We start from the raw sequence: 56,494 nt of genomic DNA on the forward strand, positions 1-56,494 counted from the left end.
CTCAAGCAAGCAAGACCAACATGTTTAAGATTTTTGCCGTGAAATCCTCATGGTTCGCATCTCCGAAGTCCACGAATCTAAGGACCACTCCATGGAGCGTCTCAACCTCGACGACTACCTGATGACTTCGACGAGTACCTTTCCGACAACATGAAAACTACTCCTCCCACGATCACAGAACCCCAAGCTACTACCAAGCAAGATCCGCCTGCACCTCCTCCAGCAGTAACAGTTGCTGTGCAAATGGAAGAGCAGCACCCAGCAAAAGATCTTTACGAGCGTCATCGCCTGCTTAACCAGAAGAGGGCTTTTAGGCGTCAGCGCCACGCTAATAGCCAGCAGGAATAGCAAGGTGACAATTACGACTACTCCAACTACGACCTCCGCAACGTGATCAATGTTGGTCGTGATGCACGCAATGTCATCAACTCAAGGAGAAAGGAGAGTGAGGAAATAGAGGCGTATAGCCCTTCTTCCAACTACCTCATCCCAGCAAAGGCCCCTGCAGCCTTCAAGAAGCACAAGCCGGCAAATACCCGTCCCCAGGGTAAACCGCGTACCCCACATCATGGAGAAACATCTCAGGGCGGAGACAGGATCAACAAGACGCTCCTACGCAAGTGCTTCATGCACCCTAAGATCTCTCATACGATCTTCGAGTGCAACTCGCTTCGCAAGGCTCTTGGGGCACCACTCCTAAAGGAGACATTACCGATAATCTAGTCGACTGATGTATCGACTAAGTTTATCCTCGAACAAATTTTTCAGTTATGTAAACCATTGCTCACGTCTACGAGCAAGGGGAAGGTCTTAAGAGTCAGAGTATGTCATTTTACAATTCCTGTAATCTCAACAAGTTTCCGATAAAAGTTGATTCCTTCATAAATCGACTACTTGGCTCTCACTCACCTAGCCAATACCCCATTATAAAGACCACTCTGAAGGCCATGCTCAGCACTGAAGCAACATTCGAGTAGTCTTTTATGGTTTACCTCGAGTGTTCTTACGATATTTTCGTCTTGGGTAACCCAACGGGGTTCATCCTAACAGACATGTCCTAAGAATTACTCATCCTCAGTTGAGGACACCTTACTCGCCTCGCTCGAGTAAGTTTTGGGTACTTTTCTAATATTTTCATCATGGATAACCCGATGGGGTTCATACCTAACAGACTTGTCCTAAGAGTTACTCCAGTCCTTGGGTAGGACACCCTACTCGCTTGCTCGAGTAGGTTTTGGATACTCTTTCGACATTTTCGTCTTGGATAACCCGACGGGGTTCATACCTAACAAACTTGTCCTAAGAGTTACTCCAGTCCTTGGGTAGGACACCCTACTCGCTTGCTCGAGTAGGTTTTGGATATCCTTTCGATATTTTCGTCTTGGATAACCCGACGGGGTTCATACCTAACAGACTTGTCCTAAGGTTTACTCCAGTCCTTGGTTTAAGGACACCCTACTCGCTGGCTCGAGTAGGTTTTGGATACTCTTTCGACATTTTCGTCTTGGATAACCCGATGGGGTTCATACCTAATAGACTTGTCCTAAGAGTTATTCCTGTCCCTGGTAAGGACACCCTACTCGCTTGCTCGAGTAGGTTTTGGATATCCTTTCGACATTTTCGTCTTGGATAACCCGACGGGGTTCAGATCTAATAGACTTGTCTTAAGGATTACTCCAGTCCTTAGGTTAGGTTTTGGGATATTTTTTCGATATTTTTGTCTTGGGTAACCTGACGAGGTTCATCCTAACAGACCTGTCATTAAAACTACTCCAGTCCTTGGGTAGGACACCTTACTCGCCTCGCTCGAGTAAGTTTTGGATATTTGTAAAATATTTACATCTTGGTTAACTCGATGGAGTTCATCCTAACAGTTCTATCTCAGAAATCAATCCAGTCCTGGTATAGGACATGCTACTCGTTGGATCGAGTAGTCTGGGATATTTTCATAAAAATTTGTATGCTACCTAGATGTCCAAGCGGGGTCTATCCTAACTTGTCAACTGTGAAAATCCCTCATGGAGCACGAATAAGTTCTTGATACTCTAAAATAAATGGACACGAATCTCCTGCTTGCTTAGACTACCAAGGAAATTTTCAACTACGGAACCCTTTTTGCCTCAAGTATTTGACGGGTGTCACTCGCTTGCTTGAGGTACAAAAAGAGTTATGTTTTCCTTAGTACTCTGAGTAGTTGTCGAGAGTCTCCTGTTCACCTATCTATCAAAGAACATTCTAAGCTCCTAACCCTTCAAGTACTCGATAAGAGTTCCCCCTCATTTAATCGGACAATCGAGTCCATAAGAGCACCGCTCTAACAAAACATTTCTTTCCACAAAGAAATTCGGACTAAGCTACGACTTATGACACTAGTACTTTTCCCACTTGGTTAATCCTACAGGATTCAATCCTAACCGGTCAGTACTAGAGTTTTGATTCAGAACCATCCAACTCGATCCTATTCGAGAATGCTTTGCCTCTTAAGGCACTTACGGATACAACTCTTCGTATCCACTATCACGATTGAGTAGGCACAATGCTGCCAAAACTCATGACTTTCGAGTACGATTGCTCGACACATCAAAGGATTCCACAATCCTACCATAAAACAAGTACTCGATATTACACAAATATTCAACATTTGTTCAAAAGTACTTGCCACCATGGAAGTTCAAGAGGACTCGGGCTTGTTTAGGGACTCTATTATCTGGTTGGCCACCACGGAAGTTTCTTCCAAATATTGACCGAATTGTTCTTTAGTACAATCAGCTTTGGCACCCTTCCCAAGTGCATCAAGACGTGTGCTTGGCCAGTAAAATTTCACCAACCCGAGTACATGCCCCACGTACTGTCGAGTGGGGTTGGAGTCGTACCTTACGAAACATTCAGGTACTTTTCGAAGCTTCCCCGCCAATGTGAGCGGTTCGTCTCCATTCCCTTCCGGGATCTCCATAATCTCAGCCACTTCTTGGGTAGCGTCCCTTACTTGCCTCAGCTCCACGAGCTCATGATGCATCGAGTCCCGGGACTCTGACGGGTCTTTCAGCTGCTTCAGAACTATCACCACCTCCCGGTCAGAGTCTTCCTTGATCCTCTTGAGATTTTCAATTTCATCTGCGTTTCGGTACATAAGAATCTTTAGATCCAGTACCAAGCTTTCCTCAATCTTTAACGATTTAGAGCAAGCTGTGTACTCGATTCAAAGAAAATCTTATAAATACCAGGCAGAACAACTAGTCGATCGCATCTTGTATGCTAAAGACTAACCTTTTTTGGCCTTGGAGAGCTTCTTAAGCTTCTCCTGAAGGGCAGCCTTCTCAGACGAGAGCGTCTTCACACGCTCTTTCAGAGCATTCAGCTCTAAATTGTCCTGGGGCTGGCTACCCTCTTCCCCCAACACCACTTGCCAAGAAAGCAAATAACAAAGGATCAGTACATACTACTCGATCTATACATAAGTACTCGATATATTCGACTACTTACCCCCAACAGCTTGAATGCAAGCTTCATCTTCTCCTGTGGCGCGACACTTCCCGATGAGACCTGGGAAGCACTCGCCTGCACCTCAGAGATGGCCCTTTTCGGCACATCTTCAATCATCCCCGCAGTATTCCCTGGATTTTGAGAATCAAAAGCGAAAAAGCGCTACTTAATCAAATTAAGTGCAAAGAACATGTACTTTTTCAGTACAAGGCTTTATAAGTTTACCTGCAGGGGTGTCCTCAGTCAGCGTCGCGTTGCCTCCCTCAGGAAGCTTCCCGCCACCCTTCTCCTTCGGAAGCTTGTCGCTTCCACTGCCCCTCGGGAGACCTTCTTCGCTCCTCTTAGCATCAGGAAGTGGAGAGTCCAGAAGCATGGCATCGGCCATGTCTTCTGCATCACGAGCACTCATATCAGGAGTACTCGGGGGGTTTCTCCACTGCTGATTTGGGGGCTGAGTCGTCCTCAGTATCCCCTTTTGCCTCCAGGAGCGTGTCTCTGTCAAGACAAAGTAGTTAAGAAACTACTCGATACACAGACAAAATTCTACAATTACAAGTTTTTTAGACAACTTACGTAGGAGCCCTCTTAAAGGCAAGCGCCTTGATGCCCAATTTTCGGGACGGCCTCACAATGACAGCCTGCTTACCCGCATCTCCGGCAATATCTACATTGGAACTACTCACTGGTAGAGTAGTCCCAGTCCCCTTTGACGGGTCCACTGTGGTGGAAGGGACAGTTTGTCCCACCACAGCATCTCCCCAGATGCTGAGGTCCGTGGCATCTTTGCCGCCGGACTTGGAAAAAGTAAAAATTAAAATTAAAACTAGCAATTCAAAAATGAAAAGTGCTCGATTGCAAATCAACTAGCCACTTACCTGTTGCTAGTAGTTTGTGAGGAGCTGCGACGCTTCCTCACCGCCGACCGTGCACCTCTCGGATGCCCGGTTTGGGTATCAGCACTTGGAGTGTGGCTGTGCTCCCTGTCACTTCTGTCCTCACCGGCCTCCTCATCTGCACAACCAAGGTTAGACATTAGTACTGTTTATATGAAATTTCATATGAATATATTGCAACTTGGTTGACAGTGTAAGAGCGCATGGAAAGGATGAACAAATGCCTGGCAGTGGAGGACTACTTTTAAAACGCTCCACGTCCTCCTATAGAAAGCAAATTCTATCAGATTCACACAAAGGTAAAGTACTCGATTACTACATATCGACTACTCTTATCAAGTATCTATTTCTGAGGACTCGCAGTAGCAAATGTATTAGGAAGAAAGGGAATTTTCTTTACATCCCTTAGTAGTCGTTGTACTCGACTAAACACTTCCTCATTCGAGATCTCTTCCTCCGGGTACCTTGATGAGTCAGTTATTCCTTGATACCAGAAACCAAGCGTTTCCCTAGCCTGCAGCGGCTGGATTCTTCTTTTCATCCAGTCGAACATGACCGCTTCTCCAGTCACATTCTTTTGCCTAAGATCGGCAATCCGTGAAAGTAACTCCGGAAGTTGACTCTCGTCGACTGGTTTCTTGTTCCACTCAGGCCACTGAATCGGAGGGCCGGGAGTAATCACGGGAAAGCTCTCCCACTGGTTCTCAACATAGAACCACTTGGATTTCCAGTCGATTACTTTACTACTAAGACTATAAGGGATATAGACTTTATTTTTTCTCTGTCTAAGTTGAAGACCCGCACCACCTACTACATCTAAAACATAGGAATCTGGTTGCGGTTTAAGGTGGAAAAGGAATCGAAAGAGTTCAAAATGGGGCTCGATGCACAGAAAAGCTTCGCACAAATGCACGAAGATTGAAATATGAACAAACGAATTAGGGGTCGAGTGATAAATCTAGATCCTGTAGTAGCGCAGGAGCCCAGAGAAGAAAAACGAATAAGGAAACCCCAATCCCTGTTCCAAATAAGGAACAAAAGAAACGATTTCGCCCGTATTCTCATACGGACGATCCTCACCCAAGGCAGGACACCATGGGATGACAGATTTGTGTGCTAAAAGACCAGCAGAAACTAAGGTTTCTAGGTCAGATTCAGAGCACTTACTTCCAATCCATCATGATTCACGGGTTGGTTCCGCAGCCGCACCCTTGCCCTTGCTTGACTTCTTGGGGGCCATCCGGAAATCAACGGAGCGCTTCACGCGCATACATTGGCTAAACCCTAGGTGGATTGGGGAGCAAGAGAGAGCAGGAAGATTTAGATCTGGGGGCTTGAAAGCAAGAACAGATCTAAACAGACCGTTGCCAATCGCGCAAAACATGGGATTTTTTGAGACATTTTTTTCTAAGATTTCATTCTGGAAAAATAAAATACTCACATCCCTTGTCAACTACTCGACTTTATTGAGATTACAATTCAGGATAAAGGAAAGTACTCGACACAGTACAACTACTCGATATTACAACTCAAGTACTTTTCCCTAACTAGCTTTACAATGACTCGGACCTGCATGCACACCGCCTGGATCTCTTGGAGCTTCTAGTCGATGCCTGCTGCAGCTAGATCGGCCCGAGGCCATAATAAAGTATAAACATGTTATTCCCATCAAGGGAATAATGATACTCGTATTCTGGGAGAAAAGTTTCAAGAGTTTGGAGGCAGATTACAGTAATCGCCTCGCAAGATCTCTTGTAGCATCTTGCGGAGAAATTTCTCCTTCTCCCCGAATACGTTGTGATAAGATTAAGTCTTGTTACAAGAGATGTCAGTTCTTGGGCACCCACAGATAGGCAACCCCAAGGATGTGACACAACAAGACTCAACGCATCGACCCCAAACATGCCTCATTGTAATATGCAAGGACATGATGTCCAAAATGGATCCGATGAGAGCATTGGGATTGCAGGATGAGGTAGCAGGGACTTCTCTTGTCACTTGCAAGTTCACTTCTAGCATTTTTTATTGGAAAGAACTACACAAATCTCAGAAGGGCGAGAGCGAGAACACCAAAAGCAAGTCATAGCTTCTGAACCACGGTGCTTCTGGCAACAGCCTCTCACCCACCTTTTATAGCAACAAGGGACTTAACTAGAGGACAACCCGTGACGCTACAGTGACAGCATTCACGGACGCATTCAAGGACGCAATAATGCAGATTCTCCATACAGTAAAAATCCACGTGAGCATACAGTAAAGAGCCGTACATCCCGGGTTTTATTTCTGAAGTTATTTCGGGTGCAATCAGTGTGGCGTATCCAATTGTATCATTTTTCTAGGATTTTTTACCCGAAAAAGTGGTCTTTTCGGATACCGGATCTGATGAATCCTGCAAATATTCTGAAGAATAAAATCTGATGCCACGTCTTAAATCTTTAATTCCAAATCTTTGCCCGGGGGCTACCTGCAGTATAAGGGATTTTGATTTAAGGCTCGAGGGCTGCGGAATATGTGCATCAGAAATTTATTTTTCAATTTTTTAGAAAATAATGAAAGAAAAAGACTGAAGTGACCCTCAGCCTGATTCTGCGATTCAACCTAAAGCTCGGGGGCTACTCCATATGGAGCGCGAGTACTTCGCGCACCATATATGATCAAGATTTTGGGGCTTGAGCACCTCATAGTCTCGGAGCAACCAGAAGTACTTGGAGGACTACTCGACGTATCTGAAGAAAGGCCCAGAAGTAACCAAAGGATGTTTTGACTACTTGAAGTACTCAAGTACTCGACACCTACAGGACTCGGCAACGAAGAGCTCGGGGGCTTGTCAGACCCGGGGCAGCGGGACTGGTTATTGGCATAGAATGTTCTAGAGTAAGTGATAGCTCATGGATGTACCTTACCTCTCTTGTAACTACCCGAAAGGCGTAGAACTAGCTGCAATACAAAGAAAACTACCCGATTGTGTTGTAGTAGGGTTCCAACTGTACTCGGCTAGGACTTTCCATGTAACCATGTCCCCCCGGATATATAAGGGCGGGCAGGGACCCCCTCGAAACATCAACACCTAAGGCAATACAAACAACCACACATGACGTAGGGTATTACGCAACTCACGGCCCAAACCTGTCTAAATCTTTGTGTTCCTTGCACCATCGAGTTCCAGAGCAGTCGATCCCTACCTACAAACCTTACTGCTAAGGGTATCCCTGAGCAAACTTGGCGGTAAACAACGACAGAGGAGGTCGCCAAAGTCGGTCAGAGAGCTGCGAGTGTGGGGAAGGAGGACGTCAGAGGGGATGAGAGGCGAGCTAGCTGCGCGGGTGTGGGGGAGAAGCTGCACTGAGCGAGCCGCACAGAGGTGGGGGACGTCGCACGCCGAACGGACGAGCAGAAGGCGGAGCTCCAAAGCAGAGAGTAGAGCCGGGCGAATGGATAAAGCTGAGAGCAGTGAGCGGGGGGTGGAGCAGCGTCTGATTTTTTATTCCATGTCGAGCGTCCTGTTATTAGCATTACCGTTTTAGACCATCGTCGGAAGTGGGCTTCGGAGAAATGCCATCGTTGAAGAGGGTTTCGCCAGATTGCCATTATGAAACGATGTTCATCCGCTAGAATGCCATTCGATGTCTTTTTCATACTTTCTTTCCTCAATTGCCCCTGCACCTCTCGCTCTTCTTCCTCATGCTGACAGAACAGGAGGCAGCAAACGGACCGAGACTGCACGCTCGTTCGCTCCGACCGCCCGTGCCTAGCCCGCCGACGGTGAGCGCCCGCGGCCGACCGCCCCTCGGCACCCAGCACCCCGCGCACGCGGGCTCCCCCGTCTCCCTCGGCCGCGGCGGGCCCCGCGCCCTCGCCCTCCGCGGTTCTCGCTCACCTCGTCGAGGCTGGAGTGCTCGTCCTCTCTGGCCTCTCCGACACCGAGCTCGCCCTCGCGGAGGCCGTGCTCGGCAGCGTCCAGCTCCCGCCGGACCTCCGCGAGCTGCTCGCCCTTGGGCGTGCCCTCGGGGGACGGCTTCCCGGACTGCCGGCCGCGGTCGCCGCCGTGCTGCCCCTCGCCCCTGGCCAACGCTCGGGGCGCGCGGCGCCGCCGCCCCTCGTCCCGCTGTGTGGCCGGCATTACGTGCCGGCGACACCCTGCCTCGCGGGGAACCCGGTGTTCCACATGTCCGACTCCGGCGTGACGTTCGTGAGCGCCAACACGGCCGAGTTCCTCCTCCGCGCCGGCCTCGCCTCCCGCGACGAGACCACCTCCGAGGACGGGCTCCCGCGTTGGGGCCGCCTTGCTGCGAGCCGGGCCTCGGCGCGCTCGGCGACCTCGCCGTGAGCGGGCCCGGTGCGGGAGGCGGTCGTCGGAGCGCTGGGCAGGGGGGGGCGGCCAGGTGCGAGCGCTCGCGAGGGCGGGCAGGAGCGAGCGTGGGGGGTGCGAGCTCGGTGTGGTGAGCGCGCTCACCGACCGCCGGCGCCGCGCGGAGAAGACGAGCGAGGAGCGAGCGCTCAAATCTGGCAATATTCTGTTCCGTCCAGGTGAAACAAAACAAAGTGGGGCAGGGGCAATGCAGGGAAGAAGGTATCAAAAATCTCTTGGGTGTCATTCTAGCGGATGAACATTGTTTCATAATGTCAATCTGGCGAAACCATCTCCCACGATGGCATTTCTCCAAAGCCCACTTCCGACGATGGTCTATATCCAAAAAGCTCCATCGTTGTCGGCTGAACTGTATAACTGTGCGTACACTTGTGCTGCGCCACTGCACCACTATGTATGTCAGTATACACACTGTATCGGCTTGTCTAGGCTTGGCTTGTCTCGGCTTGTTTCGACTTATTTTCTCTCACAAAATACTATTCATTCTACCAGCCCTGTACTATTCATGCGGTCGGCTGAACAGGGCGCATATGCTGTCAGAACCCAGAACCCTCCAGCGCGCAGAGCTTGTAGCAGGCTGCGCACTGCAGCAGCCACCGGAGGCCGGAGCGCACCGGCACTGATGGCAGATCGGGCGCTCGCTTCCTTCGGCCGGAGAAAGGCAAAAGCGGGCTCGGAAGAGATCGACGAACCCGACCCACACTAGCTACAGTATACTCGGTCCTGCTCCTGCAGCGTCTAGCAGAGCACAGCGCACCGCTCGCATCCTTCCGTGCCAAGGCATGGAAGGCGCCCATGCAGGAGCACGCTCCATCGAACCCTCTCCCATGTGCGAACGTGAGGTAAAGTGCCCGGCTAGTTACCTAGGCGTATTCATGGAGGCGCCCTCCTCCTTTAATCCTTTTTGGTGCGCAGAGAAATACAGCTGTGCGTATGCTGAGCATTTGAGCCCCTGCAGCTAGCACAGGTGTGGTGTTTTCCGTGGCTCGATCGGTCTCGTTCTCGCAATGATGGGTGGTCGGGAACGAATCGATCGAATCGATTGCCGCCCACTGACGAACAAGAAGCAAGGAGGGGCATCTCTTGCTTCCTCTGCAGATGCGTCAAGGCCCCAAATTCCACATTAGAGATGCAATCGGGCACTGAATTGATAATTCTAGGTCACTCGCTTCTACAAATTTCCTTTTGTTGTTCTCATTTTAAAATTATTAAAACCAGTTCAATTCAATGAGTTTTGGGTCGAGGCGATTCGGACTTTAGAGAAAGCAACTCTCGCGTGTCGCGTCCCTTAGTATCATCGTCATCGGTGGATCACGGGCGCGCAGCAGAGTTGGTAAGGGTATTTCGCATGATGCCCCAGTGCCCCACGTTTCCCGTGGTGATCTTGCAGCATCTGGTTTTGGCATTATTACCCAACTAAAACCGTGGATCATCAACACTAGTGCCCACATGATCATCATGACCTAGCTGATGGAACTGATTAAGGAGCACTACTCTATACTGTGTTCTAGCTCTCCCTTCAGTTCGGGAATGCTGGCAAATTATCACCTGATCACTTGCCGTGGGGAGCAAAACTTTCCCTAAATCGCTTGCCCAGTCTTTACACAAATAGGGCACTTGATCATCGCGGGTGTCAGCCTTGCCCTGGGCCCGACACTTACATTTTCTCCTTGTGGGGCTCCTGAGGCATGTAACTTGCTTGGATATGACGATTTGCATGCGACTTTGATCTGGAAGTACCGGTGCTTTGTACAGTTGTACTTCAGCTTACAAGCATGCATGCAGTAGGCAAATGTTGTCCGATCCTGTCCTCAGAGAAATCATGACCATGCTCCATGGCCATAAACGAATTTAGTCATTTACAGACTGCTCCAATTAGATACCCAACGACCTTAATTAGTTATTCTGCTGCAGATCTTGAACTAGTAGTCCAATAAGACACGTAACCTAAGCTTTGTCAGGGACAAAAAAGAAAATGATTAAAAGCTTACTCTGGCTTTTGTATTTGCTTTCTGGCAGCTAATCGATCTAGTTTTATGATTTCTAAATACAGACTTCATTAATTATTATTATTGGTCTCCGACAGCATCAGCGAAGTTGGCAGTGCGTGCATGTGATGGTTTTCATTTCTTTTCTTTCTGACGCTGAATAATGTTCCTGAAACTCTATTGGAATTTGTTCCGCTCCCCCATATGCCATGTCTAGGTGCGTAGCTTCTCAAGTAAGAACAGCCAAGAGCAAAGTCGGGTTCAGTTTACCTTTGCTGCTGTGTTGTGCAGTGATGTTTACACTTCAATCTTCTCTGTGTTTAGTTGTTGAAAAAGTTTGGGTTTTGACACTGTAGCACATTTTGTTGTTACTTGACAAATAATGTCCTATCAATCATGGACTAATTATGCTTAAAAGATTCATCTCATGCTAATCAGTTAGACCATGTAATTAGTTATTTTTTTCAACTACATTTAATGCTTCATGCATGTGTCCGAAGATTCGATGTAATAAGTACTGTAAAAACTTTTTTGGAAACTAAACAGGGCAAATGAAATTACGTTTAAATAAGTATGTTGTGAAAATGGACGTGCAAAACAATTGTAATAGCCTTTTTGACAAATGAAATTATGTTTAAATAATTACGTAATAGAACCATTGATCCTCACACGAGATTGTTGCAAAACTTAAATTTCTTCCCTTGCAACTTAGATTAAAATAAAAGCGGTTAGACAAACTCCAAAATTACGAAATGTGGTTCCACCAAACAAGATTATCTCAATCTAGGACAATGTCAAACCACCATATCACTAGTACTTTCTCAAGTAAAAAATGTCACTTTCACATACATCCATATCCTTTGTTTAAACTTTGATATATCAGTGACACCTAAATTATTTGGAAGTGTGCCTAACAAGATCGCGAATATAAAAAACTTTCAAGTTACAATATATCGGCATCGCACTTTTTGGCCCAGATGGCCAAAGACTTTTTTGCCCGGGTGCATGGGTGGCAGTCTAGTCTTATGATTGACAGCTATTAGTGCGCTTGGATATTATCAAAAACTCTTTTGTAGGGCTGTGTGCCATTAGGGCAGATGCCGGGAACATTTCAAGGCGATGTATCAGCTCGATGTATCTAATTGAAATTAATAAAGTTTTCCTTTTCTAAAAAAGTTACAATATTTCATAAACATATCAAAGTAGGGAGCTCTCTCTCTCTCTCGTTATAATGAAGATCAGTGTTCAGAATTATGCTTCGATGTTTTCTTGATGATGATGTCTGAAATAAAAATGCTATTCACTGCACATACCTTGTTATAGGCTTATAGCACGAACTCGACCAGGAAGGTGGATCGAACCACGGATTTGTCCCAGCTTGTATGTGAACGATCAACAAGACTAGAAAAGTTGAGCATCCAAGAAGTACACATACTTTGTTAAAGGAAGGTGAAGAGTGGTGGCATGACACCTCAGCATGCGCGTCTTCCAAATCTCGCAAGCCCCAACCCTTTCTCCACTGTAGGGCATGCTAGTCCGCGCGCGCCCCAGGAAGGAACCTAACAAACGATTTCCGACAGCCCAAAACATTTCATCTTTGGTTTCCGCATTTTTCCCTTTCCATTTTCGGCTTCCGCGCTCCATCCCCCTCTTGGCGTCCCAACCTGGATAAAATATCCGGCTCCTTAGCCTTGTTTTTTGATTTCCGCGATTTCACGTAGGAAAAAAAATTCTCATTCAGCTCACATAACCTTTCTCTTTATGAAATCATTCAGGACCATTGGAGTAGTATACAGGGGCTCGGCTAATGAGCACGCGCTAGGAGAGATGCCAGCGGCTGAGTTTCCTTTTTGGAAAATTTTTCTTCTCCACAATTTTCTACTTTTAGAAAGTTGTATGTATAACTTTTTTTAGACAACTATTGGATGATATTTTTCAGCATAACTATTACTTCTAGATGATAATTTTTTAGCGCAACTTTTACTATACTTGTAAGTTTTATGCATAACTTTTTCCAACCAACTTTTTGTAGGTCAACTTCTTAGCTGACACGTATAAATTTTTACGCATAACTATTACTTCTAGATGATAATTTTTCAGCACAACTTTTACTATACTTGTAACTTTATGCATAACTTTTTTCAACCAACTTTTTGTAGGACAAATTTTTAACATGATACGTATAAATTTTACGCATAACTTATTCCAGCCTCCTTACCAAATAATAATTTTGAACATAATTTTTTCCAAATCTTCTCACACAACTTTGATGCATAAGTTCGTGATACAACTTGTAGAAATACAACTTATCGAGTTAACTTTTTAGCTTACTTTATATGAAATCTTTATTAAAAGAACATCTTGAAAACAGAACATAAAGACGATAAACAAAAAAGATTGAAAAAAGAAAAAGAAAAGAGAATACCAGGTAGGTCGAATACATAGAGTATGTGGCTGAGGCCTATTACGTAGAACATATCGACTCTAAATTAGACAACTAGGCTCTTATATCTCCTATATGTATATGCACGACAAGCATATACACAGCTTATGTCGCCGTCACGTCCCACACCGTGGAGTTAGTTAATGCAAATCAATTAACGTGTGAGGATGGAATTGGATGAGAAATAAAAACGGTCAACAGGCCCCACCCACGTGAAACTAGTTGGGCGGTTGGGAATCGAGCCCCAGCACGCTCGCTGACGCTCGCGCGTGGTATTGGATTCCCGACTAGCTGGTCACCCCCTTGCTTGCGCGTTCAAACAGCCCAGCGCTTGCCCTTTCCCACTCGAGCTCCTCGACGACACTATAAATACCAGCCCACTTGCCACGCATCACCCTCCCCCTCCCCGTCGAAGGCACGCACGGAGGAAGAGATCTAGCACCGCGCGCGGCGAACAGTGATGGTGAAGAACACAAGCAATGGCGTTGCCACCGCGGCGGCCTTTTCGGACGACAAGGCCAGGCCGGAGAGCGGCGTAGGCGGCAAATCGGCGGCGAGGCCGTACAAGGGGGTGCGGATGCGGAGCTGGGGGTCGTGGGTGTCGGAGATCAGGGCGCCCAACCAGAAGCGCCGGATATGGCTCGGCTCCTACGCCACGCCCGAGGCCGCGGCGCGCGCCTACGACGCCGCGCTGCTCTGCCTCAAGGGCTCCGGCGCCGTCCTCAACTTCCCCGCCGCCGCCGCCGCCTCGTCGCCGTCGTCGTCCTCCTCCTCCCCGCACCACGTCGATACCCGCCACTCAGACCCGGCGTCGTCGTCGGGCGCCATGTCACCGAGGTCCATCCAACGCGCGGCGGCCGCGGCCGCCGCGGCATTCGACGCGGGCCTCGGCGCCAGCGTCGACGACAGGTGCTCTTCCAGCGCCGGCGCGACCACACCGACGTCTGCCTCTCTGTCAGTCTCAACGCTGTGCAGCGCCGACCACGTCCAGGAGCACACTACTACCTCATCGTCCGCTGCGGCCAGCACCGGCTCGCCGGCCGAGGGGGACGAGCTGTGGACGGACCTGGATGCCTTCGCCTCGCCCAAGTTCATGGATCTGATGGCCGCCGGCGCCGCGCCGTTCTCGTCGACGTGGGAGGATCAAGAGGACGACGGCGAGGTGATGAGGCTGTGGAGCTTCTGCTAAACCCAATAGGGGGGAGATCACGCCTCGTTCAGCAATACATTGTTCCACATTTTTCGCCTCCCTGTCAGCACTGCAAGCTAGGTGCATGCATGCCTAGCGTCTACCAAAGATTCTTTCGTTTTTTAATTTAAGATCAAAAATATAAGTTATATTTTTTGTTCCGAACAGTAAGTGTGTGGATTATTGAGCGAGCGAGAGCATTGGATACTTGCTGGACTTGCCTCCGTTTTTGTTTAATTAGGCTTTTGGTGATTACTTAATGTAATCGGAAAGTGCTCGGAAGGACGCGCTTTGTGTCTCCTGGAAAGGCTTCGTGTTTAAGCAGTTTGCAGCCAGTTGCACGCTAGCTCTGCTGTACTACAGCTGATCTATCTGATCCATCATAGTTTTCGGTGTTGTAAAGGTGAATTCACACCGATGCTTTCGATCTAGCTCGAATCTAGCGCTCCCGTCGTTTTCGCCTCCATTCACATTTAGGTTAAGTGTTGCGGTTAATGACACCCAATCTGTTCACTCAGTGTCGTCTAACCTGTGTTGAAAATGTCAAGAGGAAGAGTTGTAAATTGTAATTTAAACGGGTCTGTTCATCGGCAAAACTTGAGTCACAACTCACACGTACACATTTGTTTACCACATGATATCGTCAAATAAAATTCTAGCTTCTGCAACCTGGGACGGGGGCTCAACTACGGCAACCTCCGATCCGGTGACGACGCAGGACCTACCTACCGGCCAAAGAAAAGACAACATGTACTGCTTCATAACTATAGCAGCCTAGCTAGCACATTCCATGTTACTATTAGATTAGATAATCCAATGTATTTGCCGTGACCAATAAATTGTTGAGCAAGTCCTTGTTTAGGATAAACAAACATCGGATTGTTTACACGCGTCCGTTCTGGGCCTCTTGAATCGAATGGTGATTGAATTGACTACGCAGCAATTGGGGGGCTACAGGCAGACGTGCGCATGTTCTGCACAGCTCAACTGGGGAGGAAAAGTATTGTTAATGCGGTACTAACCTTTAGTAGATCTCGAGTTCTCGATTCTTCTCCCAGATCCCCTATGATTGAGCCGACGAAATTGTACCATCGGAATCTACTTGACCGGTGGTAATCATCAATCAGCCTCCATAAAGTTATTAGAAGAAGACGCTCGGAACACTAAAAATTTGTAGAACCGAAACAGACAGCAAATAGCAAGATAGTTACCTCATTCCGTGCATTGTGATACATTCAATAGACGCCGTGTCTAGTGGTCCGTGAATTGTCGTGCTGAAGTAGCATTTGGTTCAGTCCAACCATTGAAATAGACGTCGTGTACCTGAATCAAACAGCACGCAGTTACTTGTTTCGTTGAGAAGATGGCAACGATTTTCTCCCAGAGGAAGGTCAGCCCTAGCTGATACAACTGCAGTGGATGCGGGATCAAGAAGCATGGGCAGATGCCTCCATGGCCCCATAAGCTCATGGAATTTTCATACTGTTTCCTCTGAATATATATTTTGGTATGAACTAGCTTCACTTAAGAAATTCTAGTTACAAAAGTATTAGTTTTAAGGAAATAAAAAGGAAGGTGTGTTCACCAAAAACAAACTTACAGCAGAGCCAAGAACTATAATGCAATGAACAAGCATTTGGATCTAAGAACAGCTTCAGCAGAATGGATTTATCTCCCACAATGCAGAATAAATGCATTCAAGCTTGCAGCATGCACATTTGTGGCTTGAAGAGTTGCTGCATACCGCTCAGGGAAACATGTACTCTGTTTCGTGGTCATTGTCATCTTGGGGACCCCTTGTATTCCCAATTCAGCTGGTCTTTTGACCAAACAGCTCACGAATTCTCAGCCTGATGCAATGCTTCATCCTTCGTTACCTTCAGATCATCACTGGGGTCAACAGCGGTTTTCTGGGTCATTTGTTCAGATGCTTCCGTATGATGGTTTTCACTTGGAACATCATCAGAAGTTTTGCTAATTCCTTCACTGTTATCATTGTTATTTACCACACTACTCACATTCTCAGGTTCTTCGGATGCTACCAGATCAGATGATGTTTGACCACTCTGAGCAAGAGTGGTTTCAGGGCTGACACCCATACCTTGTGCAAGTGCTACATACCTAACTACTAGATGCTTGTAAGAATTCAAGAGACTTTCAACATCGGCAATGGTCAGGTCACCAGCCCGGGCAAATAGGTACGGGTACTCCTGGAACTTTTTGTTCAAGTCATCATGATTGAGGAGCTCAGTAGCTCCTTTATTCTCTAAATCAGAAACAGATTGCACCCGTTCAACTGGTTTACCACCCACACTCACATCACTGTCCCTTCTCATGTCCTGTCCTGAGCCTTGGATGGGGTCTTTCAAGGATAAGCTAACATCAGAACTCCTATTAGCTTTAAGATTCTGTGATCTCCGCTCTTGGACATCAGGATTGGCTTGATTATCCTGATTTTCTGAGTCAGCTGATAATCCCAACAAGCGCTCTCTTGCCCAGTCCATCTTCCTTTGGAAATCTAGCTCATTCATGGACAGTGATTCCCCATCAATGTTCCATATGAAAGACTCAGCAGACAGTATGTTTGTAAAAAAGTATTGAGCATCTGACACCAATCGTGTTTGCCGTCTATATCTCTGTATGTATAATAGATTTGAGTGCAGCTGTGGAGGATTAGCCTGCACTAAGAACAATATGTGTTTAGTTATTATAACAATCCAGGGTGTGAAATAAATTGCATAAAACGATATACAGAAAAAAATTGAAACCTGATACCTAACATTATAGTCCAGATAAGAATCAAAATTATTAAAGCTAGACTCAAGGCCATATTTGACAAGTATTATTTTAAGATAACCAAGTAGTTCACTAATGCTGAGTGATACTTCTGCAGAAGGACACCACGGGGTGGGGTGGGGGTTACACTAACCTAGGAGGAATTAGCCAGCTTCATATTAAGAAGAAACATTCACCCAAATTCACCTCAATAAGGACTCAAACTTCTGTGGCCTGGGCGTGCATCCACACCCTCCACCAACTGAGCTAGGTTCATTCCAGATCAACTGAAAACTATAATGGCACCTACACAAGATATCCAACCCAAAGTCTCTATTGAACATTGTGGCACGAAATTTTCATTACTATGTAGCTCAAGTGTTACTTCAGAGGCTCCTTTCTTGAAGGTAGATATTTTCTAGATCCTTATAAATATATAGGTTTGTTATTGAAAGTATGATCATCATCCTTCAAAGCAAAGCTCGAGCAGATTTTAACTAGAAGTTTCTGCGGTCAAACAATTGCATAATATGTTCATAGGTATGCCAAGTTCATAACACAAGCTACAGTTGTACAGCCTGAAGGGAAAGCACTGAGGAGCAAAGCAAGGATGCACAGTACCACCAACAGTTGGACGCACTAAGGGACACTCATGTGAAACAAGTCCGGCAGGTCAGACACACTATGACCAACATCAAAACTTTGTTGATATTTTTCCAACATAAAATAAAGTCAAGCAAAAATCTACTAAACTGTCAAATTGGCATGTCAAAACTTGTCCGTGCAAGGGCAAGAGGGGCAAATTTTATTCATCCAACGTAGCACCGCAAATAAAAATAGTAGTGCTGACAACGTATACTTCTTCTGTGAAGACAGCCATCCTAACAAAATATCACCAATCATGATTCCACATATGCAAAGGCTATTAACCATACCTTTATGGTAACATAGATGAGGACTGGAAGGAATTCATCGGCTCCTGGGGGGTTATCATTGGATACAATAGAAGCATTTAGCAGTAAGTTATTGATGACTTTACAGCAGTTTAAGATGCAAGAAAGCTTATCCCTTGGAGCCTTATACATATTTATCTTCTGCAGCTCCTTCTGCGCCAGCTGTACCAAAAGAAAACAATGAAAGACAATAAACAGGAAAGAAAGAAACAAAGAAAGGAGTATTGGTGAATAACACCAATATGAAGAATGAATAGCAGTCATAAGGTCTATCTAAACAAATGGCTTAGTCAATATGTAGCAGTATACATTTGTTAGCTCTAATTTGAATATTGGTAGATCTGCTGATAATTGATCACATAAGTTCATATTCTATATAAAAAATAGAAGGTTCTTCAACTACTCCTTGAGAAGGTGGCTGGCAGCAACAGGGAATTGAGTGGCAGAAAGATGCAATGGGCAATGGCAGTGTAACATAAGTGAGAAATTGAAGTGCAGCAAGACAATCAATGATATTACAAAATCCCAATAGCGAGGCAACTTATATTTCATACCAGCCAAGATGTTTCATTCTGATACTCTGGTTTTATATCCAAGTTTTCAGGCCTTATAAACTGTTGTAGCAAAGACATTTTCTCAAAAAGCTCTTCATCACTCTTCACATCTTCTGGGACCGAAGCAAATACCCGATTAAACAGCTTTGTCATAACATATTTCTCAAGTCCCTAAAAGCACAGAGCAAACAATATTAAATGTTGCTATATGCTACAAAGAGCAAAGATTCCAGCACATACAACTGCACAAGAAAAATAAGTATACAGCAGAATATTAGTTGGTGAATTTTAGCATGATGAACTAAAACAATTCAAGTGCAATATGCATGAAACTAGGATAGAATGTCATTTGTTTGTATGAATATTGTACAATAACATGATAGTAGAGTATGTGTATTAGTACTTGGCAATAGCATGTTGCCATACCACTGCTGGTCTTAATTGAATTATAATAGAGCAGCATGGCTACTTTAACCTTCATCAGGGCCACTGGAGGACGCACGTTCGCTGCTATCCGTGGCAGCGAACGAAGGCCCCTCTCTACTACTGTTCTTCTTCCTTCCTTCTTCTTCCTCCAGATTTCTTTCCTTACCTCCTCTTTCTTCTTCCTCTCTCCCTCCTGCTGCACCGCAACTCATCCACCACCATCTGACAGAGACTCCCCCGCGGCCAACAGCGCTCTTATGCTGCAACCACCGGCCACGCTCCCACCGGCCTCCCCCACCGGCCACGGCCGCCGGCGACCAAGCCGCCCACCAACCGCCCACGCTGCCTCCACCACGCCCTTCCGAACTCCGGTGTCCTCCGCCGCCGGCACAGGCCACCGGTTGTCCTCCCGCCGCCGGCACAGGCCACCGGTTGTCCTGCTCCGGGCCGACCGGCGGTGCCGGGCAACCTGCCACCACCGCGGGGCCACCGCCGCCCCACCCCTCCCTCTAAGGTCACCGGTCATGGACCCACCCACCTAGCAACCCTAACCCAACGGCGGCCGATTCCGGTGATCTCCACCGGAGAGGATTTTGAATAGCGCGTCATCTAAGAATTTTGAACCTTTATGGCTGAAGTAAAGTTCCGATACCTATTATTGTATTCAGAAGGAAAGAATTACCAAATTAGTAATGGCCATTCAGAGTATCATATCAAGATATCATGATCTAAGCAGAGAAACTACCTCAGCATTCATATACCTTAAAGGGCGTACCCAGTGCCGTAGGCTTCCCGCACTGCGCGGGGTCTGGGGAAGGGTTGTTTAAAGCACCAAGCCTTTCCTGAACAAATGTGCAGAGGCTGGGGCTCGAACACGGAAACTTCCAGTTACAGACGGTAGGCTCTACCGCTGCACCAGGCCCGCCCTTCAGCATTCATATACCTTGAGTACAGAAATTAGTTGAGATAACACAAGAACACACAGTGCAACCAACTCAAGTGGCAACTGTTAGGTCCTGGGGTTAATTGGGAACAAAAGTCAAGTTCCTGTACCCAATCAATAAACCATGTGTGAGTTCAGTATAGCACTATCTGGCGAAAAGGATGGCCAAGTCCCAAGAGGGTTCAGGAATCTAACAGACAATTCCCAGGGAAGTCTGTTTATAAATAGTCCAACAGATCCTTGCAGGGGATTAGCAACATGATTTCATGGAACACAATATGTCCCAAGAAAATCAAAACGTATATCTGGCCGAATAGTATTTAGTGACAGTCCTGTTTCAAGTAAGGATACATTACTCGTAAGAAAATTTAGGATACTCCTATGTGCTATTCTGTACTGAACCAGAAACTACTTTGTACTCTTTTTCTCCCAAAGTTGAGTTGCTGTCGCAGATTGGAGCATGATAGCTCAGAATTTAAATGTTTCTTGCAATTAACTTTCTTTACAACAACGTCTGGGATTCTGGGTAACCCAATATTTACCAAGATGTACATGTCTTTACTCCTATGGCATGAAGGAAGACATTTTATTTTGACTGGAGATGGAGGATATCAGCGCTAGTGTGGTAAAGAGCCAAAGCAGCAACTCCTCAATGTCATCATGGAAACCTATGCAAGACACACAACCGAATAAATCAAGCAAGGTAGCCTGCCTGAAGTCGGTTTGTTGAGATGTAGACAACAAATGTACTCTGAAGATTGATGTGCTCCAAAAGGGTGAGATAATGATACTATATGTTTAAAAAACATGTTTGGTTCTTGCACTGTTAAGTGAATGCTATTCTGCTTGGTAGAATGTTATCCCTTTGGCTGAGTGCTTTTGCCAGGTTTCTAGTGCATATGTGAGTCTCTGTCCGCTTGCTGTGGTATATGAGAGCTGAAGATTGGTTAGCTCATATTTTCATCGTTATTTCTGAGTCAGGTGTCTGTAAGAACAAATACACTGAACCCTGTCTCTGTAATTCTGTATGCATACAAATGCGATAGTAGCACTGCAGAATAAGGCAATTACCTCACCAGCACTCTCTAGTTCTTCTTCTGAACTGCCAGCCCAAGGAGTGTGTGCTCTGAAAGCACCTTCCATGTTTTCCTGGAACTCTTGAACAGATGCACTATCTTGCTCTGGATCAGGAGCTCTGCTCGAGAAAGTCAATATAAAGCTGTAGACACGAAACATAACTAAGTTAGAGACAAACATTTAACAAAAATATCTACATGAATGTCAAGTATTATTGCCTACCAGGTCTAGAAAGAAAACCGTGGTGTCTCCACAGCATACATTAGAATAATCTAGTTCAGGAAGCATTTTTTCACAACTCTGAGCTTCTAGCGTCATTCATAGCATATGCTCAATTAGTAATATATACTTCGTCCAATCACAAATGTGAGTCCATCTAGGTTTGTCCTATGTCAAATCTTTTCAATTTTGGCTAGCAAAATCTATCAAAACTATTATCTAAAATGGAAATAATTACATTCTATGGAAGTATTTTTCATAGTGAATGCAAATCTTGTCTCGACAATCTTTATGAAATTTTAGTATTGATAGTCCAAGTAAAAAAAGTTTGACCTAGGACAAACATAGATGGACTTATGTTTATGATCAGAGGAAGTACTCAAATATGATGACTATGGCACAGCTCGAGTCAAGTTCTATTTTTAGCTGTAGCAGGTACTATGGATAAATCCAGGACATACTCTGAGCCTACATTGGCAACAAGGATTTTTCCTGAAAAAATCGTCAATTAAACAGGCACATTAAACTCCATATGTGAGTTCAATGTATAGATACTCTGGTGTATTCTACTCAAATCTAGCGGCAGTCTAACTTAGCTGAAGAATACAGAAAATCAAGCAAGTTTCCTCTACATATGATACATCTAAATGCAGTCCTGCCTAAATGCATAACTATTTCACATTGACGAACATCTCGGTGTAATATTGCAGGGTGTGCGTCCATCCAACTATCCAAGTACAGTAGGCCTGACCCCCAGAGGTGGCACTGAGAGGAATGCCATGAAAATTCAGCTCGAACCTACACAAATGAAGGTAGCAGCCTGAATAGCAAACCTAGGTTGCCATGCCCAAACTCCTACAAGCTCGCTAACACCATGGGCTGATATTCCGAAGGGCGCAGCAACCAAATCCCCTACGATGCTGCTCAAGGAGCCCCGAATTTACACTACACTTGAACAATCTCTCACCTCGCACTACTTAGTCCCATTCGCGCCGCCAGAAACATGCTTCGCCTCGGATCTCACCACCTCCACATGAACCCAATTTCACCCATGGGAATGATGGGGGGCGGGAGCGGAAGAGGGGGCTAGAGCTAACCTCTTGATGGACCTGACGAACTCGGCGGCGGAGGGCTGGCGCATGCGCTCGAGGAAATCGTGCCAGGCCAGCGGCGCCGTCGAGGACCCGAAGGCGTCGCCGCCGCCATCCATCGTCGCCGGATCGGGGGCGCCCAGGAACCGGCAGTTGAGATCAGCGGATTGTTGGGTTCTGTGGAGGGTGGAGAGAGGAGGAGGTCAAGGGTCGCCGCAGATGGACCGACGCCGCGGCGATTTTCTGTACTGTCGGAGTCGGAAACGCCAACGGTGTGGGGGCGGCGCGTCCGGCAGAGCAGAGACGGGGGCGATGGACGCTTGAACGCTTGACAGTTGGACTGGCCGATGGACGCCACGTTTTAACTTTAGGGCAGTCACAACCCAAACTGTACTGGAGAGTCTAAGCCTCCTATTTATTGTGTTTTGCTGATGTGCCATTATATTTATGGAAGAGAGAGGGAGAGAAATCAAGACTCCAAGTCTTATTTAGACTTCAAGTCTTATTTAGACTCCAAGTCTTCACGCAAATCAAGAATGAATGTGAGAGAGATAAGTGGGCCATATAAACCAAAGTAACACACTTTGCATTGGGAAGTATAGTTTCTTATGATGGAGTCTTTGAGATTTAGACTTTAATAGTAGAGTCTGGGTTGGGACTGCCCTTAGGGCATCAACAATGCAGGAAAAAAAAGGTAGCCTTATAAATATTTAATGCAGCAACCATTATGCATCTTTGCTATTATGCTATATGTACTCGTGGTATTCTAAATTCATCATCTAAAACAAATATTTTATTCTAGTCATCAAGATTCTTTTCTCCATCTCCAGTTTTTCCGCACTCATCGTACTCTATATATCATCCTCTATATTAACTATCATTCATGGGATCTAGTGTCATCCTCTACTCCCTTCTCCCTCCCGCAAACTCTCTCTCCTCCCTTCTCCCTCCCGCACCTCTCTCTCCAAGGCCGCGCCCTCCTGCTTCCTCCCGCCGCCCCCTCTCTGCTCCGGCCGGCGGGCCGCCCCGCCCCCTCCCTGCGCCGGTCGGCGAGCCGCCCCGGCCCCTTCCCGCGCGGCGCGGCCGGCGAGCCCGCGGGGGAGGGGCAGCCCGCGCGGCGGCGGGTCAGGCCGACGGAGTGGCCAGATCTTGCGTTCCTGCTCCTCCCGCCCGGCATGGCCGTCGTTCTCCCCCATTCCATGGCTGGCACGTCCCTCATCCTTCCTCCCTCGTCGCGGATTCAGCTCCATCCAACACCCTCCCTTCCATGGCCGGCGCGCCTCCTCTCTCCTCCCTTATGGCCCCAACCCCTCCCTTCCATGGCCGGCGGCGCCTCCGTCCCTCCCTCCTCCTCCCTTGCCGACGGGCGCGCGGCACGGCGGCGGCGGATCGAGCCGCGCGCGCGCCTGCGCGGCGCGGAGGTGGGCCTCGCGGAGGCCGGGCTAGGCTCCGGCGGCGCGCGCGGGGGCCATGGCCGCCCACAGTTGGCCTCCCGCGCGTGGCGGAGCCCGCGTCGTCCTGGGCGCGAATGCGTCCCCCGCCTCGTCCCCGACCGGAGCCGCGGCGGCGGGGCTCGAGCTCGTGTGCGCCGGCCGGGGGCGGTGGAGCTCGACCTCGCGCGCCAGCCACGGTGGCGGAGCTCCGGCCGCATCCCTCCTTCCTCCTCGGCGACGGGCTTGCCGGCCGCCGCTTCCTCCTCCTCTTCCTCGTTTCCTCCGCCCCGGTTCCTCCTCTTCCTCGTTTCCTCCTCGGCGATGGGCTTGCCGGCCGCCGCCGCCTCCTCCTCTTCCTCGTTTCCTCCTCCTCACCTCCCCGGTTCACCTACCCCCGGCGCGCGGCGCTGCTCGCCATGGCCTCGAGCGGCAGTGGCGGCGGTTGGGAGCGGCGGCGGGAGGAGACCGACATGGCGTATACCGCCCGTCCACACTGTCCCCCTGGGAATAGCGCACGACGACCCATCTGCAATCATAGCGCACAGCTTACAGTCCCCCGCTGCAGCGGTTTTTCCGCTATAGCGTTACTGCAGGATGGGCTTCCGGACGGTTTAGCGCACCCAGTGCGCTCAGCCTTACGGAGCCATATCATCTCGGCCGTAGGATTTTGCCACTGTAGAATTGACTATAGTTAATGTCAATTGCAGTGGGTTCCACCTGTAGTCCCGTCTGAGCCACATAATTAGCCTCACTATTTCCACAATCTTAATCTTAAATTTGATCAAATTATTAATGGATAATTTAACATTACGTGACTTTGAGATGCAAAACAGAATGTCATAGGTATGAGATTTTTGTATTTTATTCATGCTAGTATGTTTGTTAAATGAACTATATCCTAGTATATTGTTTTACAAAAGATTACATAGTTAACATGACATATTTGATCACACCACCATTGCATAATTTAATGTTATATTCTGTTTATGAAATTGTGCACTGAGAGAAGTAGTTTCATTTGAATGTCATGCTGACTTGGCAGTTTTGGAAACACTCCCATGAAACCTCCTACTGAGACTGACCTTATATTTCAACGTAAAGTTCTATAGTTTTAACTGTCAACTGAAGAAATGATCAAAACATTATGGTCTCAAAAAGGTTCGAAATATTCTAATCTTACGGATCTAAATTTTGTTATGTATTTTAAACTAGGATACAGGCTTTCTTCATAAACGGACCTAAACCTTCTTGTAGGCAGCTATTTATTTATTTATTTATTTTGATAATTTGTAGGCAGCTATTTAGAACGAACATACATCAAATAAAACGTCATCATCAGGATGTGACCCTTTTTTTTGCTTGCTCGGCCTTTAAGTTTGAGATTGGAAGTGTCTTCAGAATAATTGGCAAGAGGTTGCAAATGCAGAAGATTGTCACCATTTTCTCACAAACAAAATGCAGCAGCTCAGTTGAAGTTACGAATTCTTGGCTGGGCATGCCAGACCATTCACAAATTCTTAGCTTGCCGTCTTTCGTCGACACGAGTTAAGCAAGCAGGGCTCATCAGGGTTATCCAGATACGTACAACTAGGGCGCGGCAATGAAAACATTGCAGGTCCGTTCCCCGTGCGCCCGCCACGACTAGTCTCTGATGATCTGGTCATCCCAAGCGTGCGCTCCAGACTCCAGTGGCCATGCGCCCATGCCCCGCCAATGTCGACCGTCTTCCAGGTATAACAAAACCAACAAGGACAGCGCCGATTACTTGACCGTGTCCGTGCGCCGCGTTTCGATAAACTGGAGTCCCCCAGTAACTTTGTCCAGCGTGCCCCGTATAAATACGGGTGAAATGGAGCAAAGTTTAGGGTAAACATTACCACCAGTACAGCATCTCTTTCTTTTTGCTGTCGGTACTGCCGCGTGGCCGCGTGGGCATATGTGTTTGTGGCGCCACCTCGCTCGGCTGCTCCTCTTGCTCCCGTGCCTGCCCCGGTGGCCGTGCTCATCTGCCGCGGCGAGCGACTCGCTCTCCGTGCGAGAGTCTCTCACCGGGAACCGGACGCTGGTCTCGGCGGGAGGCAAGTTCGAGCTGGGCTTCTTCTCCCCAGCCGGCGGCGGCGGGGGCTCCAACTACTACGTCGGCATATGGTACAAGCGAATCCCGGGGCGTACCGTCATCTGGGTGCTGAACAGGGACTCCCCGGTCGCCGACCCGGCGTCCGCGGAGCTAACTGTGGCTCAGGACGGCAACATGCTCCTCCTCCTAACGGGAAACAGGCCTAGGAAGGCAATCTGGTCGTCCAATTCACCGGGCTCGCGCGACGACGACGACACGGCCGTGGCGGTGCTCCTTGACATGACACGGGGAACCTGGTGCTGCGCGGCCGGCGCGCCGGCAACTCGTCGGCGGTCATCTGGCAGAGCTTCGACCACCCGATTGACACGCTCGTGCCGGGCGGCTGGGTGGGGCTGAACAAGCGCACCGGCGCGTACCAGGCGCTCCGGTCGTGGCGGAGCACAGCCGACCCGTCGACGGGGCTGTACACGGACCGGGTGGACCCGCACGGGTCGGGCCAGTACGCGTTCCTGTGGAACGGCACGGCCGTCTACCACTACGTCGGCGCGCTGGAACGGGCGGTACTTCGCCCCCATCCCGGAGATGGGCATGTCGGCCAAGGACACGTTCGTCTTCGTCAACAGCAGCGAGGAGGTGAGCTACTCGTTCCGGGCAGTGGCTGCTGCACTGGGCGACCCCCACGTCGCAGTGCGACGTGTACTCCGCCTGCGGCCCGTTCGGGCTCTGCGACGTGGCCAGCTCGCAGTACTGCCGGTGCCTGCCGGGGTTCGAGCTCGCGTCGGCGGGGGACTGGGCCGCCCAGCTCTGGAGCGCCGGCTGCGCGAGGAAGACAAGCTTGCGGTGCCGCGGCAACGAGTCATCGACCGATGGGTTCCTCCCGGTGCAAAACGTCCAGCTGCCGAGCGGCCATTCCCCGGTGGCTGACGCCGGCAGCTCCGGCGACTGTGCGTCGGCGTGTTTGCGCAATTGCTCTTGCACCGCTTACGCTTACGGAGACGGCTGCTTGGTGTGGGGAGGTGATCTTCGGAACGCCCAACAGCTCGCCGACAGCGACGCCGGGGCTTCCACTCTGTTCCTCAGGGTCGCCGCCGCCGAACTCGCCGCGGCAAACCAGGGCGCGCCAACGGACGGTCGCGTTGCCATCCTGGGCGCGTTCTGTGCCATTGCTCTCGCGATGCTCTGCCTGCTCTTCGTGCTCGCCTGGGTTCGACGCCGCGAGGGAACCGTGCGCCACGACGGCTCACTCCTCGTGTTCAGCCACGGTTACCTCGCACGGTGCACCAAGAACTACTCCCATAAGCTGGGGTCGGGCAGCTTCGGCTCCGTGTACAAGGGGGCGCTCCCCGACCACACCGCGATAGCCGTGAAGCGGCTCGAGGGGTCCGCGCAGGGGGAGAAGCAGTTCCGCGCCGAGGTCCGGACGCTGGGCACGATCCAGCACGTCAACCTCGTCCGCCTCCGCGGGTTCTGCGCCACGACCAACGAGTGGCTCCTGGTCTACGACTACATGCCCAACGGCTCCCTGGCCTCCGTGCTGTCGGAGTCGGGCCAGAGCTCCCGGGTGCTGGACTGGCGCGCCAGGTTCGGGATCATGGCCGGCGTCGCGCGCGGGCTGGCCTACCTCCACGAGCGGTGCCAGGAGCGGATCGTGCACTGCGACGTGAAGCCGGAGAACATCCTCCTGGACGCCGGGCTGCGCCCCAAGGTGGCGGACTTCGGCATGGCCAAGCTCATCGCGCGCGACTCCAGCCGGGCGCTGACGACCGCACGCGGCACGGTGGGGTACCTGGCGCCGGAGTGGATCCTGGGCCTGCCCATCACGGCCAAGGCCGACGTGTACAGCTACGGGATGGTGATCCTGGAGCTCGTCTCCGGGCGGAGGAACCGGGACGCCGCGGGGGCGGGGCGGGGCGGCGGCGGCGGCGGCTGCTGCTACTTCCCGCTCTGGGCGGCGACCAAGGTCCGGGAGGGGCAGGTCCTGGCGCTGCTGGACAAGCGGCTGGCGGGGGACGCCGACGTGGAGGAGCTCGGGGCGGGCGTGCAACGTCGCGTGCTGGTGCATACAGCAGGACGAGGCGCTGAGGCCGACCATGGGGCAGGTGGTGCAGGTCCTCGAGGGATCGCTCTGCCCGGGCACCGCGCCGCTGCCGAGGTACCTGGAGCAGCTGTGCGTGGAGGATTCGTGTTCGTTCTGAACGGATCCTTTTTTTTTTTGCGACGAACGGATCCTTGTTGTTGAGCTCGCTACTTTCACTTTCTGTCGACCGGTCCCTGCTTGGTTTAGTAGGCTAGGTACTTTAGCTAACTTTGATTATTAATTACGAGTATTAAATAAAGACAGTTTACAAAACTAATTTCACAATCCCTGTGCTACTTTGCGAGACAAATCTAATAAAACCCTTAACTACACGACTAGAGGATGATTACTGTAGCATTACTATAGCCAATAATGGATGAATTAAACTCATTAGATTCGTCGCAAAAAGTTACACCCATTCATAAAAAAGTTTTACAAATAAACTTCGTTTAATACTCCAGGCATTCAAGATTCTTTTCTAGCGCTAGGTAACGCTAGAGAACCAAACAAGACCCGAGTTGACAAGTTGTAGAAGAAGATGCAGTGCTGTAAATTTGATTTCGATTTATGTTCCTGTTGTTGTCAGTGAGCCCCTTGAGTTGCGAACTTTGTTGATAGTTCAGCTTGTGGCCTTGTGCTAGCCAACAAGGCAACGACGTCGTGCCGAGATCTCTGAAAAATCCAAACTTATATATGTCCTACACGGATGCACCAGCAATATTCCATGTCGCCAGTTTTGAATATATATCATTTTTAAAACGAATACTCTATGTCCCAAAGATGATTGTATAAAGGGAGACGGCATGGCCAGAGGAGCCATATTGCTACTTCAATAAACCAACACCACAAATGGGACCATCTTTAGGCCATACACTACTTTTGCTTTCCAAATACTAGAAATAGCTTTGATGCAAAGGAAAAAGATAAGAAATGGGAGGACCGCGCCACTGCGGATTTGCCTCAGCAGGAGCAAGAAAAAATCCCGGAAAAGAATGCTTAGTTAGCCCTTCATGAGCTGTGCATGACTAGCCTTTGTTACAAACAGTGTATTTGATATGTGGGTTGACATGATACATAAGCAACTCTAGCAGACCCTCTAAATAACTCACTATCGAGGGTTAAGCTAAAAAAATGTACCCAACAGACTCTTTATTAGACCCTCTAATTTAGGAAAGTTTTCAAAATCATTCCTGCAAACTTCATTTCTATAGTCTCCAGGGAGCTCTTTATTAAAAATTAAAACTAAGAACTATTGTTGAAGGTCCCTAGAAAATTAAGGGGAAATTTTTTTGAAGGGTCTAATTTAGGGACAATGTGTGAGCTTCAGCTCTTTCGAATGGCTATTGAGTCTATGGCAACTCCATCAAATCTCTTTGAATTACATTTACATGAACAGGATATGGGTCCGTTCATAAGGGGGTGCCTGCGTCTACATCAGTACATCTTTATGGCGTTCTGAAAAAAGAAAAGAAAAGAAAAGAATGTGCTTGTGTAGGCATAAAAATTGCACGAAACATTCTCGTAATTATTTTAGCAACATCCCACTAGCAAAGGTGTCCGGCTTCTTTTCTTTTCTGTTTCCCCCTAGATCGGCTTCGTCCAATTCTTGACTGATTTTGCCTGGTTCTGCTAAAAGTGATTTGTGGCCTTGTGAGGATCAAACCGGCAGTGACTTGGGCGTGTTTCCTTTGTTAATCCAGTAGTCCTGCACTCTCCACTCTCCTGAATTCCTGATCCCTCGTCTCACATGCAGAGGGGTGGCAGGAACTATTGGATTCTCTGCACACAACAGAAAGCAATGAAATCCTACGCGCCACCAAGTACCAAACGGGCCAGAGGAGTTCGGAAGTGCCGATCCAATTTCCAGCTCTTGGGTTCCCAGAAATGTCTCTGTGTGTGGCTGTGTGTGTCTCGTCCTCTCTCCTCTGTACCGACTGCGCCACGTGATTCTCCAGCCTCCACAGTTCTTGTTCGCGCTCCTACTTCCAAGCTCCGACTACCAAGTGCGAAACGGACAGGTTGCAGTGAACCACCGAGAGCTGAGCCAGAAAATCCACGGGATCACAGGACAAACGCAACGATTGCGGTAGCATGTCCAGGTCCAGCGACGTGGGAAACGAGCGAGACGCGGACGAAATCCTACGTGGAAAGCAAGTGAAATGAAGAGAGAGACGGAGATGGGCGCCTCGCCACACGCCTAAGGCTGTCCGCACTCGGATCTTTAAACGGTCCACTACGCCATCTTTCAGGCTTTTAGATCAGTTTTGCTGCATCGGGTATGCTATCGTCGTCCGCTACGGTCGCGCTTCCCCCAAATCTAGCGCGCTAGCGGACGTCCGCTACGCCGCCTGTGTCTGGGCCCATCTTGCCTCCGCTCACGCCGCGCACCAACTGCCGTGGGGAGCTCCGCCGCGCCGCTTCGACCCCACCGCCTGCTGGTCGGCGCTGGAGGTGATGAGGGAGCCCGCGACTTGCACCGCCACGGCGAGGCCAGCTCGAGCCGGAGCAGGGGCGCCGCCGCCGCGGCGAGCTCGAGCAACAGCAGCAACGCCGCGGCAGCCATGGCCGCCCACTGCAAGGGCAGAGCGAGGCGGGAGGAGGGCAAGGGCGGCGAGGGTGCCCGGCAGCAGCGAGCGGCGACCAGCGAGGAGAGGTAGAGGGGCTGGCGTGGCAGAACTCGAGGGAGAGGGGCCCCGCCCGCCGTCGAGGAGGCCGAGCAACCGGCGCGCGTGGACGCCATGGCTGCTGCACCACGCCACTGCCGCACCGCCGCCGCGACTGGCGCGAGGCCGCCGGTGCCGTCCCCTGCAGCTCGCCGTGGCCGAGGCTCGAGTGCAAGCCTCGAGGGAGAGGGGCCTCCGCCTGCGCCCGAGGGGGCCTCGCCGGAGGAAGAAGACCCGTTGAGGAGGCCGAATCGATGCCGAATCGAGGGACCAGGAGCTTGGCCGCTGACGGAGAGGGACCAGGGGCGCGCATGCTCCTCCGTGCTCCCCTGCTTCGCCTTGGGCCCTGCCGCGCCGCCGCCGCAGCTCCGTCCCGCCACCCCTGCTTCACCTTGGGCCGCCGCCGCCATGGTCCTCGTTCCGGCCGCGAGGAGCCGCCGCCCCTGCTCCTCCCTCCCGTGGCCGTCGCGAGGAGGCCCGCCGTCCGCGCCACCGCCGGGCCGTCCCCTCGCCTCGCCTCGCCTCGCGCAGCTCGCCTGGGGGAGGGAGGAGGCCCCTCACCGCTCCGGGTGCCCGCCGCGGAGAGGGCTCGTCGCCGGAGCGCGAGGAGGCCCTGCTCCATCGCGCCGCCGCCAGGGGCGGGTAGGCTCTGCCGTGGCCCGCGGGGTGGGGGATAGGGGAGGAGAGAAAGAATGTGGGCCCCACCAGAAAGAAAAAACGAAGAAAGTCTGATGTATGGGCCCCACTAGAAGTATTTGATATAAAAGATGTGTATAGAGTATGAACGAGTGCGGAGAAATTGGATGTAGTGGAGAGAATATTGATGATTATAATGTAATATATTTTTTATAAGAAGAATTTAGAATATGATCCAGACGAGGTGCCGCAGCCGCTACTGGCTCGTTTCATCGTTGTGCATTAAATGTCTGTGGAATCTGTCAGGTCTGTGCGCCAGGTCATCACGGCAGACGCCCACCCGCCCGCCGGCGCGCTCATTAGCTTTGCTGTTAGGTCAAGAACGATGGTCAAAACGTCAAAGCATGCTAACAAAGCTGGTACATGGATACGTCCACGATCACGATGGGCCGCCGCACTTGCTCAATCGTAAGATCCCGTAACATTTGGCCGGAATCAACGGGTTAGAAGTGCAGCGACTTGAGTTGGTTTAGTCAAACAGTGTGAGTTTCAATCTAAAGTCTAAACGGGTGAGAAGTCCACAGCAACTAGCAAGTTGCGAAAGGGAAAGAATCCTCCTAAGATAGGGAAGACAGTACCTATGAGAACAAGTAACAATCCTATGAAAAAAAGAATTCGTAACCGTTTAAGCAAACGCTTGCCATGATAAAGAAAAGATGGGCTAGTAGCAACTGATTTATTCGAATCACACTTTTCCAAATCTCACCTCCCATTCTCCCACTCCCTCTACGCGCGTCCTTGGATGTTGATTCGGTGGCCCAGAATAAATTTTGCATGGAGAAGTTAGTTTACACCTGATATGTTCCCTTCCTTTTAAGATGGGGAGACACTAGAAAATCCTATGGGAAAAAGATAATTCATAACCGTTTCAGCAAATGCTTACTCACCGTATTTATATTTCGATTCCGAAAATTAACATGCTTCGGTAAACGAATTCAAGCCAGGAATAAATTTTGTACAACCACGCAGCATAACGTGGGAATCAATAAACCAAGACACTGGTGACAGCAAATCTCTTGTAAATTCACCAGGGCAAAAAAAATGAACACATCATGCCATGTGCCAACTGAGATTTGAAGTCAGTAGCTGACATTTTATACACCAAGTACCCGACCTGCCTCGGGGATGAGTAGACGACACTAGTCAGGCCACACCCTACTACTACACCCGAAGATCCAGAGGTTCTTCCACGCTCTGGAGACTTGGGAGTCTTTACAAACACTGCGTTCGGCGGCTCTCCAGCCTCCAGATTTCTCTCTCACATCACTCCAGCTCCAACCTCCGGCCACCAGCCAGGTAATAATATTTTTCTCTCATATCACTCCAGCTTCAGCCTGCCGAACACGGTGAAAGTCTAAAATTCCACCACCCACATTCCCGTTCCGTTTCACCCCACCATGCAATGATGGGGGTGGTAACTTCCAGAAAGGGGTGTTTAGTTGTTGAAATTTTTTGTTACAAAGATCACATCAAATATTTGACTAGATGTCGGAAGAGTTTTCCGAGCATTAATTAAAAAACTAATTTTAGAACTCATTTGGAAACCGCAAAACGAATCTTTTGAGGCCTTTGACCGCATTATTAGCACATGTGGGTTAATGTAACACTTATGACTAATCATACACTAATTAGACTCAAAAGATTTGTCCCGTCGTGTATATCTAAATTGTGCAATTAGTTTTATTTTTTAAACTATATTTAATACTTCATGCATGTGTCTAAAAGTGAGGCAAAAATTTTTGGGCGAAAATTTTTAGTAAGGGGCCGTTTAGTTACCAAAACTAAACGGGCTCTAAACCTTTGACGGTTTGATCCAACCACAGCACCACCACCACCATGAAAGTGAGAAACCAACCACCCACGCAGGTGCCTAGTGCCTCCGGCCAAACTCCTCCCATGCCCGGCTTCCACTACGGGCTGAAGTGAGCCAGAATGCCAGGTTAACCAGACGAGGCCATGGCAGACAGCGCAGACCCACCAACCCCGAAAACGAAACAATCACACACGCGAGGCGGAAGGAGGAGGAGAGCAGCAAAAGCGACGGGATTCTGCTCGCTTCCTCGCACCTTTTCACACCCACTTCCCTTAGCTCCTAAGCAATTTACTCATGGCGATCGATGAATGTATAACCATGGTAATACTGATACTACTAATTGCAACCAAGTGGTAATTCACAGAATCAGCGACCTCCTCTAAGGTAAGAGCTCAAAATTTGCCCCCCACGCACAGGAAGGAAATCAAAACCCAGAGATCAGGGAGATTAGAATCGACGCACAGATCCATCCAATTTTTTTTATGCTTCTGCTGCTCCGGCGACGTCGACGTCGGCGTCGCCGGGGGACTACACGCTTAGCCCGTCGACGCCGCAATGCTTGTATTTCAGCGACTGGCTCCTCGGACTGATGGCGATCGCGCAATCCACCGACACCTGCAGGTAGAGGTCGGTTCATACATTACGTCAGCTCCGCCGCTTAGAGAGGCTCGAAACCCACGCATCAAACGCTTGCGGGGAAAGCGAACGAAGTTGCTGGTTTTGGGGTGCGGCGGGTGCAGGTGGCGTGTCGATTCCTACCTGGACCTTCGGGGAGGAGAAGCCGAGCACGAGGATCTTGGCGCCGACGTCCCCGGTGATGCGGAGCTCGACGCTGTCACGGATCGCGGCGTCGCGGATGAGATCCTGGGCGTCGGCCTGGAGCACGTTGAAGTGGTCGACGATGACGCGGGTCTGGAGCAGGCGCGTGCTGTGCGCGGGCTGCTCGAACCCGGGCACCGCCGCCACCCCGAGCGGCACCCCGTGGTACATGACGTCGAAGGCCGTGGCGCCGTACCGGATGCCCACCTTGTTGGGGTTCACGGCGGTGAAGAGCAGCGTGATGTTGAGGGAGAGGTAGGCGGCGCCGGGCACGCCGGCCGGGGCCGCCGCGGGGGACGTCGGCGAGGCCACGAGGAGGTACTGCACGGACACCTGGTTGAGGTCGAACTGCGGCTTGCGGGGCTTCACCACGAGCACGACGACGAGCGCGACCGCGAGGGCGAGGAGCGCCAGGAAGGTGAGCAGCAGGAAGAGGCAGCAGCAGCAGCCGCGGAAGGAGGCGGAGCCGCCGCCGTACCCGTAGTGCGGGCGGCGCTGCGGGTACCAGGACGCCGCGTTGCCGTGGTGGTCGCCGCTAGATCGGGTCGTCATGGAGCCGGGCGCCGCCCCGGGGGTGGATGGGAGCGTGGGGGAGGGGTGGTTTTGGATTTTTGGAGCCTACTGGGGCATCTGCGAGGAGCGGCGGTGGAAGTGCGGGCGGAGGAAGAGGGGAAAGTTTGGCAAGGTGAATGCGGGGTTTGGGGCCAGAGCTTTGCCAGAAGCAGGGGGCGAACGGAAAATACGTGGGGGTGGTGGGCGTAACGGGGGCGTAGTCAGGAGCGTACGTACGTGTGCTCTGGTCTTCCTTGTTCCCTCGAACGCCGTTTTATTCGGCTTGGGAACTGTCAAATGGGGCTTGCAGGGATCGAGATTAGGGATGGAAAATAAACAGATATATAGAGAAGAAATCTATGTTGATGCGCTGTAAGGTAAACCCCAAAATATAGGAAGAACTTCACCCAAAATTCTTCCAGATATTTGACAAAACGGCCACTAATATGGACACGTCTGATTTTTTTCCCTCCAGTCCAGGCATGAATACATGCAATCACAAATATGGAGTTGGACATGGTAATATCCATATCCTAATATAGAGCTGTAGATTACTAGACAGTCCATAATGAACCACTAATACACTTAAAGCGCCTTTTTCCTGCAAAAATAGATTTCCACTGGCTTATTGTAGACTTTACCTAGAGAAGGGCTAAGCGATGAGTTGCAACACGTCATTCGAAGCTTGAAGCTTCAGCACAAATAAATATACGTGATTCCATTTAAAAGTCAAACACATATGAATTTTGACTTTGAATATGATAACGATTTGTGATTTGTGAGTAGGGTATTTTCCAGAAATAACTTGCTTTACACCTTGATGTTTGACAACAGTTGGAGGAGTGCCGCATAGAGTTTCCTTTGCACCAGAAAATCTATTGAAGATCATGCTACGGAGGGAGAGTATTTTACTTCCGATTGCCAATTTTCGGTTTAGAACGTTGGTCTTTCTCCACGACATCTGCACGGTCCACCAAGAAAGGCCTTTAAAGACAACCGGGAAAAGTTATGGGCCGCTCTTCTTCTCACCCAGACGGCTCATCCTGAAGGCCCAAAGGCCGAAGTTAAGAGGGCCGAAAACCTACACATTTCTGGTGCTGGCTCCTTCCTTCCCCGTCTCTCTCTCTCTCTCTCGACCCTTCCTGCTGGTCAGTGAGTTCTGACCAACGCCACTACACCCAGCCGACCAAATCGCCGGAGAAGGGCGCGCTATGGAGCCGGCGGTAGAGAAGAAGGAGGCCGAACAGAAGGAGCAGCAGCTACCGCAAGCGCGCAAGGAAGACGCGCCCGCCGCCGCCGCTGCAGAGGAGGACGAGGCAGATTCGGAGGAGACCGAGCGCCGCAACCGCGACCTCAAGGCCGGCCTTCACCCCCTTAGGGTATGACCCGCCGCCGCTAGATCTGCTGAACGCCTCAGCCAGACCATCCCTTTTGTCTGTCATCCCCAGTTTTTTGTTCGGACGGGGGGGGGGGGGGGGGGGGGGGTTCAGTGCGGGCTAGATTGGTATGTGCGATTGTACAAGTGGTCAGTGGACGTGACCTGTGATTTTCGGCTCTGTGTCTGCAGCGCAAGCTCGTTCTCTGGTACACGCGCCGGACGCCTGGGGCGAGGTCGCAGTCGTACGAGGACAACATCAAGAAGATCATCGATTTCAGCACTGTATGTCTCTCGGATGGTTCTAGTTGTTGTAGGTTATTCCTTATTTCAGTGCAGCTGATTGCTGTTTCCTTTTGAATGCTTGCAGGTCGAATCATTCTGGGTTTGCTACTGCCACCTCGCGCGCCCGTCTTCTCTGCCGAGCCCCACTGATCTTCATCTCTTCAAGGATGGCATCCGGCCCCTCTGGGAGGTATTTCTCAGAACTTGGTGTTGTTCGTTGTAATTGTGTCTGTGCGCTGTATGTCTGTCCTTGCTGCTAGTGTTTAATGTTTTTTTTATTGGCTAGGACCCTGCAAATCAGAATGGTGGCAAGTGGATAATTAGGTTCAAGAAGGCTGTTTCAGGTCGTTTCTGGGAAGATTTGGTAAGTGGACCAGTACCTGTCTTACTGTCTATGTATGTTTTCAGGAGATTGTTTGATGCCAGCGTTGATCACATTTTGGTTAAACTCCATGAGCATCCATTACCTGAACCCCTCATCAAGGACTATACGTAGTCAAATAGGCCTGTTTGATACTATATGCAGAATGATGTCATCTTATTATGAGTTTGTCCATCGTGGCACCATCCATTGTCCTTTGTGTCATGATGCTTTGATTGGCATTGTGGCGGTATCGAATGCCATGGTGATATACTTTTGTCATGTATGCTACTCAAGAAAATATGGTTCTAATCCTCCTCTTTGGTTTACGTAATGGAATGTGTTAGTAGCTGTTTCTCATGACCACAATGCATATAGGAAATGAGGGGCAGGGCCATGCCACTAATATAGTGGGATGGCCTGATGGCCAGTTGAACCCATGATGGATGTCCTGAAACCAAACAAGCATGATGGTAGCATTTATCTTATGCAAAGAAGCAATTGTTTTAGTGTTGAACGATTTGAAACTAATCGGTAAATGTGTCGGCTATAAGCTAAATGCGCAGCTGTTTGTTGCTTGTTGCCCTATATTTTATTATAGTTGAGCTTTTTTGCAAGCTATATTTACATGGTTGTACCAAGCCAGTTTTCTTTATTATGCCTTTTGTTTTAAACTCATTTGATTGATATACATGTCTTTGCCTGAATTTCCTTATTTTGAAAGTCTGAGCTTTGATTTGGACTATAATTGCGATTTGACAACAGACTATACATGTAATTTGACAACGGAGTTGTGCATTTATGATTGTGGTTTCTTCCCTTACCTGCAACCATTTGTGAAATGAATGTCAAATGTTGTTGTTCATGCTTTCGAGGAGAGTACTGGCAATGATGTTCCTGTAATGAATAGCTAGCACAGAATTATTGCGAGGTGCTGAAAACATGTAGTAGATTGATAGCCATGATGTTCCTGGTTGTTCACTTGTTTGGCATGATGTATGTTTCCCAATCACTATTATGCATATGTTTCCTTTATTTCTGCTTTGCTAACTTTTATTGATTTTTTAAAAAAAGAATAACGTGTGGATAGCATCTAGAGGGTTGTTGCTTGAACTGGCAATGGAACACTCTCAACAGATTACTTAATTTTGCTCTCTACGTTTTTGATTCAGTGGTTGATTCTGATATTGATATTGTTTTCTCCCATGTGCATCTTTTTCTGTGGTTTTGAGTTTTGACCACTTAGTTTTGAGTTCTTGTCAATTAGCCAAGAACCAAGAACACTACCATAGAACAATCTATTGGCCTTTTTGGTTATATTTCTTCTTGTTCCTAGAAACATCTGGTTGCTTCTAGATTTTGGTGTGATCTATTGAGTGTCTTTTTTTTTGTACATTTCTGTTCATTAGATTGATATTTGATGGGATTGAGAGGGGCTAGATGTCAAACCCAGATAGGGTATCCAGTTATGCCTTGTCTTGCACTCATATTGAAGAGAGTAAAGACTAAAGACATTGGTGGCTTCTATTTGCTGCATATCCACAAATGTAAACACGCGATTTGTGTGTGGCGTCAAATATACTTATCTTATTCCTTGATCCTTAGTGTTATCTTGACTGCTAGAGTTGTAGACATTGTGTGATCCATGTTTTCGAAGAGAATAGGAAATGACTTATTTTGCCCATGAAAAATATGGGAGCTACTATCTATACTAGAGATTGGATTAAATGAAATAGCATAGCAGGCTTTTGCTTTTTGTGTTGTTCTCAGCCTGATGATCCATTCATACAACTTTAGTTTCGTGTAGGCTTATAATTATACTGTTGTTTCATGTCATGGCTGCTAAGCATCAAATCCGCATTCTCACAATCATTCATTCATAATTTTACTGTAGAGTTTTCCCAATGCCTCAAGCTTGATGCATGACTCTGTAAAGAAAGTGTTTTATGGGGTAAACTAATTTAGGCTGTATGTTGGTTCAAATAATTCTGTTTTCCGATGTATTATAATCTCCAGGTGCTGGTGCTAGTAGGCGACCAACTTGAATATAGTGATGATGTTTGTGGTGTTGTGCTTAGTGTCCGTTTTAATGAAGACATTTTAAGTGTTTGGAATCGGAACGCATCTGACCACCAGGTTTGTAACTGCTCTTGATGCTCCATAGTCCACAGATACGATGTTAAGACTGTCACTCACTCGTGTTCTTGTGTCGTGCAGGCTGTGATGACATTAAGGGATTCAATCAAGAGACACCTTAAGCTGCCACACAGCTATTTGATGGAGTACAAACCACATGATGCTTCGCGGCGTGACAACTCGTCCTACAGGAACACATGGCTGCGAGGATAAGCTCCATGATTCGCCTGCTTCGGAACTATTTCACTGTGATCTCCGGTGCTTGACTTTTCAACATCAGTTCTGAAGAAAGTAGACTCTATGTACCAAGCATGCGACCTATTATGCAATGTACTAGTCAAACGCAATACACTATAATGCTCAACCATCCTTTATTTACCAAGCATGCAGTCTAATGTTTTTTCAAGCTCATTGAAGCATCTGAGGTTCTGCCAGTAATTGTCGCAGGATGCTATTAGCCATAATTTTAAGTTGGATTCATTTTGATCGAGTCTCCCTACAAGCAAAAGTTAGATGCATGAGTCGTCCCTGCCCATTGAGACTTCGCTGACGCTTAGAATCTGGTTGAGCAGTTACGGTCTGCTCAATCGTCAGACTCGTCAAGCCGCCGCCGGAGGTACGAGAAGTATTCCTGGAGGGGCACGTCGCCGCGCTGCTTGACGTTGGCCCGAACTGGTTGAGTTCCAGTTGCACGCTGTTGAAGACGGCCTGCTTGAACGAGGTGTCCTGGAATATCTCCTGATCCTCCGTCTTCATGGAGGTCGACGGTGAAGATGGCGGGGAGGATGAAGGGGGAGCTTCTCGGAGCTCGCGCGTGGACCTCGAACTCATTTTTTGACAAAAATTTTCCTCCTTTTTTCAGTTGATTTTTAAATATTTTCCGGAGTGTTTGCCTTTGAAGTCCAATAGGCCTATTAGTTCAACTAGTGAAGCCTCGCCAATCACTCACCTCGGACGTGCTTAATATTATTTTTGAACTCGATTCAACATTTTGAATAGACCAATTGAACATTTTACATGGAATTAAAACTGCCATGGTCATGTTTGATTGTAATTCACCCACGAGTGACGAGTCCCCCACCTGACACACACTTCATTATTTTTTCAATTGATTCAATAAAATCTGGCCCAATGTTTGGATAGACTAATTCAAAATTTTGTATATGATTCGATTTCATCACTCCATCATCCGTAATAATGGCCGTGTTTGGATCCAAGAGCTAGAGCTATTTGGGCTAGAGCTAATTAGCTCAAACAAATAGCCCTATAATAAAATAGTTCTTGGCATATTTGGATCTAAGAATTATTTAGCCTTAAAAGCATCTTTTCCCAATCATTGGAGCCCTATTACATCTCTTGCTATGGTGGGCTCCACTTGAAATAGTCCAAATAATCACCCCTTGGGTGAGATAGTTTTTTGAGGTAGGCTATTTGCAAATAGCCAAGAACTAACCCTCATGTTTGGAGGTTTTGAGCTATTGTGGGCTAAAAATAGCTCTAATCCTTGGATCCAAACACGCCCAATGTAGGCTGGTTGGCTAGTGTTCCAACCTAAGCAAATCCATCTACTATATAGCATAAATCTCAGACACTGGAAAAAAATCGCGCAATTTGTAAGGATTTCGTGTGCTCGAGAGCTCAAGTTTTTTTTTCCTTCTTTTTGAGAGAGGAGGGCGCTCAAGTTTATTAGAGGCTAGATAAATGCAACGCAACCCGTTCGTAGCTCATAAAGTAGGCCCATCTCCAGCCTACGTTACTCCTGGGCCGTTCATCCACCAGCCTTCCAGATCCGAACATTGGGGTTGATTACAGTTGGAATTTTTTCCGCGGAGACCAGTCAGACTGGTTTTACCTTTCACCGTAGTCCCTTTCGTCCCGGACCAAAACCTCTTCCCGGTCCCGCGGTCGCGGCGCCCGCCTCCTCTGCCCCTTGCGATATGAAGCGCGCCCGCGCAAACCACCCGCCTTTCCACTCCCCCGCGCGGGAAACGTGAAGCTAATCCGACGCCACCTCTTTTTTTTTTTGGGGAACAATCCGACGCCACCTCCCGCAGTCCCGTTGCACTACTCCCTCATCCCAGCTCCCAAAACCCAAACCCTAACGCCGATTCCCCCGCGATTCCTCATTTGATTTCGCGCACCCATGGGCGGATCCGCCGATTCCGAGGCGCCGTCCCCGTCTCCGGTGAAGCCGTCGCCGCCCTCGGCTGACGGGAAGCGGCCGAGGCGGTCCGTACAGTCGAAGCTGTCGTGGGGGCTGGTCAAACCGGCCGGCGGCGGCGAGGGAGGAGGAGGAGGAGGAGGAGGCGGCGGCGGCGGAGTTGGAGCGGCAGCCAGAGGAGGAGAATCAGAGGCTGTTCCTCCTGTGCCTGCGGTTGAGGAGGAGGCAATGGAGGAGGTTAGGGAGGAGCCAGAGAAGGGGAAGAAGAAGAGGAAGCCGCGGAAGTCAGAGCCCAGCAGGAAGGTACATTTCCCGTTTCAGCTGATGTTCTTTGTCTTCCGGTGTCTTACACTATTTTGATTCGCCCTTTGCGTTGAGCTGTGCTCGTGAAGAATGTGGTCGTGCTCAGTTGGATGTCGATAGATAAGCTTCTTCTGCTGTTTGTTTTACTTTAGTTTGCCTGCGGGAAACACAAAATTGTAGTATTTAATTGTTTATGTACATCTTTTGTTTACTATCGATGACCGATAATACTGCACGTAGTGACGTAGACTTGGATAAGTATGTAAGTCTGCAACCAACCACATAACTAATATACTGCCTGGATAGCATTCAACAAGCCAAACTCAGCCATTCACTATTTAAATTGAGGTACACCTGTTAATTCTTCAAATAGAAATATACCTATGTAATGTAGATGGGGAAAACTTTGTGAGCCTGTTGGCATTTGTGCCTTACGTTTAGCTAAGAAAATAGGTATCCTTTAATTCAAACAAATTGGTAACTGTTTGCTATTCAGTTCATTTTTTCCCTTGTACCTCTAGTGTAAATATCAAACTTTTTGTAGCCCTCTTCAAAAGGAGAGAAAACCGGCCAGGATCCTGCTAGCAAGGATGAAGTCGTTTCGGTTGGTACGTCGTCCTGTCACAGATTTTGAGAATTATTTCCATCTCTAAAATGTTTCACCAGCCCGATCATCAGATTTTTTTAATGTTATTTGCTACTTTATGTATGAGAAGCAATACAGCTATTACAGCAGTACTGCTGGAAATTTACTTCTGAATGTTTTTCCCATTGATTTTAGATGAAAGCCCACAGAAAAAGCAAAGGAAAGGCAGAAAGCAAGATGCAGCACTGAAAGTGCCTAATGCTAATAGAAAGCGCTGCAAGGCATTGGAGTCACCTGATGGTTAGTTTTTTTTTTACCATTTTCTTTAGATGGTTCCGATGGCTATTTAAAACTCTCTTTTCTATACTTGCACCTACTAAAGATCCCAACCTTTTATTTTGCACTATAGAAAGGTAATAACAGTGTTGTAAGATCCGCAGTTTGAAATGCTAAATTTTGAATAATAGTGCTCCGCGAAAACTCTGTTCAAAGATTGAGAACTTTTATATTTAATTGCAATGTACTTTCTATCTATCTGTATCACTTACCTGCTACATAGAATGTTGTTTCATACACTGTAAAATGCTTTCTGTAGTTCTCTTACAGTGCATGTTGTGTTGATAAGCATTCCAAATCGCATGTCTGATCAATTGTGCACTTATATCCTCCATAGACTACACAATTTGATTTAATGTTATATACGAAGTTGTGTTTTAATGCCTTTTTAGCAGAAGTATAAATATGTGTGTTTTTATTTTGGCTATGAAGGTCCTGGTAGCTGTCAGCAAATACATATTAGCCAGATTGAAGCCGGTTCGCCTGAAGCAGCACCAATATTGATTGATGTTGATTTGATGAGTACGCCGTCTAAAGCAGGACATGTTAATGATAATGGGGATGTGGTAGCCAGTCAAGATAAATCACCATTGATAGTTGACCTCAGATCAGAGGCTAAGATGGCTGCAGAGGTAAGGTCCATGAGCATTGGAGAGATATGTTGTGTTCTATGGTGCTGATGCTTTTTTTTTTCTTCGTGCTGTATTGCTTGCCTTCCTTTGGCTGGTTTGTGAATCTGTCCTTAGTTTTTTTTTCTGGATTATTGATAAAAATAATGGTGGCATGCTTACTTCCTCCTACTATCACACTTAATGCAAGTCTACGTTTACATCTGTTTAAAACTTCAATGCCACCTTACGAATAAAGTATGAGCAGAAAAAACTATAATCCTATGAGTTGTCTCCTTTTTTCATTGTCCTATCCTTGATCTTTAAATGCTCAGTAACAGCTTGTTATCTTAATTGCGTTTCAATATCCATATATGTGCAGTAGTTGCAACTCTAGTTGTTTTTAGAAAAAAAAACACTTGTGATTGCAATCACACGTCGTTTTTAGTTGATTTCGTGCCTACATTGCATTTTTTTAAGAATACATTTTTATTTCATTGCCAGGAAAATCGAAGGTTATCTTCTGGAAAGAAAATGCACCCTTTCTTTGCTTCTCGGAAAATGAGCAAAGGTGCTAGCCAAGATCAAGATGTTGTTAATATTGAAGATGTGCATGGACTTTGTGATTTTGATAGGGATCCACCATTTTATCCTATTCATGTTGTATACCAATTGGAGGTATGCCAAGCATATGCATGATTTGTATAGCTTTTCAGAAGGTATATCATGATTCGTGGTCAAGTGAAGTGCAATACTTTTTTTTGTAGGCCAGTATGCTAATTCACTGGAGTAATTGGATAATCACTGATCTGTCTTCCCTTGACACTGACGCTGTGGCTCCTCTTCAAAAATCTGTGTCATTCTTTGAGGGCTTGGTTAAACCACTAACAATAGAATTTATTTGTAAGAGGCATTCCAATCAAGTGGCAGAGCCTATTCTTTCTGAGTGTACAACTTCAGGAATGGCTTTCCCTAGTTTCTCTGACAAGCAAAGTGAACACAGCTGTCCTTCGGATGTGGTAAATTTCTTGTTCATCTAAAATATTCTGCAGAATTGCTTTGTCCTCTCATAGTTTATTGTTCTAATCATGCAATGAATAAACTTATGATTAACTATTTTAACTGTACAGATCGATGTGGACAACTACTTGTTGTCCAATGCCCGTTGCCAAGTTTATCTTCTTGATCTGCATGGACGACAAGAAGTTCCTCAGAATGGGTAATCAACATTATGCATATTTTCTCCTAGATGTATTGCGGCTTCCTGCTAGCTGGTTCAATAATATATGCATATCGAAACTGGAACGTTATTAATTCTCAGAACTCAGAAGCTTATTAGCCAATGAACTGCCAAACAAGTTTGTTAAACCCAATATTGGTCAGAATAACCATGCCAATTGGCCTTCCATGTTAATACCTGCTCAGATGGTGTCAAGCCTTAAGATAGTTTCTTGTCTATAGAATTATGAACTACGGAGACTGAAGCCAACGTACAACCAATAAGGGTTTTGCTTATCCACTGAGATATGAGATTGGTCTCAAACTTTGCATGAATCCTTTTTTGTTGCTTTTTATTTGTTGCAGTCAAATGAAGTTGCAATTTTGTTTCATTTTTTGAAGTTGTGTTTGACAAGGAGTTTCTTTCCTCACACTTGTTCCGACCCTTAGTCCTCATCACCTTTTCTTGTCACAATTGACAACTATTTATCAGAAACTTCAGGCCAGCCAAATTTAATTCAAATAGAAGTAATTGGCAAATAGCTACCTGTACCATTTTTATCTTCAAAACCTTAACTACACATAACAATGTATTTCTAGTGCAGTTGTGGGCCTGCCTGTTACCTATGGACCGACAAGTACCGTCCTGAAATTGCAGCCCAGGTGAACATGACTATTTGTGTTTGTAATGCCCTTCATTTTTTTAGATATTGTTGTACTGCCTTTCATGCATGATACCTTATGATAGCTACAACTGTGCAGCCTGATTCCCAATTATTCCCTCTATTTCATCAGCTTTTTCAGCCAACTTGCTTCATTCAGGAAAATACAAATCGATATCTGTAGTATGCTTATATTTTGTCTTAGGTTACTGCTATCTTGGCTAAACAGGTATGTGGAAATAGTGAACATGTAAAGTTTCTTGCTGAATGGCTCAAAGGTTGGGATGAAAGAGGCCACAAAATTGGAGCTGCTAACAGGAACACAAATGATAGCTCGTATCAAGATGAATCTGATGCAGATTCTTCAGACAATGCTTCTGATTGTGAAAACGTGCTTCTCATCACTGGACCAGTTGGGGTGAGTGCCACTCCCAGGAATAGTTTCCATTTGAATCGCATGCTTCATTTAAATGTCTTTTAGCTTGTTTTTCTTTTTGTATTTTCTGTTAGACTATATTTGCAGCAGGCCTAGTTGGGCCAGGCGCATGGGCTTAGCAACCCAGCAGCCGTCAGGTCTTATGGTAGATGATATCTGTATTAGGCAAGGATCTCCTTGATTGGGTGCTGATTCTATAAACCCTAGGATCTCCTTGCGTATATATTGTACACCCCAGTACCTTGGTTAATCAATCTACTATTCTACTGAGCCATACTTTCTCTCATTTTCTTATGCTAGTAGGCTTTTGGTTTTTGGTGAATATGTGTCTGTCTGTAGCAAATTTCATCCACCCAGAAAGGAAAATGAGTCACGGACCATGAGCCTTTTTCTGGAAGCCCCTCTGTGATATGCTTGTGCTTCCCGTTTTGTAATTCAGGAAATACATCTTTTGTTGTTTTCAAATATTAAATAGCTAGTATGTTTACTTGGACAAAAGATTTACTGTATGGGCTGTTATGTGTGTCACGGTTGAGGAGAGGAAGAGAGACTGAACTATCTAATTGTATTGAGAGAGGCCCTTTGGGCATATATAGAGTACAAGAGGAGACCCCAAACCCTAGACTAAAGTACAATGACTATAATACCCTTAACACCCCCTCTCAAATGCAACGTGAATGCAATGACGTTGCATTTGGAGAGTTGACACTAAGCACTAGACTAAAAAGAAACAAGAAAAAGATACATCCAAGTCTAAAATCTTGATATCGTCGAAGCGTGCAACTCTTGAACACGTCATGTAAATGACTCCACAAGAGGGTATTGCCTTCACAAACCAGAACTTGAGCAAATACCTCGAGTCTTCACAAACCAGTACATCAACTCCTCAAACACGATCCTTGCTTTGGAGACTTGAACTTGACAATAACTTGAGATGTGTCAAACCAGCCAAACGGAGAGGAGAGAGTTCACTGCTGCAAGACGGCAGGCAGCGAGATGACATGATGATGATGACGACAAATAAATGGCCATTGATCAAGATGTGGAGCAAAACGGCTCCGAAAGGGACCAAGAGGGCAAAGGTCGCACCAACAGCGATGATGTAATTAGCTAAATCGACGGGACTTAGCTAACCGAAATAAAAATAAGATATGAGCTGATTTGACAAGGAAATGGTGGACACGCACGGCATTGACGAACTGGAGATGTGTAATTGGACTTGGATTGATAGTGACTGGGATGCTAGCAGAAGCATGCAGCTAGGATATGAAATGGCAAAATAATTTAAGCAGCAAGCAAAGCTACTAGCAGATGATATGGAACGGATGGAAAAAAATGACACAATATAGTAGATACTAGCAGGCAGCAGCAAGCAACGAGCAAAATAGAGCAGCAATGGACTGATGATGGATGCAAACAGCAACGTGGACAGAGCAGCAGCAGCTGGATAGCAGAGCAGCACAAAAGGCAGTAACAATATGAAGTAGAACGGCAGCATGAATGATAATCCCAGAACAGAGCAGCAACACAGAACAGAGGACCGAGGCACTTGGCAAAACAGAGCATCCACAAAACAGAGCACTTGGCCGCGCGGGCGCTGTGATGGGCAGACGGAGGGACGAGCAGACGGCGGCGGTGACGGGCCGCGCCGTCTGTGAGGACGAGCCGTCCGAGCGGCGAGGAAGGGAGCCGCGACGGGGCCTGCGGATGGAGGCGGCACGAATCGGCCGGATCCGCGACGGCCGGATGACGGTGACGGGCGGAGCGGACGGCAGCCGCGCGATAGGCGCGGCGGACGGGCTCCGCACGACGGGCGTGGATGAGGGCCCGCAGCAGCGTCCGCGACGGGCGGACGGGCAGGGAGCGGCGCGGACGGCGGACGGGCGGAGATGAGGACGGACGGCTGCTGCTGCTGCTACGACGCGCCGGCGGCCGGACGGCGGCGCTGGACGGGCGCCGAGGCGGCGAATCTGCCGCAACGGGCGGCAGAGAAGACGACGGCTGCGGATCCAGATGGCGGCGGATCCAGACGGGTAGGGGCTGCTGCTCCCCTCCCGCGGCCGGATCGATGACGGGACGGAGAAGACGACGAGCTGAGCCGCGACGGCGGCGGAGGGAGGCGACGGATCCCGTCATAGGGGGAAAAAAATGGGTACGTCTGCTGCTGCTGCTGCTGCTGCTGCTGCTTCGACTCGATGACGATTTGGGTTTGGGGGTCGAATGAGATGCTGCCCCCAGGAGCAAGATCATGCTCCCAGGGGCAGCACAGCGTTGAATCGAAGGGTGGTAGGCCGGATCGAACTAAGGCTGTGATACCATGTCACGGTTGAGGAGAGGAAGAGAGACTGAACTATCTAATTGTATTGAGAGAGGCCCTTTGGGCATATATAGAGTACAAGAGGAGACCCCAAACCCTAGACTAAAGTACAATGACTATAATACCCTTAACAACGTGAACTCAAAACAAGGAGTTGTGCACTTCCTACAATTTGTTCAAAAGTTGTTTTTTTATATTTACAAGCACTTAGCTGTCTCAGTGTAATCCGCTTGTTATACCTATGAATAGACAAATATCCTGGATATGCTCATTCATTTATACTACTACGATATGTTTGTTCTTATCCAGTGTGGAAAATCAGCTGCAGTTTTTGCATGTGCCAGAGAACAAGGATTCAATGTGATAGAGGTATTTCCACCAGCATTTATTTCTGAGAAGTTCAGTCTACTTTGTATATTTGATTTTACTGATTAAAGCTTGGCATTATTCCAGATAAATACATCTGACATGAGAAATGGGGCTTACGTAAGGCAGAAGTTTGAGGAAGCAACTAAATCACATGGCCTTGAAAAATGGTTCGGACAATTCTTTCTATATTTGTGATCATTCTATCATGTTTTGCTGCAGATGGTTCGGACAATTCTTTCTATATTTGTGATCATTCTATCATGTTTTGCTGCCAGCCTGCAGCTGTTTTTCTTTTAGTTAATTTGTTATTGTCTCTTGCTTTTATCACGATACTTAGCAAAGTTAGCATTTGGCATTTATCTTTCCTTGTCACGGTGATACCGCTAGGCCTTGATCTTGAGGGTGTACACAGGGGAGAGACTAGAACAGAGGACGAGAGTGGATTGGAGCGGAGAGGGTAGCGAGGAACTCTGGAGGTCGAGGACAGATCGCCGGCGGCAAAGGAACCTTTCCTCGCCACGGTCGAAGAGACCTCGCCCCCTTGGGAGAGATTCTATTCCTTCGATAAAGAGTCTCAACTGATTACAAAGGCCTTTATAGATATCAGGCCTAACTTTCCAACTAACACATCAACTAAATAAAAGGAAACACCCTAACTAGCAGCCGCAGGTCCTTTCTTCTCGCCAGGAGGCCGGCGCCGGTGGTAAACTTTACCGACGAAGGCGTCGGTAACACACGGGTACCAAATGATATTTGCGGGTGATACTGCATCCTTTATAAAGTTTATCTCAGATAGTTATGGATTTACTAATAATAGTCTGAAACCATATCTTTCAGGAAGAATGCGCTAGCTTTTCCTATGAATTGGTTTCAATTATTTGTACTCTTACTTAAATTTTTTTCATTTGATGTGAATAGCACAAGTATTTAAATCAAGAGCCTTAATGTCTGTAAAATTGTTTTCAGAGTATCAGTGCATCACTTGGCATTGTAGAACCCAACATGGTGATGCACCATAGTATAGAAAGAAAAAAAAAGAACAAGAGTGCAAGACATAATATTGGGTACCTAAAATTTGTTCAGACCCTTACGAGTGGAACTATGTCAATGAAGGTCATGCAGGATGTAGTTACATAACATAAATTAAAAATTGGGCAGTATATGTGCATTTTTTTGAAAAATAAGCAATATAGTAATCCATAAAATCAAGCTGCTCTCCAGGTGGTTCTTTCGGAAATTTAGTAGTTCCAGCAGCAAGCAGACATTATTTTTCTAACCTGTAAAGTTCTAGCTCAGTAATTCTGGAATTGTATATGTTCTACAGATGCATTTCCATGACTTGTGCAGGTTTAAAAATCACCCTTGTTCATTTGCATTTTTGAAATGCTCATCTCAATATTATATAAAACTGTATTGTACCAATCTCCAAATCAAATCTTTCCAGAAATATTTATATGCTGACTATATTGTTCTTACGAGCATTTGAGCAAACAGTATTATGCATGAAAAATGCCTTTGGAAATGATGTTATAAGGAATTCTGGGCACATGAAAATAGCTACGATGATATGGATAATATTGTAGCTTGGTTACAGTTCCACAGTTCTTTTCTGACAAGTAGATACGTACTGAATTTTAGCTTAGTTTCTAATAATATGTGCATTTGTTGAACACTTCTCAAGGTTGCCTTGTTGAAGCAAATATACCTTTGAATCCATCTTTTTTTTAATCTCCTGTACAGGTCACAGGAGGAGGTCATCGAACCACTGAGGGATGATGATTCCTTTGATCCAGATTCAGGAACTCATGATACGACTGAATATCAAAATTCAGTGTCCCGCGCTACAAGAGTAGTGATCGACTGTGATCAACAGAAATCACCTGTAGGATACTACTCAGGCTCCAAGGTCAATGATGAAGCTCCTAAACAAGTCGTTAACAAGACACTCATCCTATTTGAGGATGTCGATACTGTCTTTGATGAGGATCGTGGGTTTATTTCAACCATACTTAAGATGGCTGAGACAACAAAATGGCCGATCATACTGACTAGCAACAGTGAGCATTTTATCCTTTCTTCTTAGGCTTCTACATGGCCTTGATAATTTCAGCCAATGCAGTACACTAAAACTCTTGTTATTTTGTTCCATTATCCTTAACTCGTGAAGGGAAGGATCCATCTTTGCCTAATCTCTTGGATCAGCTTGCTTTGGATTTCAAATACCCATCAACCTCAGAACTACTTTCACATGTTGCCATGGTAACCATTTTTTTTCTTTTACAGGCTGAAATTACAGAAAATGTTTTTGCTTGCCAGATTTATTGAAGTTGACTGTCCTAACTTGATGCAGATCTGTAAATCTGAGGGAGTGGATGTCACCATTTCTCAGTTAAAGCATGTAATTGATATTTGTTTAGGTGACATTAGGAGGACAGTTATGCTTCTGCAGTTTTGGCACCAAGGAAAGCAACAATCCACAGGTTTGATTCTTTGCCAGGAAAACATTTTAACAATATTGTTTTATGGTTGTGTGTGTACTGGCCGATTCTTTTACATTTTTGAAACCTTATAGTGATGTAAATCTTACAATGCTTCTGAAATAGATTCATTGTATTTGCTTGTGCAATTTGTTTGTGACCCTGTTAAACTATGATGGAATGACCCTTCAATAAGGCTAACCTAAGTGTCCAATAAACTATGGTACATGAAGTTCTTGAAGACGGTGGGTTTGTTTATTGCATTGGGCTCATCATAGATTGACAGGGTTTTTAATAGAGTACCCAGTAGCCCTGCAACAGCTTTAGGGCATATATAGTAGATATGTTAGCCGTTTCAGTTCATGTGCTATATGCAAATCAGTCAGCTTATAAGTCTAAGCTGGGACTATGAGGATCTTGCTTTACTACGGCTTGTTTCTTGCTCAAAATCAAATTTACTTGTACACAGGTTTCATCTATGTTCTGTTAAACAAAGGTTTCATCTAGTTGCAGCAATTACCTTCCTTTTCCATTCTTCCAGTAAAAGATATGGTGTTAGATCTTTCTGAGTGATCTGTTAGCACTTAGCAGTAATAATTACATGCACCTGTGCTGCCAGAATTGCTGAGCATGTCACTGTTGCTATCCTAATTCATTTTCTATTTTCAGAGAGGCCAAATGAATGTTTATGTGGTCCTTTCTCATTTGATTTGGACGCAGTACATTCTACTGTACCAAAAATGCTGCCATGGGAGTTCCCTTGTAAATTATCAGAAACAGTATACATGGAGGTAGACAAAACTATCCTTGTGGCTGAAGAAAAGAAAAAACAGATGGAAGTATCCTATCTTGAAGGTCTGCAGTTACAAGTAACAGCACCTTTGATCAAAGGAAGAAGCACAGCTAAAACAAGAAAGGCTAAGAAATCCAAGTTGAAGCGTGACCACTCGGCTGAGCATAATGATATTTCACCTTGTAAGAATGACCTTGATGATTTCCATGATCTTCCAGATATCCCTCTTCCATCTGATCAACAACCAAAAAGAAATAGGCGTGGCTCTTTGCTACTATCAGAGTCGGACGATGATCCAGCTGATGTACATACTGAAAAACATGACATATTTACTGTTACTGAAGTTGGGTTCTTCCCACGACCTTCAGAGGCGCCTCATAGACATGGTCAAGGGGTTCCCAATCAATTCATTTTTCCCATTGGATCAAGGGAGACCTTTGGAATGTCCGATTCTTTCAAAAACCCACCTGAAAGCAACATGTCTGGGTCCATTTCACAAGTTTGTGATACATTTATGTCACAGGGTGTGTCATATGTGCCCGAGTCATCCTTCATTGTGGAGGGCACATCTGCATCCATAAGTGATGATGATTTTTTGTCAAGGGCAGTGCCCAATGATTTGTCTACCTTGCATGATAGTGGTACATACACTGCATTCCGAACTTTACTAGAAGACAATGATAATGCAAAGAATGCAATGGCTGAACGAGAGAAAGACGTGGAAGACGTAGTTGGTGAGACAAGTGAGGCTTATGTGGAATCGTTTCGCAGAAATGAACAAGCAAGCTGTTCAACTGCTGGGTTTCAATTGATGGATGAATGTAGTCGTGCTGAAAGTATCTGGCTGCTCTCTGGCAAAAAATCTAATGACTCTTGCAAGGTTGAACAAGTACAGGATACTTGGAACAGGCTACAAAGTTGCTGTCCTGAACTTTCCCGTGAGGCTAATCATAGTAGAGCGGCTTCTGGACCTTTGAAACTTGCTTCTGGTGTGTCTGATTTAATATCAGAATTAGATCTTATGCTTTCTCGTTGCTACCCTCTTACTAAGGTCAGGCATACTATATTTTGCTTGCTTAAAGATATATGTCTCTGAAATACAATATTTGATTTGACATTTATAAATCTGTGCAGGATATGTTAGATCCGCCTTCAACTCCTTATGCTGAGCCAGATGACTTTTCCTGGTACAGAAATCAGGTTGAGATGGGATCTATTTATGGACAACATGCTCTTTGCATTTTCTCAAGGAAGTCCCAAGTTATAGATGGTGGTTCTGTTGATTTGTCACAAGAGTTGTTGCTTGCCAGTACAGCTGCCGTATCGCTTGGGAAAATTGTTAGTTCAGGACTTAGGAAGAATTGTGGATCCGCTAACGTTTCTCATATAAAAAATCCGACTAAATGTATGTCTAAAAGAAGGTAAGTGATGTGATTCCCTTCCAGTAGGTTAGTTACTTGTATACACTGCTATCGTATTGTTGGCTATCTTTGTATACAGCTCTATATATTACCTCCTGATCTAGCTTGTCTTGTGGATATGAAATTTAAAATGAGCGGCTTATTTCAGTGGTCAAAATAGTAATATTAGTGGATATAGAGGGTCACATTAACAACAATGCTAGCAATTCTGCAAATTTAGAATAGGCTATTAGTTATTATCTGTAGTGCATAAATTAATTGGAAATGTAAGTGATCTGGTACCTAGCATATCTTGAAAAGCTAATAGCACCTAATCATTGTGCCACTTTATTGTTGACCTTACATGGTTAGGTATAGTGCTACTGCTACATTTGATATACTATACTGATAGATTGTGGTTTTGTCTACAATTCTATTGCAACAACAACCTTCTTTGCATTTTTTCCAGTTTCACTAGACAGCTTTTTCTGACTAGATGGTCACTTGTTAGCCATATGAAACTTTTTCATGGTTAAAAAAAAACCATGTAAGCGTCGGATTATGTGTAAATTGCACTCCACTAAATAGAGAAGGAAATGGGAGGTATATATTGTGGTTAAATTAACCAAAACCAAAACAGATTAAATAAATTTGCTTACTATGCGTATACCACTGTAAGATCCATTTCTTGAAGCACTTAAGCATGCATGCTTCTTAGTTCATAACTTCTTCTGAATCTCCATAAATTTTGCTGGATCCAATGATTGAATCATTGATGATAACTCACGATTGCTTTGTTGTGTATTCTTCACGTGGATAATTTGCATGCTTAACTATTGTCAATGCTTCGTGTAGGGAGCGGCAGGTTCTTCTTTGTGAAACCCTGTCTCCGGTTGTTCCTCCAAAGCTGTTGCAGTCGCTGCGAGGCCCTGCTTTTGTTGATTACTTGTCTTCAATCGGTCAGATTTCCCGATTAGAAAATTTGCGACTTTCTGAGAGTAAAGGCATAAACAAGCAAAGAAGGTAATCCCTGCTTTTTTGCCTCAGTAAAATTTTTACTGAGTAGGCTACCTTATGTAGTTATGTATCATGCTCTAAATGGTTTTATTACAAATTCATGGTAGTACCTGACATCCTTGTTTTCGATTCATCAATAATGCTTTACAGTACATTGATGCACCTTGGTTAAACCCCTCAACAGTGACTCACTGCTGTTTATCTCGTCCCAGGGGTCGTCAGTCAAGACATTACTTGAGCTCCGGCACACTTCTATTGTCACCTGAGGATGTTGTATTATTAGCAGAAAGCGGTTGTTTCGGTTGCAGGCACGAGAATGTTATAGAGCAAGCACCATGTACATAGGTTGATAAACTGGTGCTGATGATTAGCGGCAGCATTTTCTCTCAGCTTGGTTAGTGGCGATAGGATGATGGTTTGGCCGACCCATATTTAATAATTAATAGTAGCAGTCCGTCCCAGAGGTGCAGTTGGCACCGGAGTGGGTGCTGTTGATTGTTCCATTGTATTAGCCTTGTATAATGTAAATGCATGACCTGTGTTGTCCTAATCTATCCTATGGGACCATTCAGCTGATGATTTAACTAGTGTAAGCTGGGCACAGAACCCGCATGCCAAGATATATGAAAAGGAAGATCACATTCCGGAAGAGGTAGGCACTTCAGCTGTGTGTGTGTGGGGGGGGGGGGGGGGGGGGCAAAAAGGACACGAAGGCCGAAGAATGAAACTACACATACCGCTAGCATGGAATTGATGTGGAGAATTAGAAATGAGGTCATGAAAAACGGCTTGCCCTATAGGCTTGTTATGTGCAAAAAGGATCGTTTCAGTTTTTTTTCCCCTCTTGCACAGTCAATGTATGGGAATTCGACTAAGTTCTCCACGGGGTAATGATGCAAGTGATGATGAAAATACACATACCGCTAGCATGGAATTTTTCCTCTTACAAAGTTTGACGGAGGCCCGTGATGCAGACTGAAGTCCAAGCGGACGGGGGCGGCTGCTTCAGGTCCACTGCTTCACCAGGTCGGGTCGTCGTCTCGTCGTGCCGGTCGGTTACGTGGCGCAGGGCTTCGAGAAAAGCAGCGAGGGACACAGCGACCCGCTGGAGCCGCGTGAAGCGCCCGTCAGTTTGCGTTCGCACCTCTCGTCCTATGCTCGTCAGTGAGCTGGAACCCACTTTATTTACACCAAGGACGCTTACGTGGAAGACCTGTCGTCTCGTGGAAGCTTGCCATCTGGACTCTGGAGCAGGAGCGTTCCCTTCCTGGAGAAATGGCGATAAAATGAGATGGAATGAACTCGGGGCTGTTTGGATTATTACCACATCTATGGAAGGGGCCTTTTGTACAGCTGGCAGCACGGAACATTTTTGCTCGTAGCTACACTATGGAGTACTTACGTGAGATGATTGGTTGTTGTTTTATATTTTTTTTAAAAAAAAAACAGATGATTGGTTGGACACTGTGTTGCCGCACATGTGTTTGCCTCCCGTTCGTTTCCGATTTGCTCGTTACTTTAGTTAATTTCTTCCCTCAAATTAATTAGGTAAAATATCACTAATTTATTTTATTAACTTATCGATGGATACAATGATCTAAAATTCACTTATTTTATTTTATTTCAGTTTATTCTCTCTTACAGAATACTACTGAATCAGTCAAAATTTAATACTTGCATCATCACCCACCTCTGCACTTTGTCGCCTTCCCCTTGCTTTCAGCCTTTCTCCTGCCTTTTTTATTAAACAAATCCCGAAAAGCAGTTGCCGTGCTCTGTCTTGTCCTCTGTTTCGCTGGTTTGCAGGGGTGGTTCCAAGCTCCGTTTCAGCAGCAGCGTTCTCGCCAACGACCGGCATGGTGTGCTGCCGCCGGGCAGCCAGGCACCACTCGTGAATCCACCAACTTCAGTTTAATGAAGCGGTCCTGATGATGAGCGCCAGCATTTTCTTTTTCTTTTTTTCCCTCTCGAACTTGATTAGAGGCAGCAGGACGGCGGCTCGCCAAGACACCCCCGTTCCCATGGAAGGCGTCAGCCGGGATCACTGAGCCCAGCTGATAACTGCGGTCTCTCTCGACGGTTTGTTGAGGGCTAGTGAAGTTTCAAGCAAAGGTCTCGTCGTAGAAGAGGTCGGGTCTCCCAATAATTTGACAGGCGGCCCGTGGACCTCGGCGTCGACCCGAGTCCAAGCAGGGTGGGGGCTGCCTCCCCCAGGTCGTCGTGCCGGTCTCCTACGTGGCGCGGCCGCGCGGGGATAGTACTACTAGAGAGTGAGGACTGCGCGAGGAGGCGAGGACACAGCGGATCGCTCGATATCCGCGTGAGACGCTCGTCACTCACCGGCATCACTCCGCGTCACCCCCTCGTCGCCTGGCCCTGCATCTGGGCGCTGACGTGGAGCGCTGTCGTGTCGCCGCCGAGGAACGGAAAGGAAAGCTGCCGTTTGGATGGGAGTAGGAGCCGAGTTCTGGCGCGACGATTTTTTTTTTGGTACAGCTGGCGGCGCGGCACCTTTTCAGGCTTTTTGAGCTTTTTGCTCGCGGCTGTACTTGCGTGGGTTGATTGGGCATCGCGTTGTGAGTTGCCATGAGCTTTCTCGCCGACCTCCGCTCGCTGCCGCTGGGGTCTCCTGGTCTTTCTTCCACGCACCCCTTCCCCGCCGCCGCCGCACATGCGCTCGCTCGCTTGGCCCTCGTTTCCGGCCGGGTGCTCCTGCCCGGCGCTCGCTTCCAGTCCCGGGTGTTTCCCTGTCCCGTTTCGTGCGGTGACAGGAGGAGAAATGCTCTCGGAATGTCGAGGTTCCTCCCGCCTTTTCTACGCACTTTGCCTTGCTTTTCTTCCCTCTCCCCCCCCCCCCCCCCCCGAAAAAGCAATCGCGTTGTTTTTCTCTTACAAGCCACATGTATATGTATCCGTTTCCAGGGTGCTTCCAGGGCTTCCATCTCGACAGCGGTCAGCGGCGTTTCCCGCCCTCGTGCGCGCTTTAAGGCACACAAACACAAGTCACAGGTGGCTCGTCAGGGATCAATCATGGGTTCATCATCTTTCCTACTAGCTCGTTGTTCATCGGCATACTCTCTCTGTCCTAAAATATAAGGCATTCCAACATTCATGGAGAGTC

The 56,494-nt window shown here is 47.3% G+C and overlaps 5 protein-coding genes and 1 pseudogene across 9 annotated transcripts; 4 read left to right on the plus strand and 2 right to left on the minus strand.

Moving 5' to 3' along the window:
* Window positions 1-13,485: 13,485 nt before the first annotated feature.
* LOC120689825 (ethylene-responsive transcription factor ERF014-like) lies at window positions 13,486-14,532 on the plus strand. The gene has a single exon (XM_039972242.1). The coding sequence runs from the start codon at window positions 13,637-13,639 to the stop codon at window positions 14,363-14,365; it is 729 nt and encodes a 242-aa protein (XP_039828176.1). The 5' UTR covers window positions 13,486-13,636; the 3' UTR covers window positions 14,366-14,532.
* A 582-nt stretch (window positions 14,533-15,114) lies between these two features.
* Window positions 15,115-22,719, minus strand: LOC120689824 (vacuolar protein sorting-associated protein 9A-like). Of its 3 annotated transcripts, none has more exons than XR_005681457.1 (7): window positions 22,410-22,719; window positions 21,088-21,235; window positions 18,648-18,818; window positions 18,076-18,255; window positions 16,110-17,043; window positions 15,577-15,688; window positions 15,115-15,463 (listed from the first exon to the last, which is right to left on the minus strand). XR_005681457.1 is itself a non-coding variant. In XM_039972241.1 (5 exons), exons 1-5 carry the CDS (start codon window positions 22,520-22,522, stop codon window positions 16,201-16,203), a joined length of 1,455 nt encoding a protein of 484 aa, XP_039828175.1. In that variant the 5' UTR covers window positions 22,523-22,719; the 3' UTR covers window positions 15,809-16,200. The 3 variants fall into 3 exon arrangements, 1 of the variants encoding a protein (XP_039828175.1); XR_005681456.1 differs by having other exon boundaries at window positions 15,966-17,043; window positions 22,410-22,654; XM_039972241.1 differs by lacking the exons at window positions 15,115-15,463; window positions 15,577-15,688 and having other exon boundaries at window positions 15,809-17,043.
* A 3,042-nt stretch (window positions 22,720-25,761) lies between these two features.
* LOC120692713 lies at window positions 25,762-28,143 on the plus strand (annotated as a pseudogene).
* Window positions 28,144-33,375: 5,232 nt separating this feature from the next.
* LOC120688636 lies at window positions 33,376-34,735 on the minus strand. The gene is made up of 2 exons (XM_039971030.1): window positions 33,922-34,735; window positions 33,376-33,777 (listed from the first exon to the last, which is right to left on the minus strand). Exons 1-2 carry the CDS (start codon window positions 34,531-34,533, stop codon window positions 33,691-33,693), a joined length of 699 nt encoding a protein of 232 aa, XP_039826964.1. The 5' UTR covers window positions 34,534-34,735; the 3' UTR covers window positions 33,376-33,690.
* Window positions 34,736-35,632: 897 nt separating this feature from the next.
* Window positions 35,633-39,174, plus strand: LOC120688637 (eukaryotic translation initiation factor NCBP). Its single transcript, XM_039971031.1, has 6 exons — window positions 35,633-35,912; window positions 36,101-36,193; window positions 36,279-36,383; window positions 36,480-36,557; window positions 38,571-38,690; window positions 38,772-39,174. The coding sequence occupies exons 1-6, from the start codon at window positions 35,745-35,747 to the stop codon at window positions 38,901-38,903; spliced, it is 696 nt and encodes a 231-aa protein (XP_039826965.1). The 5' UTR covers window positions 35,633-35,744; the 3' UTR covers window positions 38,904-39,174.
* Window positions 39,175-40,602: 1,428 nt separating this feature from the next.
* Window positions 40,603-54,022, plus strand: LOC120689597. 3 transcript variants are annotated; one of them, XM_039971910.1, is made up of 18 exons: window positions 40,603-41,154; window positions 41,699-41,762; window positions 41,936-42,040; window positions 42,509-42,708; window positions 43,189-43,362; window positions 43,452-43,703; window positions 43,815-43,903; window positions 44,508-44,565; window positions 44,770-44,982; window positions 47,627-47,686; window positions 47,771-47,853; window positions 49,427-49,743; window positions 49,854-49,945; window positions 50,037-50,166; window positions 50,833-52,007; window positions 52,091-52,377; window positions 53,212-53,379; window positions 53,524-53,735. In XM_039971910.1, the coding sequence occupies exons 1-18, from the start codon at window positions 40,834-40,836 to the stop codon at window positions 53,543-53,545; spliced, it is 3,810 nt and encodes a 1,269-aa protein (XP_039827844.1). In that variant the 5' UTR covers window positions 40,603-40,833; the 3' UTR covers window positions 53,546-53,735. The 3 variants fall into 3 exon arrangements, with proteins under 3 accessions (XP_039827844.1, XP_039827841.1, XP_039827842.1); XM_039971907.1 differs by having other exon boundaries at window positions 40,606-41,154; window positions 53,586-54,022; XM_039971908.1 differs by having other exon boundaries at window positions 40,608-41,154; window positions 44,794-44,982; window positions 53,586-53,957.
* Window positions 54,023-56,494: the final 2,472 nt, after the last annotated feature.

The sequence above is a fragment of the Panicum virgatum genome, chromosome 9N (assembly GCF_016808335.1).
Source record: "Panicum virgatum strain AP13 chromosome 9N, P.virgatum_v5, whole genome shotgun sequence".
NCBI lineage: Eukaryota > Viridiplantae > Streptophyta > Magnoliopsida > Poales > Poaceae > Panicum > Panicum virgatum.

Coding starts and splice junctions, on each gene's coding strand:
- LOC120689825 (XM_039972242.1), top strand. CDS start 13,637: ATGGTGAAGAACACAAGCAATGGCGTTGCCACCGCGGCGGCCTTTTCG.
- LOC120688637 (XM_039971031.1), top strand. CDS start 35,745: ATGGAGCCGGCGGTAGAGAAGAAGGAGGCCGAACAGAAGGAGCAGCAG. Junction 36,194..36,278: donor AGATCATCGATTTCAGCACT/GTATGTCTCTCG, acceptor GAATGCTTGCAG/GTCGAATCATTCTGGGTTTG. Junction 36,558..38,570: donor GTCGTTTCTGGGAAGATTTG/GTAAGTGGACCA, acceptor TATAATCTCCAG/GTGCTGGTGCTAGTAGGCGA.
- LOC120689824 (XM_039972241.1), bottom strand. CDS start 22,522: ATGGATGGCGGCGGCGACGCCTTCGGGTCCTCGACGGCGCCGCTGGCC. Junction 18,819..21,087: donor AACTAGAGAGTGCTGGTGAG/GTAATTGCCTTA, acceptor CTGTGCTTTTAG/GGACTTGAGAAATATGTTAT. Junction 18,256..18,647: donor AGAATGAAACATCTTGGCTG/GTATGAAATATA, acceptor CTTTTGGTACAG/CTGGCGCAGAAGGAGCTGCA.
- LOC120689597 (XM_039971907.1), top strand. CDS start 40,834: ATGGGCGGATCCGCCGATTCCGAGGCGCCGTCCCCGTCTCCGGTGAAG. Junction 42,709..43,188: donor AGGCTAAGATGGCTGCAGAG/GTAAGGTCCATG, acceptor TTTCATTGCCAG/GAAAATCGAAGGTTATCTTC. Junction 52,008..52,090: donor GTTGCTACCCTCTTACTAAG/GTCAGGCATACT, acceptor AAATCTGTGCAG/GATATGTTAGATCCGCCTTC.
- LOC120688636 (XM_039971030.1), bottom strand. CDS start 34,533: ATGACGACCCGATCTAGCGGCGACCACCACGGCAACGCGGCGTCCTGG. Junction 33,778..33,921: donor TCTCCTCCCCGAAGGTCCAG/GTAGGAATCGAC, acceptor CTCTACCTGCAG/GTGTCGGTGGATTGCGCGAT.